Source organism: Salmo trutta, unplaced genomic scaffold (assembly GCF_901001165.1).
Source record: "Salmo trutta unplaced genomic scaffold, fSalTru1.1, whole genome shotgun sequence".
NCBI lineage: Eukaryota > Metazoa > Chordata > Actinopteri > Salmoniformes > Salmonidae > Salmo > Salmo trutta.
Genome location: NW_021823215.1, coordinates 1 through 51,754, shown reverse-complemented (window position 1 = coordinate 51,754; position 51,754 = coordinate 1). Strand labels below are relative to the sequence as shown.

The following is a 51,754-nucleotide window of genomic DNA, read 5'->3' as shown; positions in this document are numbered from 1 at the left end:
AGAGTAATGTTTGGAAAGCTGATTTTTGTGGACATGTTATGGACAGCTCTCTCCTGTGCCAGTGGCAGGTCATAGGGAATAGCCACTACAGACTATATCTACAATAGTGATACAACTGATGAAGGAATTTACCACACACAATAATGTTATAGCATTTTATATAAGGCTGTCCACCCACCCACACCTTGCATGGAAACATGCTTTGAGATTGTCAAAAATAATTGATGTCTGTATGCGCCTGTGTGCCTGTGTGAGTGTTTGAGCATGTGAGTGTGTCAGTGTGTGAGTGTGTATGTGCGTGATACTTGCATGCATGTGCACGTATCCCAAGAGAAAAAATACAGTTCTTTATTTCTTTCAAACAGGAACACTGGAGGACAAATGGGCCCCAAAAGAGGGAAACAAATATTATTAAGTCCAGTGACTCTTTGAAAATCTAATTATTTTACCTGCAGTTGTCTACGTTGCTGCCGGCAACGGCACTGGATGTGTAGAATCCCCGCAGCTTATTCATTTCAATTATCTCAATGCAGCCGGTGTAGTTGGAGAAGGGTTGGGCTCCCTTAGGGCGACAGAAACAATACTTTCTTAGACTGTTGATTTTAATAAGGTAGGTAACCAGGACACACATCACTACAATACTTTCTTAGACTGTTGATTTCAATAAGGTAGGCTACCAGGACACACATCACTACAATACATTCTTAGACTGTTGATTTCAATAAGGTAGGTAACCAGACATCACCACAATACTTTCTTAGACTGTTGATTTCAATAAGGTAGGCTACCAGACATCACTACAATACTTTCTTAGACTGTTGATTTCAATAAGGTAGGTAACCAGGACACACATCACTACAATACATTCTTAGACTGTTGATTTCAATAAGGTAGGCTACCAGACATCACTACAATACTTTCTTAGACTGTTGATTTCAATAAGGTAGGCTACCAGGACACACATCACTACAATACTTTGTTAGACTGTTGATTTCAATAAGGTAGGTAACCAGGACACACATCACTGTAAAGTAATATACTGTAGAACTGACTGATGTTGTCAACATATTGGAAGGAACCTAATAACCAAGCCGTCACTTTGTAGGAGTGTCACATTTTAGGCACAAGGATACTTGTATAACGTAATCCGTATCGCTATAGTAGTACAAGACCCTCTTTAGAACCTTGTCCATTGCATACGTTACATTATCCCTGACATACATTACATTATCCCTGACATACATTACATTATCCCTGACATGAGTTACATTATCCCTGACATACATTGCATTATCCCTGACATACAATACATTATCCCAGACCTACGTTTCATTATCCCTGACATACATAGCATTATCCCTGACATACATTACATTATCCCTGACATACGGTATATTATCCCAGACATACGGTACATTACCCCTGACACACAGTACAAATCAAAATCAAATCAAATGTATTTATATAGCCCTTCTTACATCAGCTGATATCTCAAAGTGCTGCTCAGAAACCCAGCCTAAAACCCCAAACAGTAAGCAATGCAGGTGTAGAAGCACGGTGGCTAGGAAAAACTCCCTAGAAAGGCCAAAACCTAGGAAAGAAAACCTAGAGAGGAACCAGGCTATGAGGTGGTGGCCAGTCCTCTCTGGCTGTGCCGGGTGGAGATTATAACAGAATGGCCAAGATTTTCAAATGTTCATAATGACCAGCATGGTCAAATAATACTAATAATAGTAAATAATAATAGGAGTACCATTATCCCAGACATACATGACATTATCCTGACATACATGACATTATCCCAGATGTGTGTTACATTACCCTTGACATATGTTACATTATCCCTGGTCATATTGTTACATTATCTCTGCCACACGTTACAATTATTCCTGACATATGTTACATTATCCCTGACATATGTTACATTATCCTGAATCATACGTTACATTACCCCTGAGTCAGGTAATTCAATAACAGACACTCAGGGGTATGTATTGTCATACTGCAGCTATAGGGTGTGTCCCTCCTTACCCCATACTCACTACATAGTGTACTACTTACTTTTGTATTCAAAAGTGGTGCACTATATAGGAATAGGGTGTTTTACACTATGCCTATGAAGAGTACTGGAGCAAATGGTAGACCAACAGGATTCTATGTAATACAATAGAAGTACCAGAAACTGCGTATTATGTTAAACACTTGGGTATTATGTATGTAATAAATTGCACTTCAATTACACTCCAAGGAGAGGAGGTCGTGTCAGCGACAAAAGAAAAAGAGCCATGACAATGCCCTATAAAAAGTATAAAAATAAACACATTTACTGTTACAAAGTGGGGATAACATGAGATTTTTATTGGGATTTGATAGGGATTTAAAATATATTTATATAGTATATCATTGAATAAAGTTGAAGACATCTACACATATTACTACCGATATGTATTGTCAGAAACCACACTAACTCACCTGAATATGGCAGGTATCGAGCGAGGCAAGCCCCCTATAACATATGGCTTGTTCTCTGTGTGGTGAGTCCTGACCAGTAGTTGCTGGGCTGGATTCTGACTCTCTCATACCAGACACAACCACCTCCGCTTCGCATGGCGCCAGGTGTTGTCTGTAACAAATGTTCACAAGAAAATATGTTCACAAGAACATTTTTAACAATAAATATGTTTACAGGAAATATGTTCACAAAAATATGTTCACAGAACATATCTTCACAGAACATATCTTCAAAGAACATATCTTCATAGAACATATTCTCACAAGAAATACAGAGGTTCTCAATATACATTTCCAAACCAGACATTTAAAAAAACAACTAAATGTCATATTGTATTATACTGTATTATTAGAAAACCAACATTTTTAAAGGGTTGTTTGCTTAATGAACGTAAATGTTCAAAACTAATGATGGTGTTTTACATAAATATCACCAATGGACATTATAAGGCTAAACTGCCTTATTGTAATAGGTTTCTATTAGGCTAGCCTGAGGAGTACACAATTACTTTAACAGCTTTCCTAATGCTTATTTCATGACTGTTCTGCCTTCTTAAAATTTTCACACAGAAAACAGGTTGAGCTGAGTGAGAAGGGTACTAATGAATAAGACCAGGGTTTACAAGGATACCGGGTATACACTATATATACACAAGTATGTGGCCACCCCTTCACATTTGTGGATTAGGCTATTTCAGCCACATCCATTGTTGACAGGTGTATACAATTGAGCACACAGCCATGCAATCTCCATAGACAAACATTTGGCAGTAGATTGGCCTCTGCCCTGCTAGAGTTGCCCCGGTCAACTGTAAGTGCTGTTGTTGTGAAGTGGAAATGTCTAGGAGCAAACAACGGCTCAGCTATGAATTGGTAGGCCACACAAGCTCACAGAAAGGGGCCGCTGAAAAGCGTAGTGCGTAAAAATCATCTGTCCTCAGTTGCAACACTCACTACCGATTTCCAAACTGCCTCTGGAAGCTACGTCAGCACAATAACCGTTCATCGGGAGCTTCATGAAATGGGTTTTCATGGACGAGCAGCCGCACACAAACCTTGCATCACCATGTGCAATGCCAAGCGTCGGCTGGAGTGGTGTAAAGCTCGCCACCATTGGACTCTGGAGCAGTGGAAACACGTTCTCTGGAGTGATGAATCACTCTTTACCATCTGGTAGTCTGATGGACGAATCTCGGTTTGGCGGATGCCAGGAGAATGCTACCTGCCCACATGTATAGTGTTTTGGTGGAGGAGGAATAATGGTCTGGGGTTGTTTTTCATGGTTCAGGCCTAGGCCCTTTAGTTCCAGTGAAGGGAAATCGTAAAGCTACATCATACTACAATGACATTCTAGACGATTCTGTGCTTCCAACTTTGTGGTAACAGTTTGGGGAAGGCCCTTTCCAGTTTCAGCATGACAATGCCCCCGTGCACAAAGCGAGGTACATACAGAAATGGTTTGTCAAGATAGTTGTGGAAGAACTTGACTGGTCTGCACAGAGCCCTGACCTTAACTCCATCGAACACCATTGAGATGAATTGGAATGCCGACTGTGAGCCAGGCCTAATCGCCCAACATCAGTGCCCGACCTCACTAATGCTCGTGGCAGAATTGAAGCAAGTCCCTGCAGCAATGTTCCAACATCTAGTGGAAAGGCTTCCCAGAAGAATGGAGGCTGTTATAGCAGCAAAAGGGGGGACCACCTCCATATTAATGCCCATGATTTTGGAATGAGATGTTTGACGAGCTGGTATCCACATACGTTTGGTCCTGTAGTGTATATTGTATACTGCATTGAGTTGAATCTAGGATATTACCCCTCCGGACTAACGTTGTAGCTACGTGATACATGCTGCAATACATCAACTTTCATTTAAACTTCTGGCTTGTACAGCCTAATGACGTTGAAACATATCCTTTTGAAAAATTAAAAAACTCCAGCACTTTGGTAATGTTGAACATCGTCCCACAATGTAATGGATCTCTTATAACTCATGTCTTGGGTGGATAGAGCTTCATCACGGTTGCATCAAGCACCAACATGGCCTCTTGACTTAAGAGTCATGACGTGAGATGGCAGTGGTTAGATTGAAGCTGTGTTATAATTACCAGATGTTTTAAGAGGTTGTTTTAAGCTATACACTCATGTTGTGCATGCTGGATTTTGATTTGCATACGGCACAAGAGCTCTTCACAAGCCATGACAAATTACATGTTTATGAACACGACCTAATCTGAAATGAATATTTATACTTAAAAGCTAAGAGACCAATGACATGTTTGTCTCCTGAATACAGAGAGCGACGCCAGCAGGTCATCTTATGGCTGTGGTTATGTTCCAAATGCCACCCTATTCCCTGTATAGGGCACTACTTTCGACCAGGGCATACAGGGAATAGGGTGCCATTTGGGACTCGATAGTCTAGTTCCTATAGTGTCTTTTCTCTTCCACTTGATTTGAAATATGTCTCTGTTGATTGGATGCTCAACCGTGACAGAGTCACAAACAACATCCTCTCGTCTCCCTCCATCTTCAGCCAGCCATCCTCATTCATTTCAAAATGACACAGTTGGAGTGACATGTGAGAGGATATTGTAAGGCAAGCTTCCCCTGTCTGTCCGTCCGTCCGTTATGTCCGTCCCCCTCATCTAACCACATCCTCTCTACCCATATGTCATCTAACCACATCCTCTCTACCCATATGTCATCTAACCACATCCTCTCTACCCATATGTCATCTAACCACATCCTCTCTACCCATATGTCATCTAACCACATCCTCTCTACCCATATGTCATCTAACCACATCCTCTCTACCCATATGTTATCTAACCACATCCTCTCTACCCATATGTTATCTAACCACATCATCTCTACCCATATGTTATCTAACCACATCCTCTCTACCCATATGTTATCTAACCACATCCTCTCTACCCATATGTCATCTAACCACATCCTCTCTACCCATATGTTATCTAACCACATCCTCTCTACCCATATGTCATCTAACCACATCATCTCTACCCATATGTCATCTAACCACATCCTCTCTACCCATATGTCATCTAACCACATCCTCTCTACCCATATGTCATCTAACCACATCCTCAATACCCATATGTCATCTAACCACATCCTCTCTACCCATATGTCAGCTGACCACATCCTCTCTACCCATATGTCAGCTGACCACATCCTCTCTACCCATATGTCAGCTGACCACATCCTCTCTACCCATATGTCAGCTGACCACATCCTCTCTACCCATATGTCATCCGACTACATTCTGTCTACTAATCAGTCATCCAACCACATCCAAACATCATTCTCACATGATTCAGCAGGCATTAAGGCATGAATTGCCTTGCTAGAGCGTAAACAGTAGCAGGGCATGGCATTCGCAATCTTATTAATGTTATAGACATGTTAGCTCTGTTCCAATATCCACCATAACATACAACATAGAATACATGTCAGTATATTGCTCATACTAAGTAGTATGCTAGTGAACATGTTAAAGAGAAATGGATCTTAAGCACTTACAAAATCCTAACATATTGTACAAATGCACATAATAATTTGTAACATATCATATGAATTGGGTGACACTGTACACAATAGTGCACAACTTTATGGGACCCGTATTGACTCGTGAGTGCATCTTACCCCTCGTATACAGTCGTTGCCAAAAGTTTTGAGAATGACACAAATATTAATTTCAAAAGACTTCAGTGTCTTTAGATATTTTTGTCAGATGTTACTATGGAATACTGAAGTATAATTACAAGCATTTAATAAGTGTCAAAGGCTTTTATTGACAATTACATGAAGTTGATGCAAAGAGTCAATACTTGCAGTGTTGACCCTTCTTTTTCAAGACCTCTGCAATCCGCCCTGGCATGCTGTCAATTAACTTCTGGGCCACATCCTGACGGATGGCAGCCCATTCTTGCATAACAATGCTTGGAGTTTGTCAGAATTTGTGGGGTTTTTGTTTGTCCACCTGCCACTTGAGGATTGACCACAAGTTCTCAAGGATTAAGGTATGGGGAGTTTCCTGGCCATGGATCCAAAATATTGATGTTTTGTTCCAGGAGCCACCTAGTTATCACTTTTGCCTTATAGCAAGGTGCTCCATCATGCTGAAAAAGGCATTGTTCGTCACCAAACTGTTCCTGGATGGTTGGGAGAAGTTGCTCTCGGAGGATGTGTTAGTACCATTTTTTTATTCATGGCTGTGTTCTTAGGCAAAATTGTGAGTGAGCCCACTCCCTTGGCTGAGAAGCAACTCCACACATGAATGGTCTCAGGATGCTTTACTGTTGGCATGACACAGGACTGATGGTAGCGCTCACCTTGTCTTCTCCAGACAAGCTTTTTTCCGGATGCCCCAAACATTCGGAAAGGGGATTCATCAGAGAAAATGACTTTACCCCAGTCCTCAGCAGTCCAATCCCTGTACCTTTTGCAGAATATCAGTCTGTCCCTGATGTTTTTCCTGGAGAGAAGTGGCTTCTTTGCGGCCCTTCTTGACACCAGGCCATCCTCCAAAAGTCTTTGCCTCACTCTGCGTGCAGATGCACTCACACCTGCCTGCTGCCATTCCTGAGCAAGCTCTGTACTGGTGGTGCCCCGATCCCGCAGCTGAATCAACTTTAGGAGACGGTCCTGGCGCTTGCTGGACTTTCTTGGGCGCCCTGAAGCCTTCTTTACAACATTGAACCGCTCTCCTTGAAGTTCTTGATGATCCGATAAACGGTTGATTTAGATGCAATATCCTTGCCTGTGAAGCCCTTTTTGTGCAAAGCAATGATGACGGCATGTGTTTCCTTGCAGGTAACCATGGTTGACAGAGGAAGAACAATGATTCCAAGCACCACCCTCCTTTTGAAGCTTCCAGTCTGTTATTAGATCTCTATCAGCATGACAGAGTGATCTCCAGCCTTGTCCTCGTCAACACTCACACCTGTGTTAACGAGAGAATCACTGACATGATGTCAGCTGGTCCTTTTGTGGCAGGGCTGAAATGCAGTGGAAATGTTTTTGGGGGGATTCAGTTCATTTGCATGGCAAAGAGGGACTTTGCAATTAATTGCAAATAATCTGATCACTCTTCATAACATTCTGGCGTATATGCAAATTGCCATCATACAAACTGAGGCAGCAGACTTTGTGAAAATGTATATTTGTGTCATTCTCAAAACTTTTGGCCACGACTGTATATCCTCGTTATTGTTATGTCATTTTCTTGTGTTACTTTTCTATATTTTTTTTGTATATATATTTTTTTACTTTAGTTTATTTTGTAAATATTTTTGTAACTATTTCTTGAACTGTATTGTTGGTTAAGGGCTTGCAAGTAATCATTTCACGGTAATGTCTACACCTGTTGTATTCGGCGCATGTGACAAATAAAATTAGACTTTGATTTGATAATGAAATATTGAACTAAAGATAAGACTTGAACATAGTATATCAATGTGTTTTTAACATGGCACAGTTACTCAGGGATCATTTCATGCCTCAATCAAGGCTCAAAGTAATGAAACACTAGATGCTATCAAATCATGATATGTAAGGATGGACTTCAGATACAGCAGTTTTCATATTATGTACACTGATATGTTAAAAGTACATTTTTTACTTCCTATCTGATAATATTGCCTCTGGTGGTATGGAGATTGAGAATAAAGTCTCATGGCTTTCAAATGCAGTAAATAATCTACATGATTCTATATGTGGATTTATTTCTGTGCCAATACTCCTTCACAATAAGCTATTTCAACTATTTAGGGTGCGATGACAATAAACCAATCACTATCCTGCTCCATAAACAGCAGCAACCACAACAAAAGGCAGGCCGATGAGACAGGGAAGCAGAGCCACATTTAACCTCAAGGTATTTTATTCCACTTTCCTCTGGGCACATATACCCTTTTTTATTTTATTATACCCTTCCATTTCCCCTCTTCCCTCCCCTCTTCCCTCTTCCCTCCCATCCCCTCTTCCTTCTCCTCTTCCTTCTCCTCCCTCCCCACTTCCCTCTTCCCTCCCCTCTTCCCTACCTTCCCCTCTTCTCTCCCCTCTTCCTTCCCCTCCCCTCTTCCCTCTCCTCCCCCCTCCCCACTTCTTTCCCCTCCCCTCTTCCCTCCCCTCTTCCCTCCCCTCTCCTCTTCCCTCCCCTCTTCCTTCTCCTCTTCCTTCCCCTCTCCCCTTCCTTCCCTCTCCTCTTCCTTCTCCTCTCCCCCTCCCCACTTCCTCCCCTCTTCCTTCTCCTCTCCCCTTCCTTCCCCTCTTCCCTCTCCTCTTCCTTCTCCTCTCTCCTTCCCCTCTTCCCTCCCCTCCTCCTTCCCCTCCTCCCTCCCCTCCCCACTTCCTTCCTCTCTTCCTTCCCTATTCCCTCCCCTCCCTTCTTCCCTCCCTTCTTCCCTCCCCTCTTCCCTCCCCTCTTCCCTCCCCTCTTCCTTCCCCTCTTCCTTCCCCTCTTCAGACACCTTGTGCGTTTTGGAGTCGGACAGCCAGCCTGCTCTGGACTGGAGCCTGAGCCATCACTGAGCTGAGCCGTGAGGATCCACTGGGAGATTTCCAAAGCTAATTCAGCCCCTTTTCCAAACAACAGGGGAGAGGAGATAATTACCTGATTCTGGGATAACTATGTGCAGCTGGAGGGTACTCTGTCCACAGATGTGCTTCCCCTTCCTCCCTCTTTCATTCCATCCCTCTATCCCTCCCTCCCTGGTGCCTACTGATATCCCCTCGTCGAGGGGAGGGAGGGAAGGATGGAGAGAGGGAGGGAGGTCTAGGAAGCAATCAACCCTGATTTGTTAAACCTGTCATTTGCAGGCTGGCTGTGTGGCGTTTGGTGGCTGTGGCACAACTATCGGGGTGAGAGAGAAGAGAGGGAGCGAGAGAGAGAGACCCAGGGCTACCTAAGTCCTTCCTCCAGAGCCAACATGGATAGAGAGAGATGGAGGATGTGGAGGGAGGGAGGATGTGGAGGAGGGAGGGAGGTGGTTAATTTAGGATCACTCTGCCAGAGAAAGAGGACTGCCTGGCCTCCAGCCAGAGGGCACCAGGCCCCTCAGACAGACAGAGTCCTTGAGAAGCATTACAAATGGCATCCTATTCCTTATTTAGTGCACTACTTTGGTCGAAAGTACTGGACTATGTAGGGAATATAGTTTCATTTGGGACACAAACCTTCAGAAACCATGCAGCCCCAGTCTGGGGATTTCTATTAAACATATTGAAATTTGTCTTCGACGGGAAGATCTATTAAAATGTTAAAACGTTATAATGAAGCAGGCTGGTGGACAGGTGGGTGAAGCAGTGATGTTGGGGATAGATAGAGGGAAGGAGGGAGGGATGGAGACCCATCCTTGTCCCTGTCTATGGATCGAACAGAGATGGAGGCTGTGGTCATCAGCCCATCACTAAAGATTTGCTTTAGTCAAGGTGAAGCTTGGAGACCTTTTCTCCTCTCCCTCTTCCCTCCCTCTGTCTCTACACTGGTTATGCCAGCTCTCCCTCTTCCCTCCCTCTGTCTCTACACTGGTTATGCCAGCTCTCCCTCTTCCCTCCCTCTGTCTCTACACTGGTTATGCCAGCTCTCCCTCTCCCTCTTCCCTCCCTCTGTCTCTACACTGGTTATGCCAGCTCTCCCTCTTCCCTCCCTCTGTCTCTACACTGGTTATGCCAGCTCTCCCTCTCCCTGTCTCTACACTGGTTATGCCAGCTCTCCCTCTCCCTCTTCCCTCCCTCTGTCTCTACACTGGTTATGCCAGCTCTCCCTCTCCCTGTCTCTACACTGGTTATGCCAGCTCTCCCTCTCCCTGTCTCTACACTGGTTATGCCAGCTCTCCCTCTTCCCTCCCTCTGTCTCTACACTGGTTATGCCAGCTCTCCCTCTCCCTGTCTCTACACTGGTTATGCCAGCTCTCCCTCTCCCTGTCTCTACACTGGTTATGCCAGCTCTCCCTCCCCCTCTTCCCTCTCTCTGTCTCTACACTGGTTATGCCAGCTCTCCCTCTCCCTTCCTCTGTCTCTAATCAGAAACTGTGGATTGATGGCAGCATTCACGCAAAACTGAAAGCGCGAACCACTGCATTTAATCATGGCAAGGCTCCTGGAAACATGACCGAATACAAACAGTGTAGTTATTCCCTCCGTAAGGCAATCCAACAAGCAAAGCGTCAGTAGAGAGACAAAGTGGAGTCGCAATTCAACGGATTCAGACACGAGACATATGTGGCAGGGTCTACAGACAATCACGGATTAGAAAAAGAAAACCAGCCTCGTCACAGACATCGACGTCTTGCACCCAGACAAATTAAACAACTTCTGCGCACTTTGAGGACAATACATTGCCACCGACACGGCCCGCTACCATAGACTGCGGGCTCTCCTTCTCCATGCCCGACGTGAGTAAAACATTTAAATGTGTTAACCCCCGCAAGGCTGCCGGCCCAGACGGCATCCCTAGCCGCGTCCTCAGAGCATGCCCAGACCAGCTGGCTGGAGTGTTTACGGACAAATTCAATCCATCCCTATCCCAGTCTGCTGTCCCCACATGCTTCAAAATGGCCACCATTGTTCCTGTTCCCAAGAAAGCTAAGGAAACTGAACTTAATGACTATTGCCCCGTAGCACTCACTTCTGTCATCATGAAGTGCTTTGAGAGACTAGTCAAGGACCATATCACCTCCACCCTACCTGACACCCTAGACCCACTCCAATTTGCTTTCCGTCCCATTAGGTCCACAGACGACGCAATCGCCATCACACTGCCCTATCTCATCTGGACAAGAGGAATACCTATGTAAGAATGTTGTTCATTGACTACAGCTCAGCATTCAACACCATAGTACCCTCCAAACTCATTACTAAGCTTGAGAGCCTGGGTCTCAATCCCGCCTTGTGCAACTGGGTCCTGGACTTTCTGACGGGCCACCCCCAGGTGGTGAAGGTAGGAAACCACATCTCCACCCCGCTGATCCTCAATACTGGGGCTCCAGAAGGGTGCGTTCTCAGCTTCTCCCTGTTCACCCATGACTGCGTGCCCATGCACGCTTCCAACACAATCATCAAGTTTGCAGACGACACTACAGTGCATCACCGAGGGCAAACTACCTGCCCTCCAGGACACCTACAGCACCTGATGTCACAGGAAGGCCTGATTACCAACAACGACGCGACAGCCTACAGGGAGGAGGTGAGGGCCCTCGGAGTGTGGTGTCAGGAAAATAACCTCACACTCAATGTCAACAAAACAAAGGAGATGATTGTGGACTTCAGGAAACAGCAGAGGGAGCACCCCCCTATCCACATCGACGGGACAGTAGTGGAGAAGGTGGAAAGTTTTAAGTTCCTCGGCGTACACATCACGGACAAACTGAAATGGTCCACCCACACAGACAGCGTGGTGAAAAAGGCACAACAGCGCCTCTTCAACCTCAGGAGGCTTAAGAAATGCGTCTTGTCAACTAAAACCCTCACAAACTTTTACAGATGCACAATTGAGAGCATCCTGTCGGGCTGTATCACTGCCTGGTACGGAAACTGAACTGCTCTCAACCGAAGTGCTCTCCAGAGGGTAGTGAGGTCTGCACAACGCATCACCGAGGGCAAACTACCTGCCCTCCAGGACACCTACAGCACCTGATGTCACAGGAAGGCCAAAAAGATAATCAAGGACAACAACCACCTGAGCCACTGCCTGTTCACCCCACTATCATCCAGAAGGCAAGGTCAGTACAGGTGCATCAAAGCTGGGACCGAGAGACTGAAAAACAGCTTCTCTCTCTCAATGCCATCAGACTGTTAAACAGCCATCACTAACATAGAGAGGCTGCTGCCAACATACAGACTCAAATCACTGGCCACTTTAATAAATGGATTTAATAAAGGTATCACTAGTCACTTTAAATAATGTTTACATATCCTACATTGCTCATCTCATATGTATTGTAACGACCCTGGGTTTATAAGCTCGGAAATCGACTCTGCCGTTCGAACATGCTTTTGCGGCACAGTCGATAGCGCGCTGGACTTCGGGCTTGAAGGTCGAGGGTTCGAGACCTGCTCCCTGCTGTTTGATTACATTGGTGTCAGAAGTGATCGGACCTTGCATCCACGACAGTGCGTGTGCTTGGCCGGTGAGCGCGTTCCTGTAAGGCGTTGAGTCGCAAGCTAGCGCGAGGACGCGCTCTTTGAAAGGAGGGAGTAGTGTAACGACCCTGGGTTTATAAGCGCGGAAATCGACTCTGCCTTCGAGCATGCTTTTGCGGCACAGTTGATAGCGCGCTGGACTTCGGGCTAGAAGGTTGAGGGTGCGAGACCTGCTCCCTCCCTGTTTCATTACAGTATGTATATACACAGTATTTTATACCATCTATTGTATCTTGCCTATGCCGCACGGCCATCGCGCATCCATATATTTATATTTAACATATTCTTATTCCATCTTCTTACATTGTGTGTGTATAACGTAGTCATTGTGAATGTGTTAAATTACATGTTAGATATTACTGCATTGTCGGAACTAGAAGCACAAACATTTCGCTCCACTCGCATTAACATCTGCTAACAATGTGTATGTTACCAATACGATTTGATTTGATTATGCCAGCTCTCCCTCTTCCCGTCTCTACCCCAATTATGCCAGCTCTCCCTCTCTCTGTCTCTACACTGGTTATGCCAGCTCTCTATCTTGCCAGGGTGTGTTAAGGGCTGCTGCCAGGGCGTAATGATGGATTTGTGCTGCTGTTGCATTTTCAAGTGATGCTAGTTTTTATTCAATTGAAAAACAGACATGACAGATTAATACACTTAAAATGAAGAATTGGCAGGGGATCAAGTCACAGCCAGCAGCCCTTAGCCTTAAATGAGAAATATTTTGAAGCTGCAGGGCCACTTTTATTACTTTAGAGCACTGATCAGTTTATCATTTTGAAACTGCCTAACTCGTGTCATTCACTTGAGATATTGTATTTTGACACCCCAAAACAACTTAGGAACATATTGGGCATATCTATCAGCACAAATTCATATCTCAAGCTAATTCTATGAGACTTATGATGTTGTATTTACCATGTCATTGCAAGTTTGGTTACCATTTTGGTGATTCTTTAGGCCTACAGGTATAATGCTTTGTTACAACTTGTTTTAACCATGTACAAGCCTCTATGGAGTAGGCTTATGTTTTCATTAAAGGCACGGTGTAGTCAAAAACTGGATTTTTCTGTGTTTTATATACATTTCCACACAATGAGGTTGGAATAAGACTGTGAAATTGTGAAAATTATGATAATGCCCTTTTAGTGTAAGAGTTGTTTGAAAAGATCGCCTGAAATTTCAGCCTGCTTTGGTGGGATAGAGTTTTGGCCTGCCTGGTGACATCACCAAGCATAAATTAGTTAATAGACCAACAAGAAAGAGAGTTCCAAACCACTCTGCCAATAACAGCTGGTTTTCAGTTTCCCCTCCCCACTCAGACCACTCCCAGGCAGTCCTAGCAAAATTATTGCTTGAGAAATTGCTCTTTGCTAAGAATTTGAATTGAAAACAAATCACAGTAAGGTACTTAATTGTTACCAAGAAATTATTAGATATTGAGATGAAAACGGTTTCATTGGACCTTAAAGAGGCAGTTTCCCAGACATAGATAAAGCCTTGTCCTAATTCTCCATTCAAAGCACTTTTTTTGTCCAGGACTAGGTTTATTCTGTATAGGGGAAAGCGGCCCAACATCTCTAAGAAAGTGAACCCACCTGACGTAGACGATGTATGGATTTCCGTCGTCAACACGGATGGATGTATTGATCCTTCTGATACCTTCCTCTCGGTTACAGGAGAAGACATACTGAAACAGTACAGAGAAAAAACAGTCTACATGGTGCATCAGAACAGGGTGATGATAATAGTCTGCTACATGGTACATCAGAACAGGGTGATGATATTAGTCTGCTACATGGTGCATCAGAACAGGGTGGTGATAATAGTCTGCTACATGGTGCATCAGAACAGGGTGATGATAATAGTCTGCTACATGGTGCATCAGAACAGGGTGATGATAATAGTCTGCTACATGATGCATCAGATCAGGGTGATGATAATAGTCTGCTACATCAGAACAGGGTGATGATAATAGTCTGCTACATGGTGCATCAGAACAGGGTGATAATAATAGTCTGCTACATGGTACATCAGAACAGGGTGATGATAATAGTCTGCTACATGGTGCATCAGAACAGGGTGATGATAATAGTCTGCTACATGATGCATCAGATCAGGGTCATGATAATAGTCTGCTACATCAGAACAGGGTGATGATAATAGTCTGCTACATGGTGCATCAGAACAGGGTGATAATAATAGTCTGCTACATGGTACATCAGAACAGGGTGATGATAATAGTCTGCTACATGGTGCATCAGAACAGGGTGATGATAATAGTCTGCTACATGATGCATCAGATCAGGGTGATGATAATAGTCTGCTACATCAGAACAGGGTGATGATAATAATCTGCTACATGGTGCATCAGGACAGGGTGATGATAATAGTCTGCTACATGGTGCATCAGATCAGGGTGATGATAATAGTCTGCTACATGGTACATCAGAACAGGGTGATGATAATAGTCTGCTACATGGTGCATCAGAACAGGGTGATAATAATAGTCTGCTACATGGTACATCAGAACAGGGTGATGATAATAGTCTGCTACATGGTACATCAGATCAGGGTGATGATAATAGTCTGCTACATGATGCATCAGATCAGGGTGATGATAATAGTCTGCTACATCAGAACAGGGTGATGATAATAGTCTGCTACATGATGCATCAGATCAGGGTGATGATAATAGTCTGCTACATAGCGCATCAATTGTTTGGGAAAAAACATAGCACAAAGCACTATGGTCCACAAAACATGCACAATTCTAGGCTGTATCAGCCGATAGGCAGTAGAGTACTGTAAACAACAATTAAACAGAAAATAATCAGACTTCATAGAGACTAGAAACATAGAGTCTGTGTCCCAAACATGACCCTATTCCCTATGTAGTCTGTTGGCCAGAGCCCATAGGGCATCCCATAGCAGATATAGAGAATAGGGTGCCATTTTGGACAAAACCTTTATCTTTCAAGTTTCAAGTTGATGAGTCATATGGGCCCTGGTCAAAAGTAGTGCACTATATAGGGAAGAGTGCGCCATTTGGGACAAAAACCTTTACCTTTCATGTTTCAAGTTGTTGAGTCTCATGAGCCCTGGTCAAAAGAAGTGCACTATATAGGGAATAGGGTGCCATTTGGTACTCAGAAAAAGCCTCACCTGTAGCATTCCCTCCTGGATGAAGAGTTTCATGAAAAAGAAGCCCCTGGTCACTGCTCCTTGGTCCACGTACAGGATGGTCCCCTGGGCCTCCTGGGTCTGAAAACTCACAGTGATGTTGTTGTTGGCACCAAGGTCTATGCCCTCAAACTCCAAGTAGGAATTACCAGAGTACTGGACATAGCTGGAGTCTGGAGATGGGAAAGGGGGGTGGGAGAGAGATGGGAAGATGAAGGGCAACTTAGAAAAGTGTAATATTTCATAAATCTTTCAACACCCTCACAGTACAGAGCACTGAGAAATTGGCTATTGTGTCGAAGGTATTAATCTATAGAAGTGATGATTTTATCTCCTAAATATTGTCTGTATCTTACTGATGATTTTTTCTCCTAAATATTGTCTGTATCTTATGGGCAGGCAGGTAGCCTAGTGGTTGGAGCGTTGGGCCAGTAACCAAAAGGTTGCTAGATAGAATCCCTGAGCTGACAAGGTAAAAATATGTCGTTCTTCCCCTGAACAAGGCAGTTAACACTGTTCCTAGGCTGGCATTGTAAGTAAGAATTTGTTCTTAACTGACTTCCCTAGTTAATATAAATAAATACTGTGTTCCTGCATAGAGTGTTGAAACAGTTGAAGTTGAAAGCTTACATACACCTTAGCCAAATACATTTAAACTCAGTTTTTCATTGTCCATTTGGAAAACCCATTTGCGACCAAGCTTTAACTTCCCGACTGATCTTGAGATGTTGCTTCAATATATCCACATAATTATCCTCCCTCATGATGCCATCTATTTTGTGAAGTGCACCAGTCCCTCCTGCAGCAAAGCACCCCACAACATGATGCTGCCACCCCCGTGCTTCACGGCTTGCAAGCCTCCCCATTTTTCCTCCAAACATCAGACCAGATGACATTTCTCCAAATAGTACAATCTTTGTCCCCATGTTCAGTTGCAAACCGTAGTCTTGCTTTTTTATGGCGGTTTTGGAGCAGTGGCTTCTTCCTTGCTGAGCAGCCTTTCAGGTTGTGTCGATATAGGACTCGTTTTACTGTGGATATAGATACTTTGGACCTGTTTCCTCCAGCATCTTCACAAGGTCCTTTGCTGTTGTTCTGGGATTGATTTGCACTTTTTGCACCAAAGTACGTTCATCTCTAGGAGACACAACACATCTCCTTCCTGAGCGGTATGACGGCTGCGTGGTCCCATGGTGTTTATACTTGCGTACTGTTGTTTGTACAGATGAACGCGGTACCTTTAATTTTTTCTGAGGTCTTGGCTGATTTCTTTTGATTTTCCCATGATGTCAAGCAAAGAGGCATTGAGTTTGAAGGTAGGCCTTGAAATACATACACAGGTACACCTCCAATTGACTCAAATGATGTCAATTAGCCTATCGGAAGCTTCTAAAGCCATGACATGCTTTTCTGGAATTTTCCAAGCTGTTTAAAGGCACAGTCAACTTAGTGAACTTCTGACCCACTGGAATTGTGAAACAGTGAATTATAAGTGAAATAATCTGTCTGTAAAAAATTGTTGGAAGAATGACTTGTGTTATGCACAAAGTAGATGTCCTAACCGACTTGCCAAAACTATAGTTTGTTGACAAGAAATTTGTGGAGTGGTTGAAAAATGAGTTTTAATGACTTCTGACTTGAACTGTATATGAAAACTGTCTGATTGGTATGCCACTATTCAGCTGCGATTCAACACGTCATCCCTATTGAGTTTGTCAGTCTATGAAGCAGCGCCAGGGGGTCTGCAAATTTAATTCTAGAGGGGCAAAATGATAAAAAAAAGGACCCTTCAACTGAGTGTGTGATAAGTTACAACGCCAGCCTTGAAATGTAATTACGCTCCATAGAGAGTTCTAGGATACCTCCCAAATGGAACGCTCTTCTGTATATAGTGCACTACATTTGATCAAAAGTAGTGCACTATATAGGGAATAGGGTACCATTTGGGACGGAGTCTTAGTGTTCTTCATAGAAATATGAAATATGGATCTGAACAGAAATAATGTATCAAAGGCTTCTGATTGTGATTGCCCCTCCTACAGAGTGTCAGGGGAGGCAGGGAGCTGTGTCTTTGGTTTTCTTGAGAGTTCATCACTGGTATACCATGAATAACAAAATATATAGGCCCCCTACAAATCTCCTTACATGAGTCAGTTATGTGTTATCTTGTGGTGCCAATACATAGACTGTATGGCACCTGTCACTGAATGCATATTTTGGAGGCTCATTATTAAGTCTTTATCTCGCTGCTAAACTCACTCAGACTCAATGCATTAGTCGTGGTTGGAGTTTTAACTGTACAATAGTTACATCAACATTGGCTGCCACTACCTACTGTGAAAACATCATATGGAACAGATTACTTAGTCCCAGAATGCAGAGGAATTCATTAATATTTAATTTATTGTCCAGGGTGAAGATCTTTTCCTCAAAGCTAAGATGTAAAATGTCTGCAGGAGTCACGGATCAATTCAAGCTGTTAAATGCTGTCAGACATCCTGGTCTACCCTCTTTCAAAGCCATGTCTCCCTCTAACTGCAAGTCCTTTATGAATATTAGGGCCTGTAATTGTCCAGCACTGAACACTGATTAAAAGGAAAGAGGAAAACCTCACAGCTGGAAACACAAGCCATCACAATTCTAGATCAACTAGGTCTGCGTCCCAAATGTCACCCTACTACCTATATAGTGCACTACTTTTGACCAGAGCCCCATTGGAATATAGGGAATAGGGTGCCATTTGCGATGCACACTAGGAGTTATGAAATGTGGCCCTACCCTGCCTATATAATGAGGTAGGGACGAGGGTGGACCGTAGCCTTGGTGTGTCTTGTATTTGTCTCTAATTGGCAGGGTATATGGAAATATTAGCTTTATTCATCGCAGGTGACAAGGTGATCATCGTTTCTTTATGCTTTTCTCAGTGCAGGTGTGGAACGGAGATGGGCTTTTACCATCTAAACATGCGTACACTACAAAAAAAACCTTACGCTAATCAAACTGGGGTAGAAAATGATTCACAACAAGTGCAAACATGGACATGGTTATTGTCTGAATATTTACTAAAGCAGATAGATGCAAGCAAGAACACTCAACGCAAAGGATATGTAGCTCTTCTAATTCACTTAGGAGACTGACTATCCACAAGCCAGACTGTACAGTACAGTACGAAGACAATGGCTAAGGACATACAGATGGTAACTGAGAGAGATTGATTAGTCTGCATTCACCAGAGCGGAATTAAAGCCAGGGTGGAGATACTGGAAAGAATATGATGATATGAAAATCCACTGTGCTGGTGCTCTCCAATGGGTAAACACTATAGGGCCATGGAGACTTGGTAGAAGCTGCTCTTAGAGAAATGCTTTCTGTTAACCTGCAGAAAAACTTAAAGCATGATGGGAATTCATTTTTCTATCAATGCACTCTTGAAGAATTATGATATGTTTGGAAACGTATTTATGAGGAAGGACTGTTGACAGATTTCATAAGAGGGAAAACATTTCTGCTGCATGACCCTAAATACTGTAGTCTTTAGAAACACATACACCGCTAATAAAATCACACATTAACAGCATAGACCCTTTTAGCTCTGTGAATGAAAAAATATATTGTCCTGCGATTGTTAAAAGCCCTCACACCTCTTCCATTTATGGGTTGTAAAGGGGTAAATAGGATTGCTTTGCTACAAGCCGTGAAGCATGTAAATGACACAATATACTGAAGGTAGAGAGGCGGAGAAAAGAGAAGCCTGGCTGAAAGGAATTTAATCATACAACTTTATTACATGGTTCATTGTATAGCATGATATTCTGCTTTATATCATCCGTGGCAGTAAGGCAATTATGGGACATTTCAGGAAGGCTTGTTCTAATGCCTGGAAGTTTATTGAGGGTAGTGACGCAGACCGTTTTAAGAGACTGACTCAGACACCAGTAATTTGGGGCAGAGAGAGCATTAGAGAATCTCATCATGCTTTATGTACTGTATTTCCCGTTTGCGACAAACGTTGCTATTTGTTGACAAAAATAGCCCCACCCCGTCTGAAAAACCCTGTTATAATCATATTCGCTCCCTAATACTGTTTTGTAGTTCTTCTATTTCTTCTTTTCACTGTTAAATGGCTACACATCAGAAATCAGCCAGATCACTGTTAAATGGCTACACCTCAGAAATCAGACAGACAGATCACTGTTAAATGGCTACACCTCAGAAATCAGACAGCCAGATCACTGTTAAATGGCTACACCTCAGAAATCAGCCAGATCACTGTTAAATGGCTACACCTCAGAAATCAGACAGACAGATCACTGTTAAATGGCTACACCTCAGAAATCAGACAGCCAGATCACTGTTAAATGGCTACACCTCAGAAATCAGCCAGACAGATCACTGTTAAATGGCTACACCTCAGAAATCAGACAGACAGATCACTGTTAAATGGCTACACCTCAGAAATCAGACAGCCAGATCACTGTTAAATGGCTACACCTCAGAAATCAGCCAGATCACTGTTAAATGGCTACACCTCAGAAATCAGACAGACAGATCACTGTTAAATGGCTACACCTCAGAACTCAGCCTCTTTTAGGTTGTTGTCGTGATTTATCGAGCTGCTAGAAGCGAGACCTCTATAAATATCAGTTAGACTTTGAGTCCCAATAGACCAGCATGTTTGATCTGACGGAGGGTGGCCTCCAGGGCAGATGGGCTAACCTTAACACCCCCCTCCGTCTGACCCTCCTCTCTGGACAGTAATAGGATCAATACCCTGAGGAGAAAGAAAAGACAGAGATTTATCAGGGAGAGAGAGAATTATCAGGAAGAAAGAGGGAGAATTATCAGGAAGTGAGAGAGAGAGAATTTTCAGGGAGAGAGAGAGAAAAAGAGAATTATCAGGGAGAGAGAGAGAGAGAGAAAGAGAGAATTATCAGGGAGAGAGAGAGAGAGAATTATCAGGGAGAGAGAGATAATTATCAGGAAGAAAGAGAGGGAGAATTATCAGGAAGAAAGAGAATTATCAGGAAGAGAGAGAGAATTATCAGGAAGAGAGAGAGAATTATCAGGAAGAGAGAGAGAATTATCAGGAAAAGAGAGAGAATTATCAGGAAGAAAGAGAGGGAGAATTATCAGGAAGAAAGAGAGAATTATCAGGAAGAGAGAGAGAATTATCAGGAAGAAAGAGAGAATTATCAGGAAGAGAGAGAGAATTATCAGGAAAAGAGAGAGAATTATCAGGAAGAGAGAGAGAATTATCAGGAAGAGAGAGAGAATTATCAGGAAGAGAGAGAGAATTATCAGGAAGAAAGAGAGAATTATCAGGAAGAAAGAGATAATTATCAGGAAGAAAGAGAGGGAGAATTATCAGGAAGAAAGAGAGGGAGAATTATCAGGAAGAAAGAGAGGGAGAATTATCAGGAAGAAAGAGAGAATTATCAGGAAGAAAGAGAGAATTATCAGGAAGAGAGAGATAATTATCAGGAAGAAAGAGAGAATTATCAGGAAGAGAGAGAGAATTATCAGGAAGAGAGAGAGAATTATCAGGAAAAGAGAGAGAATTATCAGGAAGAGAGAGATAATTATCAGGAAGAGAGAGAGAATTATCAGGAAGAGAGAGAGAATTATCAGGAAGAAAGAGATAATTATCAGGAAGAGAGAGAGAATTATCAGGAAAAGAGAGAGAATTATCAGGAAGAAAGAGAGAATTATCAGGAAGAGAGAGAGAATTATCAGGAAAAGAGAGAGAATTATCAGGAAGAAAGAGAGGGAGAATTATCAGGAAGAGAGAGAAAATTATCAGGAAGAGAGAGAGAATTATCAGGAAGAGAGAGAGAATTATCAGGAAAAGAGAGAGAATTATCAGGAAGAAAGAGAGGGAGAATTATCAGGAAGAAAGAGAGAATTATCAGGAAGAGAGAGAGAATTATCAGGAAGAGAGAGAGAATTATCAGGAAGAAAGAGAGGGAGAATTATCAGGAAGAGAGAGAGAATTATCAGGAAGAAAGAGAGAATTATCAGGAAGAGAGAGAGAATTATCAGGAAGAGAGAGAATTATCAGGAAAAGAGAGAGAATTATCAGGAAGAAAGAGAGGGAGAATTATCAGGAAGAAAGAGAGAATTATCAGGAAGAGAGAGAGAATTATCAGGAAGAGAGAGAGAATTATCAGGAAGAAAGAGAGGGAGAATTATCAGGAAGAGAGAGAGAATTATCAGGAAGAAAGAGAGGGAGAATTATCAGGAAGAGAGAGAGAATTATCAGGGAGAGAGAGAGAATTATCAGGAAGAGAGAGAGAATTATCAGGGAGAAAGAGAGAATTATCAGGAAGAGAGAGAGAACTATCAGGAAGAGAGAGAGAATTATCAGGAAGAGAGAGAGAATTATCAGGAAGAAAGAGAGAATTATCAGGAAAAGAGAGAGAATTATCAGGAAAAGAGAGAGAATTATCAGGAAGAAAGAGAGGGAGAATTATCAGGAAGAGAGAGAGAATTATCAGGAAGAGAGAGAGAATTATCAGGAAGAGAGAGAGAATTATCAGGGAGAGAGAGAGAATTATCAGGGAGAGAGAGAGAATTATCAGGAAGAGAAAGAGAATTATCAGGGAGAGAGAGAGAATTATCAGGAAGAGAGAGAGAATTATCAGGAAGAGAGAGAGAATTATCAGGAAGAGAGAGAGAATTATCAGGAAGAGAGAGAGAATTATCAGGAAGAGAGAGAGAATTATCAGGGAGAGAGAGAGAATTATCAGGGAGAGAGAGAGAATTATCAGGGAGAAAGAGAGAATTGAGAGGGAGAATTATCAGGAAGCGAGAGAGAGAGAGAGAAAGAGAGAATTATCAGGGAGAGAGAGAGAGAAAGAGAGAGAAAGAGAGAATCATCAGGGAGAGAAAAAGAGAATTGACTGTGATCTGAGAATTAATGAGGATAAATGCAAGCCAACAACGGTGTGCTCTCTCCCTCTCTCTCCCCGCTCTCCCTCCCTCCCTATTCAGTCCCTGACAATAGGGTTTGCCAATGCTGATGATGGAAAATTACCCCTCAGAGACAAAGCCATTCATTAATTTTAAAACCCTTGTTTGGTCTGATGTAGGCTTTGATGCAGTCTGAGGCTGGTGTGTGTGCACGCACGTGTGTGTGTTCGTGCGTGGCTGCTAACTGCTGCCACGAGGCAGGGGTATGCCTCATTAACAGTTAGCTCCAGTGTCTCTCCCAGGTCTCTCCTTTTCCACTAGCTACCTTAAATTATCAGGTTTTACTTTAGTTACCATCCTGGCTATCATCCTCCAGTATAACTGGCCTTTACTGTAGTTACCATCCTGGATATCATCCTCCAGTATAACTGGCCTTTACTGTAGTTACCATCCTGGATATCATCCTCCAGTATAACTGGCCTTTAATGTAGTTACCATCCTGGATATCATCCTCCAGTATAACTGGCCTTTAATGTAGTTACCATCCTGGATATCATCCTCCAGTATAACTGGCCTTTACTGTAGTTACCATCCTGGATATCATCCTCCAGTATAACTGGCCTTTACTGTAGTTACCATCCTGGATATCATCCTCCAGTATAACTGGCCTTTACTGTAGTTTACCATCCTGGCTACAACATTAACAATGTCTACACTGTATTTTTGATCAATGTTATGTTATTTTTTATTTTACCTTTATTTAACTAGGCAAGTCAGTTAAGAACAAATTCTTATTTTCAATGACAGCCTACCAGGGAACAGTGGGTTAACTGTCTTGTTCAGGGGCAGAACGACAGATTTTTACATTGTCAGCTCAGGGATTTGATCTTGCAAACTTCCGGTTACAAGTCCAACGCTCTAACCACTAGACTACCTGCCGTTATTTTAAATGGACAAAATAAAAAGCTTTTCTTTCAAAAACAAGGACATTTCTAAGTGACCCCAAACTTTTCAACGGTAGTATATATATAAAAAAATGTATAAGGAATCAAAAGTAGATACAGTATGCTATGTTTGTTAAAGAGTGACCACTTTGTTGATGTTTGAATCCCAGCTTGCCCCTTTAAGATTGTCAACATCATGTAGAAACATTAAAATAAAAATACAAAAATCCATTCAGGTTGAGTACAGGATTGCACAAGCACTGTCTGTTTCCCTCCATTTAGCTAATAAAACATGCCCCCCCCCCAGGGAAAACATTACAAGAGGCCAGGGAGAGGTTCATGACCTTATCTCAGTCCGATGACACCTTCAATCAGTCAGTTTATTATGCTGCCTGATGAATCAACCACAGAAGAAGACTCACGTCCTGCTATTATGTTATATCGGAGACATTACGTCCATATCAATTACATCCCGCTGTCTATAGTTGGCTCATTCATTGATTTTAAGTTCCCATTCCTCCTAAGTTTTTTAAATGAAAAGATTTGTCCTTTGCGTGTCTTACTTAACCCCTCTCAATGTAATTTACTACCTTGGTGTACAGTGTATTATCAACGATGTGAACGGCTTGCTCATGCCTATTTTACATTAGTGTTTGGAAGCAGCTAAATTAAAATGATTTGGTGCTTGACAGTACACTACATGAAGGATTACTTGTTTTTTACTGTTCAAATGTATTATGAAGGTATGAGTAATGGTAAAAAAAAACACCACTAAATTGCACAATTTCTGTACTACTCCTTACATGAATATCACTGTGTCGTTAGCCACCTCTGTCAGACTGAGACAAACAATATGAATTTCACTGTGTCGTTAGCCACCTCTGTTAGACTGAGATAAACAATATGAATTTCACTGTGTCGTTAGCCACCTCTGTTAGACAGACAAACAATATGAATTCACTGTGTCGTTAGCCACCTCTGTTAGACTGAGACAAACAATATGAATTTCACTGTGTCGTTAGCCACCTCTGTCAGACTGAGACAAACAATATGAATTTCACTGTGTCGTTAGCCACCCCTGTTAGACTGAGACAAACAATATGAATTTCACTGTGTCGTTAGCCACCTCTGTTAGACTGAGAAACAATATGAATTTCAACTGTGTCGTTAGCCACCTCTGTTAGACTGGGACAACAATATGAATTTCACTGCGTCGTTAGCCACCTCTGTTAGACTGGGACAAACAATATGAATTTCACTGTGTCATTAGCCACCTCTGTTAGACTGACAAACAATATGAATTTCACTGTGTCGTTAGCCACCTCTGTTAGACTGGGACAAACAATATGAATTTCACTGTGTCGTTAGCCACCTCTGTCAGACTGAGACAAACAATATGAATTTCACTGTGTCGTTAGCCACCTCTGTTAGACTGAGACAAACAATATGAATTTCACTCTGTCGTTAGCCACCTCTGTTAGACTGAGACAAACAATATGAATTTCACTCTGTTGTTAGCCACCTCTGTTAGACTGAGAAACAATATGAATTTCACTGTGTCGTTAGCCACCTCTGTTAGACTGAGACAAACAATATGAATTTCACTGTGTCGTTAGCCACCTCTGTTAGACTGAGACAAACACTATGAATTTCACTGTGTCGTTAGCCACCTCTGTTAGACTGAGACAAACAATATGAATTTCACTGTGTCGTCAGCCACCTCTGTTAGACTGAGACAAACAATATGAATTTCACTGTGTCGTTAGCCACCTCTGTCAGACTGAGACAAACAATATACAAAACGAGTTGTCCTGAGCAGTCCGTTCGTCTGATAGAATATATGATCTTGTATTTCTGATGTGAAGTCCTACTGTGACATAAATGTGGTATTTATAATCCCCTGCACAAGACGAAAACGTTGGTACCAAATGTGGAAGTAATGTGGAAGTCCGTGTATGTCTGTTTAATACTCATGAGGCAATGAAAATGTTGCATGGACAGTTATGTAAAGTCGCACTCATTGGAAGCACAGGACATAGGCCTATCGAAATAAACCTTATTTGATGCAGTCAGATGTACATTAAGAGGTAAAGTCGCACTCATTTGATGCAACAGGACATAGGCCTATTGAACCCTTATTTGATGCAGTCAGATGTATAGTGTTTATTTTAATTGATGCAGTAAAAACATTTTAAAGACAAGTATTTTAATAATGTATTTGAGCCCGTGTTGTGCCAACTGAGTCTCATACAAATATGGATCAGTATTCTACCCTTACGGAAAAAACACTTGAATTTCATGTGATCTTATGTGAAGTTAATGTGATAATAGGTGACAACACGTAAAGCAACATGTGCTAACATTAAACTACACATGTGAAAAACGTGGGAAGTGTTCCAAAAACACATGTTGTCCCATGATTTAACAAGTAAAATTTGATGTGAAATCATGTGATTTTCTGCATGTGAAATCATGTGGTTTTTCTTTAAGGGTAGAGCTTTCTGTGGATATAAGAGTTTACTAGTCTATTCTTCATGGCCCTCTCTATATTGACTTTTATCTGGGCATAGCAAATATAGGTGGAAAATGGCTTCAAGGTGGTCAGCTGAAGAGAATCTATATCTCAGTGATGGGCTGAGCTTTTTGTACGTGTGGTGGCTGACAACATTCCAGGGATTCTATGATCTTTCAAGAAATGTCTCACATCAGGAGCACCTCTACATGAGCCTGTAAGCTTCAATGAATTCACTACAACTACATAACAGCCACTGCTGTACTGGTTATGAACTGGACGTCAGGAAAGGGGCATTGATAAGCCAAGGTCACCAGATGATGATTCATTAATACACATAGTCAATTACAGAGCATGGAGATCTTATTAGTAGGATTAAAACCACATCCCTCACTATCTAATGAGTCATTTTAAAGGGTGATCCAGTACAATCACAGGATATAAGCTTATTTTACATCCTGACAACACGGTAGTTTAAAATGTGTATTTGATGTACAGTGTACATACACAACCATTCAGGATTTCAGCATGACCAGTGAATTGAACAAAAAACCAAATTAATTCAGGATGCACTTTGTAATTTCTTGAGGTGGAAAGACATTTTGATTATTATTATATACAGTTGAAGTCTGAAGTTTACATACACTTAGGTTGGAGTCCTTAAAACTTGTTTTTCAACCACTCCACACATTTCTTGTTAACAAACTATAGTTTTGGCAAGTCGTTCAGGACATCTGCTTTGGACATAGCACAAGTTATTTTTCCAACAATTGTTTACAGACAAATTATTTCACTTATCATTCACTGTATCACAATTCCAGTGTGTCAGAAGTTTACATACACTAAGTTGACTGTGCCTTTAAACAGCTTGGAAAATTCCAGAAAATGATGTCATGGCTTTAGAAGCTTCTGATAGGCTAATTGACATAATTTGAGTCAATTGGAGGTGTATCTGTGGATGTATTTCAAGGCCTACCTTCAAACTCAGTGCCCCCAAGCATACTTCCAAAGTTGTGGCAAAATGGCTTAAGGACAACAAAGTCAAGGTATTGGAGTGGCCATCACAAAGCCCTGACCTCAATCCTCTAGAAAATGTGTGGGCAGAACTGAAAAAAGCGTGTGTGAGCAAGGAGGCCTACAAACCTGACTCTGTTACACCAGCTCTGTCAAGAGGAATGGGCCAAAATTCACCCAACTTATTGTGGAAGGCTACCTGAAACGTTTGACCCAAGTTAAACAATTTAAAAGCAATGCTACCAAATACTAATTGAAAGAAATAAAAGCTTAAATAAATAATTCTCTCTAACATTAGTCTGACATTTCACATTCTTAAAATAAAGTGGTGATCCTAACTGACCTAAGACAGGACATTTTTTACTAGGATTCAATGTCAGGAATTGTGAAAAACTGAGTTTAAATGTATTTGGCTAAGGTGTATGTAAACTTCCGACCTCAACTGTATTCACGCACACATTAAAGCCATAAGGATAAACCACAAATCAACTGACCACCGGATTCAAGACTAAGGAGATGATTGTGGACTACAGTAAAAGGAGGACTGAGCACGCCCCCATTCTCATCGACGGGGCTGCAGTGGAGCAGGTTGAGAGCTTCAAGTTCCTTGGTGTCCACATCACCAACAAACTAACATGGTCCAAACACACCAAGACAGTCGTGAAGAGGGCACGACAAAACCTATTCCCCCTCAGGAGACTGAAAAGATTTGGCATGGGTCCTCAGATCCTCAAAATGTTCTACAGCTGCAACATAGAGAGCATCCTGACTGGTTGCATCACTGCCTGGTACAGCAACTGCTTGGCTTTCGACCGCAAGGCACTACAGAGGGTAGTGTGCACGGCCCAGTACATCACTGGGGCTAAGCTGCTTGCCATCCAGGACCTCTACATCAGGCGGTGGTCAGAGGAAGGCCCTAAAAATTGTCAGACCCCAGCCACCCCAGTCATAGACTGTTCTCTCTACTACCGCATGGCAAGCGTTACCGGAGCGCCAAGTCTAGGACCAAAAGGCTTCTCAACAGCTTTTACCACCAAGCCATAAGACTCCTGACCAGGTATTCAAATAGGCTACCCGACTATTGCATTATGTCCTGCCATCCCCCCCAACCCCTCTTTTATGCTGCTGCTACTATCTGTTTTATCATCTATGCATAGTCACTTTAGCTACACATTCATGTACATATTACCTCAATTAACCTGACTAACCGGTGCCCCTGCACATTGAACTCTGTACCGGTACCACCTGTATATAGCCTCCCATTGACTCTGTACCGGTACCAACCTGTATATAGCCTCCACATTGACTCTGTACCGGTACCACCTGTATAGAGCCTCCACATTGACTCTGTACTGGTACCACCTGTGATATAGCCTCCACATTGACTCTGTACCGGTACCACCTGTAATAGAGCCTCCACATTGACTCTGTACCGGTACCACCTGTATAGAGCCTCCACATTGACTCTGTACCGGTACCACCTGTATATAGCCTCCACATTGACTCTGTAACCCGGTACCCACCTGTATTATAGCTTCCACAGTGACTCTGTACCGGTAACCACCTGTATATATCCTCCACATTGAACTCGTGTACCGGTACCAACCTGTATATAAAGCCGCCACATTGACTCTGTAACCGGTTACCACCGGTATATAAGCACTCCACATTGACTTCTGTACCGGTACCCGACCTGTATAGAGCCTCCACATTGACTCGGTACCGGGACCAGGCCCTGTATAGAGCCTCACATTGACTCTGTACCGGTACCGACCTGGTTATGAGCCTCCACATTGACTCTGTACCGGTACCACCTGTATATAGCCTCCACATTGACTCTGTACCGTACCACCTGTATATAGCCTCCACATTGACTCTGTACTCGGTACCACCTGTATATAAGCCTCCACATTGACTCCCTACCGGTACCACCTGTATAGAGCCTCCACATTGACTCTGTACCGGTACCCCCTGTATATAGCCTCCACATTGACTCTGTACCGTACCACCTGTATATAGTCTCCACATTGACTCTGTACCGGTACCACCTGTATATAGCCTCCACATTGACTCTGTACCGGTACCCCCCTGTATATAGCCTCCACATTGACTCTGTACCGGTACCACCTGTATATAGCCTCCACATTGACTCGTACCGGTACCGACCTGTATAGAGCCTCCACATTGAATCTGTACCGGTACCCACCTGTATATAGCCTCCACATTGACTCTGTACTGGTACCACCTGTATATAGCCTCCACATTGACTCTGTACCGGTACCACCTGTATATAGCCTCCACATTGACTCTGTACCGGTACCACCTGTATATAGCCTCCACACTGACTCTGTACCGGTACCACCTGTATAGAGCCTCCACATTGACTCTGTACCGGTACCCACCTGTATAGAGCCTCCACATTGGACTCTGTACCGGTACCCCCCTGTATATAGCCTCCACATTGACTCTGTACCGGTACCCCCTGTATGTAGCCTCCACATTGACTCTGTACCGGTACCCCCCCTGTATATAGCCTCCACATTGACTCTGTACCGGTACCCCCCTGTATATAGCCTCCACATTGACTCTGTACCGGTACCACCTGTATATAGCCTCCACATTGACTCTGTACCGGTACCACCTGTATATAGCCTCCACATTGACTCTGTACCGGTACCACCTGTATAGAGCCTCCACATTGACTCTGTACCGGTACCACCTGTATAGAGCCTCCACATTGACTCTGTACCGGTACCACCTGTATAGAGCCTCCACATTGACTCTGTACCGGTACCACCTGTATAGAGCCTCCACATTGACTCTGTACCGTACCACCTGTATATAGCCTCCACATTGACTCTGTACCGGTACCACCTGTATAGAGCCTCCACATTGACTCTGTACCGGTACCACCTGTATATAGCCTCCACATTGACTCTGTACCGGTACCACCTGTATAGAGCCTCCACATTGACTCTGTACCGGTACCACCTGTATAGAGCCTCCACATTGACTCTGTACCGGTACCACCTGTATATAGCCTCCACATTGACTCTGTACCGGGTACCACCTGTATATAGCCTCCACAATTGACTCTGTACCGTAATAACCCTGTATAGAACCTCCACATTGACTCTGTACCGTAATACCCTGTATATAACCTCCACATTGGACTCTGTACCGTAATACCCTGTATATAACCTCCACATTGACTCTGTACCGTAATACCCCTGTATATAACCTCCACATTGACTCTGTACCGTAATACCCTGTATAGAGCCTCGTTACTGTTTATTTTCACTGTCATTTTACTGTTTTTAATTCTTTACTCATCTATTGTTTACCTAATACCTATTTTTTACTTACAATTGCACTGTTGGTTGGGCTTGTAAGTAAGCATTTCACTTTAAGGTCTACACCTGTTTTAACTCGGCGCACGTGACAAATAAACTTTTATTTGATTCCTGTATATTAACATACAAAAAAGTTGTAAAAATGCAGTTAAAAAATTAACAAAAAAATGTAATATATTTAAATTCAATCTCAAAGCATTGCAAGACAAATCTCCAAACCACAGAGAAGCAATTGATAGTTCAGTGTTAACATGTTTCTTTTCATCTAGAAATCTGCCCTTGGCGTGTCTAAAAATATCCTAATGATCTGTGCTACACTGTCAAGCCGCCTCAGTAGTCAGTTGTAATTTCAGTTTGGGTTTCTCTTGTTGTGAGGATTTGTAGTTGCATGTGTCATGACGTTGCCCTCTGAGTACAGGGAGCACAGTTGACCTCCTCCCCCTTGCACCATCCCCCTACCTACTTCTCCCAGGCCCTGTGAAGTCGGTCGTAAAATTCTAAAGGAGAATGTCCTGCTGCATGGCCCAGTTGAGACAGAGAGGGGTTTCATAGAGAGACAAAGGAAATTCTCCCAACTCACAGAATTGGGGTACCGATCGACATTTATGTTCTGGAGAAGGTATAAAAGATTGGTGAAGAATCCAGCTACGAACTGGTCCGCTTGGTACAATTTTGTGATACTCATTGGAGTGCCATATTACCATACTAAGGTTTATATAATAGCCTCAGCTATGGGACTTGCATCTAAATGGTTGTATACAATGATTTAATAAGATTAAAGCTATTTGGAATATGTTGAGAGGCTATGTACTGATGTTATTGTGATAGAATTGTATTTCTGTTCAAAGCTTAACTCAGTCATCGGCAAGCCCCCAGGGACACAGACAAGACCTGGCGTCATGAGACAGCCTTTTTCTATGTTCAAGTATAAAACCCCCACCCTGATTTACTTTCTGCAGACCAGGCCTCCACTCCATTACGAGTTGGCCAATAGGTTTGACCATACATTCCTCTACTGACTTTAACCATACCACTTGGTTAAACTATCGATACAGAATAAGAACAAGTCTTTGATATTAAGTACTAGTCTGCAGCTAGAATTCGGTATCATTGAATGCGAAGACCGACGAAACATCCATTCTATAACGACATTAATGAATGTCGCTTTGAAAAGATCCATTCTAACCGAGAGAGAGAGAGAGAGAGAGAGAAAGAGAGAGAGAGAGAGAGAGAGAGAGAGAGAGAAAACTCTCCAACAGGACAAAAACTCTCCAACAAGGATCACGACGACACACTGAGCGTAAATAGATATTGATTGCAATTGTTTCCGATGAGTGTGCGTTCATGTGCAAGGGATTAGCATATCAATTGTTTAATATTAATGAACTCTGTGTGGCCCTCCTCAGCTGCCCTTTATGACCCTTTGTTTAAAAAGCTGCCATTGCCGGTTTAGCCCACTAGGGCACATGAATCTACCAATTCTTTGTGACGATAATTACTGTTTGTATGCCTTCTGTGAATTACTTTGTTAGTAAATAAATGATTTTAAGACATTTGATGTATGGATGATTTTGGTAAAGACTGGGTTCGTGCAGATACAACAATTTACGACGTTGGAATAAGACTGACGCGAGGTAAAGAATACACCATTTAAACCAGAAGATAATCGGTCAGATACTATAATATAATATATAATGTTATAATATAGGAAAGTTATATGAGGAAAATTATAACTTTGTAATCTGAATATTTTCCTTGGTGCCCTGATCTCCTAGTTAATTACAGTTAAACAATTAATCAGTTTAATCGCGTAATAATAATTACAGGGAGTTAATTGATAACATGTCTTCAAGTTAATGGTGCCCAAAGACACGACACATGTGTCTGTATGAAACCAGTTATGTGGATGTTTATGACTGTAGAGTCTCTCTATATAGTTACATATATACTGAGTGTACAAAACATTAGGAACACCTTCCTTATATTGAGTTTCACCCCTTTTGCCCTTGAACCAGCCTCAATTCGTCGGGGCATGGACTCTATAAAGTCTCAAAAGTGTTCCACAGGGATGCTGGACCATGTTGACTCCAATGCTTTCCACAGTTGTGTCAAGTTGGCTGGATGTCCTTCTTGATACACACAGGAAATTGTAAACAAAGGTTTCTGTACCAAATATTAAGTTCTGCTTTTCTGATGTATCAAATACTTATGTCATGCAATAAAATGCAAATGAATTACTTAAAAATCATACAATGTGATTTTCTGGATTTTTGTTTTAGATTCCGTCTCTCACAGTTGAAGTGTACCTACGACAAAAATTACAGACCTCTACATGCTTTGTAAGTAGGAAAACCTGCAAAATCGGCAGTGTATCAAATACTTGTTCTCCCCACTGTAAATATATGGAAGAGTGATGGCCGAGCGGCATAGGCAAGATGCAGTAGATGGTATAGAGTACAGTATATACATATGAGATGAGTAATGTAGGGTATGTATCATTATATAAAGTGGCATTCTTTAAAGTGACTAGTGATACATTTATTACATCCAATTCATAATTATTAAGTGGCTAGAGATTTGAGTCGGAATGTTGGCAGCAGCCACTCAATGTTAGTGATGGCTGTTTAACAGTCTGATGGCCTTGAGATAGAAGCTGTTTTTCAGTCTCTCGGTCCAGCTTTGATGCACCTGTACTGACCTCGCCTTCTGGATGATAGCGGGGTGAACAGGCAGTGGCTCGGGTGGTTGTTGTCCTTGATTATCTTTTGGCCTTCCTGTGACACCAGGTGGAGTAGGTGTCCTGGAGGGCAGGTAGTTTGCCCCCGGTGATGCATTGTGCAGACCTCACTACCCTCTGGAGAGCCTTACGGTTGTGGGTGGAGCAGTTTGCTGTACCAGGCGGTGATACAGCCGACAGGATGCTCTCGATTGTGCAGCTGTAAAGGTTTGTGAGTGTTTTTAGTGATAAGCCAAATTTCTTCAGCCTCCTGAGGTTGAAGAGGCGCTGTTGCGCCTTCTTCACCACGCTGTCTGTGTGGGTGGACCATTTCAGTTTGTCCGTGATGTGTACACCAAGGAACTTAAAACTTTCCACCTTCTCCACTACTGTCCCGTCGATGTGGATAGGGGGGTGCTCCCTCTGCTTTTCCCTGAAGTCCACGATCATCTCCTTTGTTTTGTTTGGCATTGAGTGAGAGGTTATTTTCCTGACACCACACTCCGAGGGCCCTCACCTCCTCCCTGTAGCCATCTTGGTAATCAAGCCTACCACTGTAGTGTCGTCTGCAACTTGATGATTGAGTTGGAGGCATGCATGGCCACGCAGTCATGGGTGAACAGGGAGTACAGGAGAGGGCTGAGAACGCACCCTTGTGGGGCCCCAGTGTTGAGGATCAGAGGGGTGGATATCTTGTTTCCTACCCTCACCACCTGCGGGCGGCCCGTCAGAAAGTCCAGGCCCAGTTGCACAGGGCGGGGTCGAGACCCTGGGTCTCGAGATTAATGACAAGTTTGGAGGGAACTATGGTGTTAACTGCTGAGCTGTCGTCGATAAACAGCATTCTTACATAGGTATTCCTGTTGTCCAGGTGGGTTAGGGCAGTGTGCAGTGTGATTGCGATTGGTGATATGATGATATGATCCTTGACTAGTCTCTCAAAAGCACTTCAAGGTGACGGAAGTGAGTGCTATGGGGCGATAGTCGTTTAGCTCAGTTACCTTAGCTTTCCTTCGGAACAGGAACAATGGTGGCCCCCTTGAAGCATGTGGGCACAGCGATTGGGACAGAGATTGATTGAATATGTCCGTAAACACACCAGCCAGCTGGTCTGCGCATGCTCTGAGGACGCAGCTAGGGATGCCATCTGGGCCGGCAGCCTTGCGAGGGTTAACACGTTTAAGTGTTTTACTCACGTTGGCCGCGGTGAATGAGAGCCCGCAGGTTTTGGTAGTGGGTGGTGTCAGTGGCACTCTATTGTCCTCAAAGCGAGCAAATAAGTTGTTTAGTTTGTCTGGGAGCAAGACATCAGTGTCCGCGATGGGGATGGTTTTCTTTTTGTGGTCCGAGATTGACTGTAGACCCCATACCTCTCGTGTCTGACGCTTAGCTTGGTTTGATTGCCTTGCGGAGGGAATAGCTACACTGTTTGTATTCGGGCATGTTTCCGGTCGCCTTGCCATGATTAAAAGCAGTGGTTCGCGCTTTCAGTTTGCCCGATGCTGCCATCGATCCACGGTTTCTGGTTGGGGAAGGTTAATAGTCGTCGTGGGTACAACATCACCGATGCACTTGCTAATAAACTCGCTCACCGAATTAGCGTATACATCAATGTTGTTGTCTGACGCTATCCGGAACATATCCCAGTCCAAGTGATCGAAGCAATCTTGAAGCGTGGAATCAGATTGGTCGGACCAGCTTTGAACAGACCTGAGCACAGGCGTTTCCTGTTTTAGTTTCTGTCTATAGGCTGGGAGCAACAAAATGGAGTCGTGGTCAGATTTGCTGAAAGGAGGGCAAGGGAGGGCTTTGTTTGCGTTGCGGAAGTTAGAGTAACAATGATCCAGAATTTTGCCAGCCCGGGTTGCGCATTCGATATGCTGATAAAATTTAGGGAGCCGTGTTTTCGGATTAGCCTTGTTAAAATCCCCAGCTACAATAAATGCAGCCTCAGGATATGTGGTTTCCAGTTTACATAGAGTCCAATAACGTTCAGGGCCATCGAGGTATCTGCTTGGGGGGGATATACACGTCTGTGATTATAGTGGAATAGAATTCTCTTGTTAGATAATGCAGTCGGCATTTGATTGTAAGGAATTCTAGGTCAGGTGAACAAAAGGACTTGAGTTCCTGTATGTTGTTATGATCACACCACGACTCGTTAATCATAAGGCATACACCCCCGCCCTTCTTCTTACCAGAGATATGGTTGTTTCTGTCGGCGGGATGCGTGAAGAAACCAGGTGGCTGTACCGACTCTGATAACGTATCGACTCTGATAAGTGAGCATGTTTCCTGTTCAGTCTATGTTATGGAAAGAGCAGGTGTTCATAATGTTACAGTAATGAACACAATGGGAGACAGAGCTGGTTTCAAGCGCAGGACGCAGCAGGTGTTGATTTGTAAAGGACCACAGGAGGAGGCAGGTAGCTGGGTCCGGGGGCAGGCAGAAGGTCATACACAGGGGGTCCAAAAAGGCAACAGTACAGGCAGGGAAAAGGCTACTAACATTGCCCGGAGATCAGGCAATAGGTTGATAATAGAAAATCCGATAGGCTAAAGTACAAGCAGGGAATTGGCAAAATGTGTTCGTTAGTGAGGCAGGCCAAAACTATCATACAAACGCTTTATAGATGGTCAGCTATTCCGAGACAGCTCCATAACACAATGGCTGTACTAAATTCTACAGGGACTTCAGGTTACGAAAAAAAAGAAGGTATGGCAACTGTAAAAATATCTGAACATTATAAAGTTTATATGAACACACACGTACTCAATTACATGCTTGCTTACACATACAGACTTATACATAAGAACACACACCTGATCTCGCTCTCTTCTCTCACTCTCCTTCTCTCTCTCCCTCTCTCTCTATTGTCGAGAACTGTTTTATAATTTAATGTGTTTATTGTTTGTCTATCTTTTTTATGCATTTGTGAACAAGTTTATATATGTTTACAACAAGCAAGGGGAAGATATCAGAATAGGAGCATTGGGGAATAATAACATATTGTACGGCTTACATTTGTACTGTAGTGAAGCCTTCTCTATAGTAATGCAAGGTCTCTTTCATGATCATGTGAAACGTCAATTGCTATGGAAATGTTGGGATGTGTTTTTCAATTATGTTAAAGGTAATTATGATGCAACTATGATGGTGATACGATATGGATTACAATTATCATCATGAATATTAATTAAGTCTATATGCACTACATGTTACACACGTAGACACTTTTTTCAAAGTATCTCTCTTTTTCAAACAAGCATCGCAGAACTGGCTACAATTTCAATTTCATCCCCCTGAAAAAATAGAACAAATATTACAACAAATATTATGGCTGAACTCAAATGTGCTGGTTGATAAAATACCTGTATTTATGGGAAAGATGTTTGAAAAGGGTATTTTGTTCTTAAATTATATTGAAAAATTGGAATGGTAGAGTTATGTCCTTCATGGAATTGTACGGGTATGTCTGCTCAATCCAAAAGTACAACCAATTGATTACAGCATTACCCAAAAAATGGAGGAGGCAGGTGGCAACGGGAGGAGGTAGGGAACTGTCACGCCCTGACCATAGACAGCCTTTTATTCTCTATTTTGGTTAGGTCGGGGTGTGACTAGGGTGGGTTATCAAGGTTGTTTTATTTCTATGTTGGCCTGGTATGGTTCCCAATCAGAGGCAGCTGTTTATCGTTGTCTCTGATTGGGGATCATATTTAGGCAGCCAATTCCCCACTGTGTTTTGTGGGATCTTGTTAATGTGTAGTTGCCTGTGAGCACTTCATTAACTTCACGTTTCGTTCATTCTTATTGTTTTTGTGCGGTTCACTTCAAATAAAATGTTGAACTGATTTCACGCTGCGCTTTGGTCTGAATGTTCATACGATGATCGTGACAGGAACTGGTCTGTCTGCCCAATATAAAGGATCAAAACTGGCGGAAGAATAATAATAGCATAAATAGGAAAGTATACCCGTTTCATTTGAGGACCAGGATGTTGACAACTGTGCCATACAGATTGCAAAATAGTTGGGAAGAGATTTTTTATGTGCCGATTCCATGGTACAGGGTGTATGAGTTGATATATAAATCAACGCAAGATTCAAGACTTCGTGCTGTTCAGCTAAAATTATTATATAGAATTCTTGCCACCAACAAAATGTTGAATATTTGGGGCATAAAGTCATCGAAGCTCTGCAGATTTTGTTGTGAGGATACAGAATCAATATACCATTTATTTTGGTATTGCCCTCAGATAGCCTGTTTCTGGTCTCAGGTTCAGGAATGGCTGGAAATGCATAGCAATTGATCTAAAATTTACCCTAGAAATAGTACTGTTAGGAGATCTGGAGAGACCGGGTCAGTCAATTACTAATATACTAGTACTCCAAGTAAAGTATTTATCTTCAACTTGCAATCTGTGGATTCTATTCGATTAGATAGATTGAAATTGTACGTTATACATCACAGCATAGTTGAAAGATATGTGTTGCATAGAAACCCGAAGTGGGTGGCCAGCAGAGATAGATGGGATGGGCTGAGGGAAGCTTGAGGGTTGGGATGTGGAATTGGAGACAAGTGGGAGTGGAGTTGCTGTGTGGGAGATAGAATGATGGTCAAAGATAAATGTTTTTTTTAAGTCAAAATAAAACATAATAAAAGTACATTTGAATGACTCTAAGTGGCAGTGTTTTTACAGCTAATGCCGGTTTGCCTGAGGCTGATGCCGTGCAGGTGTGTGTACACATGCATATACACACACTCTCATTCAAATAAACACATACAAGAAAACACACAAACAGTGCCAGACATGCACACAAACATATAAAGTAGACATTGCTGTTATGATTTCAGTTGTCCTTGATGTCCTGTTTTAAATGTATTATTATTTTTCTTTGTTGTTTGCTGTTTTCTTCTGTCTTTTCCTTTTTTCTCTTTAGTTCATTCTCTTGGTTGTTGGTGCATTGGGGGGTTCTTGGGGGTGGGGAATGGAATTAATTGTATTTTTTATTTTTCTTCTTGGGGGGGACTGTGGGAGGGGTCTCGAATGGTTGAGGGACAGCTATTGGGGAACGGTGGGGGGATCTTGGAGGGTTCAGGTTCATGTTTTTTGGTCTGGTGGTAGATTTGTCAACGTGCCTTTGAGCAGGGCATTGACCCTGGATGCTCCTGTGTGTCGCTCTGGATGGGAGTCTGTTGGATGACTGGTATGATGTAGTTGTTGAGCGGCTTCACTGCAAGTATATTGTATGTTTCGGATATTCAATAAATAAAAACATTTAAAAACTATCATACACAGGAGGATCAAATTACAGGGAAAACAGAAATCCGAATAGAAGTGTGTCACAAAACAAGCAATACCTCACAATGATGGGGTGCAAAGAACTGAACAAAATAGTGTGTGATAATGATATACAGGTGTGTGAACAGGTGATTAGAATTCAGGTGATTGGGATCTGGAGAGTGAGCTGCGTTCAGGGGATCTACGTGTTTGAGAGTGTGAGTTGGAAGCAGACGTTGCAGTTACACCACATTGTTTTGTTGTTGTTGTTCATCAAGGCACCACAAATGGTAAAAGGCAAACCTTTTCCAAGCCTTTGTACTAACTGTAGTAAAAGGACCATGGCAAAGCAAATTAATATGGTTATAAAAACTATATTAGTGATTAAGTTTCAAGTTTTATTAGTCCGACTAAATGCTAACTTGCAGGTTCCTTCAGGACAATGCAACAACAATAAGAAATAATACAAGACAAGAATACCAACATAAAGTACGTGTGTGTGTGTGTTTGTGGTCTTACTTTACTATGTTTTGGGTTCCAAAAGTCCTCACAAGGAAGAAAATAAAAAGTGGGGACATTTTGCTGGTCCCCAAAAAGAAAAAGGCTATTTTAGGGTTTGGGGTTAGGTTTAGTTATAGGGTTAGGTTTAAGGTTTAATTTTAGGGTTAGGTTTAGTTTTAGGGTTAGGGGTTAGGTTTAGTTTTAGGGTTAGGGGTTAGGTTTAGTTTTAGGGTTAGGGGTTAGGTTTAGTTTCAGGGTTTGGGGTTATGGTTTAGTTTCAGGGTTTGGGTTTAGGTTTAGTATTAGGATTTGGGTTTAGGTTTAGTATTAGGGTTTGGGGTTATAGTTTAGTTTCAGGGTTTGGGGTTTAGGTTTAGTGTTAGGATTTGGGGTTATGGTTTAGTATTAGGGTTTGGGGTTATGGTTAGTTTCAGGGTTTGGGGTTAGGTTTAGTTTTAGAGTTTGGGGTTATGGTTTAGTTTCAGCGTTTGGGGTTAGGTTTAGTATTTGGGTTAGGGGTTAGGTTTAGTTTTAGGGTTTGGGGTAAGGTTTAGTTTTAGGGTTTGGGGTTAAAGTTACATTTCAGAGTTTGGGATTAGGTTTAGTATTGGGGTTTGGGGTTAGGTTTGGTTTTAGGGTTAGGTTTAGTATTAGGGCTTAGGTAAAGGAATATAGAATTTTGAATGGGAATACATTATTTGGTCTCCACTTGGAAAGTAAAACCAACGTGTGTGTGTGTGTTTTTTTTTTTTGTGTGTGTGTGTGTGTGTGTGTGTGTGTGTGTGTGTGTGTGTGTGTGTGTGTGTGTGTGTGTGTGTGTGTCTGAATGATGGTATGTGTGCTAAGGTGTGGAGAGTCAGTGCAGGTTGTCAGTCCAGTTCAAGTGTTCAGCAGTCTGATGGCTTGTAGGTAGAAAATGTCTCTGATCCTGTTGGTATCAGACCTCATGCTCCGATACTGTCCGCCTGACGGTAAGGGAGAGAACAGTTTGTGGCTGGAGTGTGTTGGGTCCTTGTTGATGCTGCAGGACTTCCTCACCAAGTAGATGTCCTAGATGGGTGGGAGCACGGTCCCAGTGATGTACTGGGCTGTCTTCCCCACCCGCCGGAGGGTCACAGTCCCAGTGATGTACTGGGCTGTCTTCCCCACCCGCTGGAGGGACACGGTCCCAGTGATGTACTGGGCTGTCTTCCCCACCCGCTGGAGGGCCACGGTCCCAGTGATGTACTGGGCTGTCTTCCCCACCCGCTGGAGGGCCACGGTCCCAGTGATGTACTGGGCTGTCTTCCCCACCCGCTGGAGGGCCACGGTCCCAGTGATGTACTGGGCTGTCTTCCCCACCCGCTGGAGGGCCACGGTCCCCAGTGATGTACTGGGCTGTCTTCCCCACCCGCTGGAGGGCCACGGTCCCCAGTGATGTACTGGGCTGTCTTCCCCACCCGCTGGAGGGCCACGGTCCCAGTGATGTACTGGGCTGTCTTCCCCACCCGCTGGAGGGCCACGGTCCCAGTGATGTACTGGGCTGTCTTCCCCACCCGCTGGAGGGTCACGGTCCCCAGTGATGTACTGGGCTGTCTTCCCCACCCGCTGGAGGGCCACGGTCCCCAGTGATGTACTGGGCCGTCTTCCCCATCCGCCGGAGGGCCACGGTCCCAGTGATGTACTGGGCCGTCTTCACCACCCGCCAAAGGGCCACGGTCCCAGTGATGTACGGGGCCGTCTTCACCACCCGCCAAAGGGCCACGGTCCCAGTGATGTACTGGGCCGTCTTCACCACCCGCCGAAGGGCCACGGTCCCAGTGATGTACTGGGCCATCTTCACCACCCGCTGGATGGCCTTGCGGTCGTAGATGGAGCAATTTCCAAACCAGGCCATGATGCAGCCGTTCAGGACACTCTCGATGGTGTAGCGGTAGTATTTGGAGAGGGCCAAGGGTGGCAAGCCGAATTTCTACAGCCGCCTTAGTAAAGACGCTGTTGCACCCTCTTGACAAGAGTGGTGGTGGTGTTGGTCAACGTCAGGACTACAACCGTGGTGTCGTCAGCAAACTTGATGATGGAGTTGGTGTCGTGCAAAGCCACACAGTCGTGGGTGAACAGGGAGTACAACAGAGGGCTGAGGAAACACCCCTGGGGTGGCCTCTGTGTTAAGAGTCAGTGTAGAAGAGGTGTTGTTGCCAATCCTCACAGCCTGTGGTCTGCCCGTCAGGATGTCCAGGATCCAGTTGCAGAGGGTGGTGTCCAGACCCAGGGCTCTGAGCTTGGTGTCGAGCCTGGAGGGGAAAATAGTGTTGAAAGTGAACTGCAGTCAACAGCATTTTCACATAGGTGTTCCTGTTGTCCAGATGTGTTAGAGCTGTTTGAATAGCGATGGAAATGGCATCTTCCGTGGATCTGTTGGTGCGGTAGGCACATTGGAGGGGTCCAGTGTGCCTGGCATGCTGGCTTTGATGAGGGCCATGACCAACCTCTCGAAGCACTTTATGATGACCGGGTTGAGTGCAACGGGCGATAGTCATTTCGGCATTTCACTTTATTTTTCCTGGGCACAGGGACGATAGTGGTCTCCTTGAAGCGGGGGGGACTACAGCCTGGGATAGGGACATGTTGAAGATGTCTGAGAAGACGCCTGCCAGCACACACTCTGAGGACACGGCCAGGGATGCCATCTGGGCCTGCTGCTTTGTCAGTATACACTCTTTTGAGAGTTTCCTCACGACTCGCTCTCCCTCTCCTTCTCTCTCCCTCTCATTACCAGAGAATCATCTCTCTCTCTGTAAACCATGTACATACAGTCTAATATGACATTACCAGAGAATTAACAACAACTTAGAGAGTTATTGTTCCAAGCGTTCAAAGTAACTGAAGTAGAGCATTGTGTGTGTGTGTTTGAATGTGTGTGTGTGTTTGTTTGAGTGTGCGTGTGTGTGTGCATCAAATCAAACTGTATTTGTCACATGCGCCAAATACAACAAGTGTAGACCTTACCGTGAAATGCTTACTTACAAGCCCTTTAACCAACAGTGCAGTTTAAGAAGAGTTAAGAAAAGTTAAGAAAATATTTACCAATTAATAAATATGCATTTGTGTGTATGTATGTGTGTGTGTGTGCATGCACGTGTGCGTTTGTGTATGTGCTTGCAAATGTATGCATTTGTGTATGTGTGTGTGTGTGTGTTTGCGTGTGTGTCTGTTTGCCAGTTACATAAACACAGAGAACATGAACCAACTGCTGGGATGACAAATAGAGACAGGGATATTTGTATGCAGCCAGGCCCCACCTCATGAATATTCATGAACTGCCGATGACACATACACGACTCCTTGACTTGCGAGTAAGGTTACGCAACAGCCAACAGACTATATAAAATGGTCAAAAACATACCCAATTAGGAGAACTGTCAAAACAACTAATTAAAACACAAACTCATTTAGTTAACCCTGAACAGGAACAACCTGATACCATTTACAGAACAATAAGCAACTAAGCTGTCGAGGGGAAAAAAATAAAACAAGTATACAAAATATACTGTTTCCATGGGTCGTCCGATTGTCCTCACACATGGAAACACACAACCCATAGATAACCAAGACGAAGGAACATTTTACATTCAAGTCATTTAGCAGACTCTCTTATCCAGAGCGACTGCATACTTTTTCCATACTTGTCCAACACGGGGATTGAACCCACAACCCTGGCGTTGCAAGCACCATGCTCTACCAACTGAGCCACACGGGACCAGCCAGTTGGTAGAACTGCAACCACGGAACCAAGGAAGTGTGTTCCATGAATCACCTGTCTCTCTCTTTGACTGAAGTCTGAAGGGTTTATACAGCTGCTATTACATCAGTACCTCCAGGATTGTGCGATTCTGTAATCACATTTTTTTTTTTTTTTACAAAATCAACAATTCTCTTCATATTACGAAAGCCTTTGCAAAATTTACCAATCACTGCACGAATACCACATAAAACAGTCAAATCACTGCACTTGAAAAATTGGGATCGCAATTTTAACCAATTACCACACTTTTACCCCATAAAATGGTTCAATCAAGCCACAAGCAACAAACATTTTTCCCCGCCAGCGCATTGTCATGACAACTTGGACCAAAATCATGGATGGAGAAACAGAGCACAATAAACAGAGTACGTTTGCTCTCCCTGTTACTGTAAATTGTTTCATAGAACACAGCTTACAGTTTGTCATTTCATCCCTGTTACTGTAAACCAGTTCATAGAACACAGCTTACAGTATGTAATTTCATCCCTGTTACTGTAAACCGGTTCATAGAACACAGCTTACAGTATGTCATTTCATCCCTGTTACTGTAAACCCGTTCATAGAACACAGCTTACAGTATGTCATTTCATCCCTGTTACTGTAAACCCGCTCATAGAACACAGTTTACAGTATGCCATTTCATCCCTGTTACTGTAAACCAGTTCATAGGACACAGCTTACAGTATGCCATTTCATCCCTGTTACTGTAAACCAGTTCATAGGACACAGCTTACAGTATGTAATTTCATCCCTGTTACTGTAAATCAGTTCATAGGACACAGTTTACAGTATGTCATTTCATCCCTGTTAAACGTGGCAGACATTGATAACAGGTCTGGGCTGTGACGATCATTATTGAGGTTTATCTGCTGTAAGCTTTCCTTCTCCTCCAAGAGTGGTGTGCGGATTTTAAGGTGCCCATCATCTTCCACTATACTGAGTTCAACACTATCTCACATACTGTAGAGACCATAAAGAAAGCCATTGGCTGCATTCCAATGAAATTGTTGCCAGCAGAGCTGGCTAGGCTGTTTTCATGTTATCCAATCATCGGCCAGAGCGTCAAGTGTGCGCTCTGAGAGTGAAACGAGATGGGTGGGGCTAAAGCTTTAGAGGGTGTGAACGATGCTGAATGGGTGTAGACAAAGAAGAGCTCTTCACTAGATACCAAAACATTCAAAGGCCATTTTCTCAAAAGTGAGTTTACAAGTTGATCAACTTTAAAAGCAGAATTACTTTCCCATTGTTCCTCAAATGTAGTGTATGATATACCATTTTGTAGCTCTGAGTCTCTACTTTTATCCAATGTAAAAAACACAATTTCAAATGTTGCTACATAAGACCGAATCCAGGTGGTGGGTGACATATCGTGCACTACTCCATATAATAACCGGGTTATTTACAATATTCCATATAGGGGGGGTTCCACAAAATTAGTTCCTTTTTAAGTAGAAATTGTTTACAAATATTGAATTTTAAAAGCCTGTTATATTACATGAAGTGCCATTTAATATAGATCACATGGAGAATTCAATACATCAGATTTTTAATATGAATAAAAACTTGTTAGTGACAAAATTCAGCATTTTCTGTGCATCCTTCGTGACTTCTAGTAAGATTTTAACCCACTTAACCCCAACATTTCTCCAAGTTTCACCATCATTGTAAAGTCCTAGTTATGTTGTTGCTTTTGACAGTAATTTCTGAAGATGATCATTTATTTATTGTTATTAGTGATTCATTTTAAGGTCAACCCTGTTACCTGAACTGAACTCTTGTTTTAATCCAGTGAAAATATTCCTTTTTAAATATATTTTATAAAAGCAGGTGAGCTGATTCAACTGTTTTTTGCCATTTTCTGGTGTTTTGTGGTGGAAAACTGAGTAGGTTGATCATAACACGTCAACCATGTTACCCACAGATAGACAGGCCAGAAATGGGCTCCCGAGTGGCGCAGTGGTCTAAGACACTGCATCTCAGTGCTAGAGACATCACTGCAGTACCTGGTTCCTGGCTGAGTCCCATAGGGCGGCGCACAATTGGCCCAGCGTTGTCTGAGTTTTGCTGGGGTAGGCCATCATTGTAAATAAGAAGTTGTTCTTAACTGACTTGCCTAGTTAAATAAAAAAATTAAATGTTTGAACAATTTACTTTATTTTTTCTGAAGCTTGAATTCAATTGCCCTTCTCTGTTGCACACAACAAGCTTCCATTTCAAGGGGATTTATGGCTGATTTAATATGAACTCGTCAACCCTGTTACGGTCAACCATTGTACAGGATGAGAACAAGTGAATGACGTTTCCACATCAAGCTGACATCTTCCTCTGTGTTTTTCATTAAGTTGAACTTGTGCTCTTTATGACAGAATTGTCATCAAGTTTTACTAGTCAAAAGGCACCTAATTGGTCCATATAGTACACTTTGTAGAGGATAGGGTATGATTTGGGAGGCAGCCATAGAGTCCCTTTAGAAAACTCTGTTCTGTCTTTGCTATACAGGATCCTCATTGATCCTCATCCTGCAACGCTACAGTACATCAGGTTTGTATACACTATTGTCCAGGGACAGAAAGTACAGTCGACCTTGAACAGGCAGGAGATTAAACTATTGTTAACTTTCTTTGCTTCCAATGTCTCATATATGGTGATAAGAGAATACGTTATAATTATTTTCCTCAATGTTTCAAATCCACATAAAACGGAGTATACACTATATATACAAAGTATGTGACACCCCTTCAAATTAGTGGATTCGGGTACTTCTGCCTCACCCATTGCTGACAGGTGTATACAATTGTGCACACAGCCATGCAATCTCCATAGACAAACATTAGCAGTAGAATGGCCTTACTGAAGAGCTCAGTGACTTTCAACGTGGCATCATCATTTGATGCCACCTTCCAACAAGTCAGTTTTGTCAAAATGTTGCCCTGCTATAGCTGCTCCAGTCAATTGTAAGTGTTTTTTTGTGAAGTAGAAATGTCTAGGAGCAACAACGGCTCAGCCGCAAAGTGGTAGGCCACATAAGCTCACAGAATGGGACCGCCAAGTGCTGAAGCGCGTGGCGGGTATAAAATGGTCTGTCCTTGTGCAACACTCACTACCGAGTTCCAAACTACCTCTGGAAGCATGTCAGCACAAGAACTGTTCGTTGGGAGCTTCATGAAATGGGTTTCCATGGCCGAGCAGCCGCTCACAAGCCTAAGATCACCATGTGCAATGCCAAGCGTAGCCTGGAGTGGTGTAAAGCTCACCGCCATTGGACTCTGGAGCAGTGGAAACTCGTTCTCTGGAGTGATGATTCACGCGTCACCATCTGGCAGTCCTACGGAATGAATCTGTGTTTGGCGGATTGCAGGAGAATGCTACCTGCCCGAATGCATAGTGCCAACAGTAAAGTTTGGTGGAGGAGGAATAATGGTCTGGGGCTGGTTTTCATGGTTCGGGCTAGTCCCCTTAGTTCCAGTGAAGGGAAATCTTAACGCGACAGCATACAATGACATTCTAGACGATTCTGTGCTTCCAACTTTGAGGCAACAATTTGGGGAAGGCCCTTTTCTGTTTCAGCTTGACAATGCCCTCGTGCAGAAAGCGAGGTCCATACAGAAATGGTTTGTCAAGATAGTTGTGGAAGAACTTGACTGGTCTGCACAGAGCCCTGACCTTAACCCCATCGAACACCATTGAGATTTATTGGAATGCGACTGTGAGCCAGGCCTAATCGCCCAACATCAGTGCCCGACCTCACTAATGCTCGTGGCTGACGGAAGCAAGTCCACGCAGCAATGTTCCAACATCTAGTGGAGGCTGTTATTACAGCAAAAGGGGGCACCAACTTCATATAATGACCATGATTTTGGAATGAAATGTTCGACGAGCAGGTCTCCACATACTTTTGGTCATGTAGTGTATGTGTGATATGAACGTTTTATTTCCTCACTGTTTAATATTCACATGCTTGCTTCCAATGTATGACATGGAGGTACGAGACAAATAAAAGTGTCCATTTTTCTTCTTCTATTTGGTAAATGTTTGATAGAACTGAGTAGACCTATGTGGTTAACTGGTCGGTAGCTGAGTATTCTAAGGTTCCATTCGGAGGTGCCAAGGAGTGCTGCAGACTGCAGAAGGACTCTGAGTCTATTTGCAGCAGCACCAAGGGCACTGGGGCTGTTTAGATAGTGACCTAGTTTAGATATATTCATGAGTTTCTCAAACCTCTAACACAACTTATTTATTTCGATTCTCTCTCGGTGAGGAAGCGCATTACTGTCTAATATCATCATACTTGTTATATGGAGTTGAGTTTGTTTGGCATATTATTTTTTGCTGTTGTCAGTATTACATTTTTAATGAATTGATTTGCAGAACAAGTTGGCCTATTAGCTAATTTGTGCTTTCTTTCTTTTTGATTAAATCTGAGGGTGCTACATGTGCTGGTATTAGGACATTATGACACTGGTGTTATGGTATTATGACACTGGTGTTATGGTATTATGACACTGGTGTTAGGACATTATGACACTGGTGTTATGGGTATTATGACACTGGTGTTAGGACATTATGACACTGGTGTTATGGTATTATGACACTGGTGTTAGGACATTATGACACTGGTGTTATGGTATTATGACACTGGTGTTATGGTATTAGGACATTATGACACTGGTGTTAGGACATTATGACACTGGTGTTAGGACATTATGACACTGGTGTTAGGACATTATGACACTGGTGTTAGGACATTATGACACTGGTGTTATGGTATTATGACACTGGTGTTATGACCTTCTGAGACTGGTGTTATAACACTGGTGTTATGACATTATGACACTGGTGTTATGACATTATGACACTGGTGTTATGACATTATAACACCTGGTGTTAGGACATTATGACACTGGTGTTAGGACATTATGACACTGGTGTTAGGACATTATGACACTGGTGTTAGGACATTATGACACTGGTGTTATGGTATTATGACACTGGTGTTATGACCTTCTGAGACTGGTGTTATAACACTGGTGTTATGACATTATAACACTGGTGTTAGGACATTATGACACTGGTGTTATGACATTATAACACTGGTGTTATGACATTATAACACTGGTGTTATGACATTGGCGTAATAAAATAACCCATTTTGGACAAAGCTGTGCTGACCCAACTGGTATTATAGGACTGCGATCTTATGGTTGACCTACTGTTAAGATATGGCGAGGTAGTTTAGTGTTAGCAACATACTCTACCAGGATACACTTCCACACTCCATCCCCCAGGTGGCAGCACCAACCAGTCAAGGGCTGTGCTCTGCCAGGAGGCCTTGATAAGCACGTCATCAGGTGACGGGTCAGTCAGTGTCCCAGCTGGCAAGAGGTGAAGCTGCTGGTTTTATTTGGTGACCATGAGGCCACGAGGTTGAGTTTTGAATCTTTAGTTCAGGCATGCCTCTTTGTTTCCTTTGTGTACGTGTTTATTTTGGTAATCTTTTGAACAATAAACTAATCTGCTTGGAATGTCCGAGTCAAGAGGTCATGACAGAGTTGACCCTGGACCAGGGTGAGGTTGCTGTCCCCTGGGTACATGCATACCATAACAGAGTTGACCCTGGACCAGGGTGAGGTTTTGCTGTCCCCTGGGTACATGCCACCACCATAACATAGTTGACCCTGGACCAGGGTGAGGTTGATGTCCCTGGGTACATACATTCAACACCTGGTTTGCATATGCTTTACTTGTCACATTAAAGCACACATCCAATCAGGTTACAGAACCATTATGAAGCCCTAGACGTAGCCGAGTACAGTGTTAACAATAGGCCATCTAGTTGCTTCCGTAAACACTATCAACACAAAATACCCTGCATTTATCACCTTTGCAGTACGCTGGTGACAGTGGTGTTGTGAGCATGGAAACATACATCCTTATATCATTATCCTTATAACAGCACATACTATCACATACAGGCTGTGCTGAACCAACCGTAACAGTAGTTCATGACTGATCTCCATACCTGTTGGTGGTTCAGCCTCCACTGGATTCACACTTTACGGTGACACTGGTGTTATGTCATTGGTGTTATAAAATAACCAGGTTATGGTTGTGTGATCTAAACGACTGATCTTACGGTTGACCTGACCACAAAGTACTGACCCAACTGTTATATGACTGTGGTCTTTACGATTGACCTCCATACCTGTTGGTTGTTCACTGTACGGTGACACTGGTGACATTGGTGACGTGGTGAGCAGGGATCCCCGAGGGGTTTGTGTCATAGAAGGCTCCCAGGGCACAGAGGACATGTCTCCCTCGGCTGGCTGACAGCTGACCTCGTTGATACTATCAACACAGGAGTATCCTCCTGGACACGGCTGGACCAGGCAGTCATCGTAATTGTGCTCACAGTTCCTCCCCTGTACATGTAAAGACAGAGATAGACGTTAGGACTATAGAAACAGAAATATAGATAAACATTAGTTGACCATAGAAATAGTCAAATATATAGACATTATACCATAGCTATATAATCTGATCTAACAGAAAGATTTCTTTATTTGATTAGCCATTAGCATAATTCCATCTATGATGTGAGGTCATAGACAAAGTAGGGCACTACACAGGGAATAGGGTTCAATTTGAGAAACATATGGCCTTGGTAAGGAAGACATTAGGATTCAGGCCACCTTATAAGGGTGTAAATGATGTGTAGCAGCAGGAGAGATGATCACAGAACGCCTGCGGATGACATCTACAGTGGTGGAGACTGAACTAAATAACCTCTCTCTGAACATGGCCTAAATGGCACCCTATTGTCAATTGGCACCCTGCGTAGTGCACTTCTGTTGACTAGTGCTCATAGGGCTCGGGTCAAAAGTAGTGCACTGTATAGGGAATAGGGTGCCAGATGGAACTGCCTTATCCTGCTCATGACTAGGAGGGTAAATATAATACCATCACATTCTGGAGAAGAAAGAAGATGAAGAACATATTGAAAGAAATGCTAACATTTCAGACGTGGAGAAGAGCAAAGGAAAGAAGGGGGAGAGAGAGATCCACAACAGAGATAGAGAAAGAGGGGGAGGCAACAGGGATGAAGGAGGATAGAGAGAAGGATGAAATAAGGGAAGAGTGTGCTGGGTAAGCCTCACCACAAATCCAGGACGACAGAAACAGGTGTAGCCGTAGCCAGGCTCGTTCTGGATGCACATCCCCTGGTTGCAGGGCTGCGAAGGCACTCATTAATGTCCAACTCACAGTGAAGGCCTGTCCAACCTGCCAAGGAACCAAAGCCCACAGACTGAGCACCGCAGTGTGTAGGGAGGTGGGATGTGTGTGTGTGTACTTGCAGTGCGGTGGAGCCCTAGCTTCACTCAACATCCACCACCCTCTTAAGAGAATATCAATCAGATTCCTTCGATTGCTGCTTTGCTTCTTTTTTGGGGGGCACACACACACACACAACAAAAGGTTCATGAGCGAAAGGGAGATAAGTGTCCACATACATTTTGATGAGGCTATAGGCTAGGTGTTTTGATGAGGCTATAGGTTGGTGTTTTGATGAGGCTATAGGCTAGGTGTTTTGAGGAGGCTATAAGCTAGGTGTTTTGATGAGGCTATAGGCTAGGTGTTTGATGAGGCTATAGGCTAGGTGTTTGATGAGGCTATAGGCTAGGTGTTTTGATGAGGCTATAGGTGTGGTGTTTTGATGAGGCTATAGGCTAGGTGTTTTGAGGAGGGCTATAAGCTAGGTGTTTGATGAGGCTATAGGCTAGGTGTTTTGATGAGGCTATAGGCTAGGTGTTTTGATGAGGCTATAGGTTTGGTGTTTTGATGAGGCTATAGGCTAGGTGTGTTTGAGGAGGCTATAAGCTAGGTGTTTTGATGAGGCTATAGGCTAGGTGTTTTGATGAGGCTATAGGCTAGGTGTTTTGATGAGGCTATAGGCTAGGTGTTTTGATGAGGCCTATAGGCTAGGTGTTTTGGATGAGGCTATAGGCTAGGGTTTTGATGAAGGCTATAGGCTAGGTGTTTAGAAGGACATCAGCTCCTACAAGAGCAGAAAGTATTTTTTTAATCCAATAAGTAGATGCTGGTATTGTCTTGTAGGGCAATTGCATTTAAGTGTTGTATTTGACATATTACTCTACTTAATCATTGCTGTTTGAACTGTCTGACTGCTCAGTACTTGTGACTGTCATTATGGACTTGTGGATTAGTTTCAGGCCTATTTGTGTAACAGTCTTGCTAATACTGTGGGAGTGGTGTATTGTAGGGGATGTTTTCTTCACCTCTGCCAGGCAATCAGCAATCAGTGCTGGGAGGTTGTGTCTTTCACCTCTGCTACGCAATTAGTATTATTCCCACGGGGGACCAGTACGCGGAAAAAATGTCTGAAATGTATGTATTCACTACTGTAAGTCGCTCTGGATAAGAGCGTCTGCTAAATGACTAAAATGTAAATGTAAAATGTAGTACTTCTGTGTTTTTTCAGCGGCAGCTGTTGTAGGCTCGGCCCTAATTTATGTGCTACTCTGACACCTGGAGTTGGACGACAGAGGACCAATGGCAAATGACTAGTCAACCCTTCCCCCTCTGAGGGGCCAAAATGTTTCTCTCCGGTTACAATATTCAGAGGACTATCGAATGCTACAGAATAATACTATATTATTAATGTCTGGTCATGTATCTGAAACTTGTTCACTGAGAATAACTCTGATGCTATCTATATGGATGTATGATCTCTGTGGTAACTGTTCACTGAGGATAACTCTGATGCTATCTATATGGATGTATGATCTCTGTGGTAACTGTTCACTGAGGATAACTCTGATGCTATCTATATGGATGTATGACCTCTGTGG

At 43.0% G+C, this 51,754-nt stretch overlaps 1 protein-coding gene across 1 annotated transcript; it reads right to left on the bottom strand.

Annotated features, from left to right (window-relative positions):
• Window positions 1–2,546: 2,546 nt before the first annotated feature.
• Window positions 2,547–50,101, bottom strand: LOC115189697 (protein eyes shut homolog; the record flags this gene model as incomplete). Its single annotated transcript, XM_029748238.1, has 5 exons — window positions 50,042–50,101; window positions 49,090–49,306; window positions 15,852–16,042; window positions 14,285–14,376; window positions 2,547–2,623 (listed from the first exon to the last, which is right to left on the bottom strand). Coding segments are annotated over exons 1-5 (637 nt in total), but the record flags the coding sequence as incomplete, so codon positions are not given.
• Between the last annotated feature and the right edge of the window lie 1,653 nt (window positions 50,102–51,754).